Raw genomic sequence first — 72,089 nt, forward strand, 5'->3', positions numbered from 1 at the left:
ATGCTTCTTACCTTTCTGCATTAGCAGTCTTTTGAAGGCATCTGCAGAGGATAATGGAGGGGTGGGAGCGGACTCCCCACCCCCGGGACCGCTCATGGCAGCGTCCAAGAGCTTGGCGGCGGCAAACCTACAGTCGGCTCCGAGGAACAGAACAGCAGTGCGCGCAAAATTTTTTTTTTACCCAATATCTAAGATAAATCAATGTGTTAGCTGGTAAAGATAAAGGTGTTTTTTCAGATCACTACCTTTGGTTAATACAAGTTTTGATGTATCAGGAATCTAGCCATCTCATTTGATTGTGCTAGTGAGCTTTTCTTTAATCAACATGATGTGATGCATGATTTAGCCTTGCGTCTGGCAAGCCGGGATAGTGCCATTGATAAGAGGCTTTTCATGCCTGCCAAAGAGGATGTTATTCCCACAAAATGGTTGGCACTAAAGCATACATCTAAGGTTCAATTTGTTTCAATTCATACAGGTCATCCCTGAAACTTATTCTCTTTTCCCTGCATAAGCATTGAATAATTATTTGTTCAATTTACTAAATTTTCAAATTTAATAAGGAAGCATTTTTATCAGCATAGCATCTCAGCTTTCTGACTTTTACATTTCTGGGACATTACTATAGGTTCAATGGAAGAACAAGGTTGGTCTCAAATAGATTTTTCTGAGGTGAAAGCTCTGGCTTTGTTCTTTGATGCAAGTCAATACTGTCTTCCAACATTTTTACATACCATGCCAAAACTTCAGGTTCTTATCATGTACAATTACAATTCAAAGCGTGCAGTACTTAAAGGCCTGTCAGTATTTTCGTCAGTTACCTAGCTTAAGTCTGTATTCCTTGAGAAGTTGATACTACCTCCTCTTTACGAGTACTGTAGATCCTGGAAGAACTTGGAAAAATTCTCTGTATGCCTTTGTGAGGGCTTGGGAAATATGACTCTATTTGACAAGGGGCAAGTCCTAGAGTTTCCTAAGTTTGTAGAAATTATCTTTGATCACTGTTGTTATCACCCAAAAATTATCAAAACATTATTGTGTCAACTCTGTTTTTGGTCATGATTTCAAGGATGTCTAAAAGTCATTTTAGTCTTGATAAAAGGGTAAGTGATAGGGTTTGAAGTCTTAAAATGTCATATTTCATTTCCAAATAAAGTCCTTTAGGTTCACTTCATGGTAAAATAGGTCACATTTCCCATTAGGTTTAGAGTTCAATTTTTGCAATCATACAAGAATCCACGGTTTTGTAGCGCAGCTAGTTCAAAAAAGGTGATTTGCGCTATGAAAACAATCTAATTTCGTAGCGCACTATGAGGCAAAAACCCTGTTTTTCTGTTTTTTAGTAGTCAACTTCCAAGGGGGTTCTTGAGCAATTGAAAACTCATTTTTGAAAACTGAAAGAGGTTTTTCTTATAAACATTCTTATATACAAAAACCTCCTCCATTTTTGTAACAGCTGTCAGGGATCAAGAGATAGGAGCTCAGGAGTGAAACCTTCTTTTCCAGGAAAAACATAGCTATTTTTATTGGTTGATGAAGTGGCTGTTGTTTTCCACTCCCTCATTTTGTCACCTTTCTCTCCACATTCGAATATCATTCCTTAAACAAGTTACCCAAGCTCCTCTATCATTTAATTTTCAACCTTTGCATGTATGAGTGAGCTGTCACCTTTGAAAAGTTAACTTTGTGACAAACAACTTGCTGTCCAAAAAGTTCTTTACAGCTGTCATATTTTTAAGAGGGCAGTTTGGGTTATAAAGGGAAATTGCCATGAATATGAAAGCATAAAAAGAAGGCTATGTGTTTGGATAGGAGACTATATAGATTTAACTAATCATGGATTACCTCAGCTTCACACAAGCTTTCATCCAGATAAGTTACATGTATTTCTACTAGGAGCTGCAAGGGGATTTGTGTGTTTCTTGGATTGTGGTGAGTTGTTGGTTTCAAAAGGACTTTTTAGGAAAATTAAGATGAGTTTCAAAAATTTGAAGGAGGTTTTTTCTAAAAACATAACAAGGAAAAAAAACCTCTTTCAAATTTCTCCCTGGTGCTACTAATTTGGAGACTCAAAGTTTCCTTTGAGACCTATTTGCAAAATTCTGAATTTTCCTGTTTTATATATGATTTTATAATGCATATTCTGGAAAACTAAAGCTGGTTTTCAAAACTGAGAGAGGTTTTTCCTATAAACATTCTTATCTACAAAAACCTCTTCCATTTTTGTAACAATCATCAGGGATCAAAATATATAAGCTCTGTCTCAACACCCATTTTTCAGATAAAAACAGTGCAGAAAATGATAAATTTATAGGTCAGCCTTTCATTAAGGTGAAGACCAAATTTGGATGAAAATCACTTTTAAAGGGCAAGTTTTTATGCTTTTTGATGTTGACACCAATCCTTGAAGAATGTTAAATATCTTCAAACTTTAAATTTTTGAAGGTTGTGTTGAAAAAAGAGCATACACAGCAGTTTCGTAGCATGCTACGAAACTACTGAAGGTGACCATTTAGCACCTTATAGATGTATTTCGAAGGTAAGGTCTGATAAATTCCAAGTTTTGATGATTGCTGGTAGACATATGAGGATCATTGATGAAGTTTCAAATGGCAGTGATGCAGAATGGTTCAAAGAAGTATTCCATAAGTGATATAAAAGTTGTGCTACGAAAACAAGCTATTTTCGTAGCACAGTCATGTTTCATTCTCTTTTTCATCTATTCGAGATTCCCTTTCTTGCACAGGTGGAAAAATGAAGTTTAAATGGATTACTAACACATGCCACATATGAAACTGCTCGAAGATAAGCATAAAGGATTAAGGGCCTTAAAAGGAGGAACTCTGTCTCCTTGTTTTTAGGACAGTTAGGTCATGACTCAGCAGGGTTTGCAACAATACTGGAGACATCATCAAGCTCGAAGACATGGATTGGCAGTTGATTAAAGAATTTATTTAAATCATAGATAAGGTTGTTAAAAGCACGTTTTAGGAGTTTCACTGATCCGGATTTAAACAGGAACGCAATAGATTACAGAGATAACCATAAATACAGAGATGCGATAACCATAAATACAGAGATGCAGCGGAAATAATACTTCATTTCATTAATGGAAAATACTGAAATATGCTTACAACCAGAAATGGAAATAAACTAGCTAGGGCGATGGTAGCTTATCTCTGAGAAGAGATGTGGTGGCTACATGCCTCTGAACTGTTCCGAACTGTGTTACAATGAGGCTCGAAGGCCTATTTATTGTTGAGAAACAATGGAAAACCCTTCACATTCCAAAACCTAACCCTAGAAGATGAAATGCCAAATTGTGGGCCCCGTTTGGGTAAATTGGTACATCAATTTCCCGGGGTCGTAACTTTGGCATACGATCTCCATTTGACGCGTACGATAGCTCGTTAGAAAGATCTATCTGAGTAATACCAATTTGGGAGGCAACATGGGTCCATGGACCCATGTTGCCCCAGATTCCCAAAAAAACGTCGTTTAGGGCCTCAAAACGGCTCCAGAAATTCAAGACCCGAAAAACAGCTAAAAATAGTAAACCGTGCTACAATTTAGGAAATTGAAAAAGCTGAAAGAGACAGTTGTGGGGGTCCAAATGGGATAGGTGGGTGGCCACCAACATCCACCTGGATCATTCCTTCCCCTTTAGGAAGCAATGGTCCCCATTGCGTTGAGTTCCTCCATCTGCTGAACTTGTCCTGCAATCTCTGATGTGTCCAGTGATGGTGGGAAGCATGGTCGACGATGGTCCACATTGAACATTTGGTGCAGGCGAAGGAATGGAGGAATGATGTGCTCCAAAGCATTGTTCCCCATAGCCTTGGTAGTGTTATAAGGACCATGTCGGAGTAGTCTGAGCTTCTGATGGGTTCTGGTAAGGCGTTCTTTCTGTCGATGCAACCAGACTTTGCTGCCCACCTGAAACTTGTGTGGTACCCATGTGGGTGAGGAGAAGTTGTTCCTGTGTTTTGTCATGACCGTATCCCTTTGCTGCTGCTGCTGCATGGAGGAACCCTTTGCAGGGGTCATGGATGTAGCAACGATCTTCCCCTTATTTTGGGAGTGAGCCAGACAGAGGAATTTCCTGTCTGTGAGATGAGCTTGCTGCCTTTCTTAGCAGTGATCAAAGAGGTGGCGGTAGGTGGGGCTACCTCCGGTATCCTGTATAATGAATCACCCAAAGAAATAATGACAGTGCGAGGCCTTGACTCGTACACAACATGTCGCCTCCACAAGTATGGCTGGCCTAATAGTACATCACAAACATCCAGAGGTGTAACATCACACAATACCTCGTCTGTGAAGGGCTTGATGCTGTAGGGAAGGCGGCACTGCTGGCGAACTTTGAGATCTCGTCCTTCATGAAGCCACCCGATACTGTACGGCTGTGGGTGTGGTGTAGTCGGTAGGCCCAACCGCTTCACGACCTCTGCTGAAACGAGGTTCTTTTGGCTGCCACTGTCGACAATGAATTGCAGCGGCGAACCCTTCACCCACATCTGTGAGTGGAAAAGACGCTCCCCCTCTTCTGGATCTGTAGGTTCATTCTTCTGGATCTTGGCAGTGGCAACAATGGCGCTGGGATCTGCATCGATGATCTGCTTCCCTTTGCCATTCCCCTTGTCGGGTTTTGGCTCAGGGTCGAAACATGCATCTGATTCGGAAGCCTTCAACTCGGCCACCAGTGACTACTTGGTCCGACACTCACTTGTGTTATGAGTGGGACTCTTGTGGAACTCACACCACTTTTCTGTGTTCTTCCTCGGCTTCGTGGTGTTGTTCTTTTCTTGCGGCTTCGATGGGTTGTCTTGGGTCACCTCGCCTTGGTTTTGTCCTTTGGGCTTCAGATTTGTAGATCCAAAGTCTTGCTTCTTCTGTTTGAACTTTTGCTCGATTTTGACAGCGTATCAGTATGCTGTGCCGAGTGAGGAGATATTCAAGAACCCCATCTCTTCCTGGATGTATCTGTGTAGGCAGCCACGGTATTTGAGTACCAGATGCAGCTCAGAATCTTTGATACCCAACTGTGTGCGAAGGGTATGAAAAATGTTTGTGAACTCCGGCACATCTTGGTCTCGTCCCTGCCGCAGTGTGGTCCATTTGATGTATTTGTCCTCATAGCTTCCGACAGGGTAGTACTGCTCCTTGATGGCATCCTGGAAGTCATTCCAAGTGGGTGCGGCTGAAAATAGTGAGCCTGTACTTTCATCCTTCTGCTCGCAGTAGGTTTCCCACCAGTCCTTGACGTGGGGGGCTGCTTTGAGAAGAGTGAAAACAATCTTTTCCCGATTTGAAAATTCATGAACAGAAAAATACCCATCTAGCAGATTTAACCATTTATCTACGGCATCTGTGTCTATCTGACCCTCGAAGATGGGGATTCCAAAATTAACTTGTACCTTAAACGGTGTGGCATTTCCAAAGTCGCTGTTGGAAGCCGATGCGTCGCCTCTGGGTAGCCGCTGAAGGATCTGCGCAAAGCTATCCATCATTGCGTTCCTTTGCCACTCGAGGGCTTCTTCGAGCAAGATTTTGATAGGATCTCCTGCCCCCTCGTCTTTCTTCTCATCCGCCATGGGAGGCCGTCGGGATTTGCGAGGCTGGTCTTGCAAAGGTTCGACCAGTTCAAGCCCTAACTCCTTATATCCTGACCTCGTTGGGGACATGCAAAGAAAAACAGAGAAAAAGCAGACCGCTCTGATACCACTGATCCGGATTTAAACAGGAATGCAATAGATTACAAAGATAACCATAAATACAGAGATGCGATAACCATAAATATAGAGATGCAACGGAAATAATACTTCATTTCATTAATGGAAAATACTGAAATATGCTTACAACCAGAAATGGAAATAAACTAGCTAGGGCGATGGTAGCTTATCTCTGAGAAGAGATGTGGTGGCTACATGCCTCTGAACTGTTCCGAACTGTGTTACAATGAGGCTCGAAGGCCTATTTATTGTTGAGAAACAATGGAAAACCTTCACATTCCAAAACCTAACCCTAGAAGATGAAACGCCAAATTGTGGGCCCCGTTTGGGTAAATTGGTACATCAATTTCCCGGGGTCGTAACTTTGGCATACGATCTCCATTTGATGTGTACGATAGCTCGTTAGAAAGATCTATCCGAGTACTACCACTTTGGGAGGCAACATGGGTCCATGGACCCATGTTGCCCCAGATTCCCAAAAAAACGTCGTTTAGGGCCTCAAAACGGCTTCGGAAGTTCAGGACCCGAAAAACTGCTAAAAATAGTAAACTGTGCTACAATTTAGGAAATTGAAAAAGCTGAAAGAGACAGTTGTGGGGGTCCAAATGGGATAGGTGGGTGGCCACCAACATCCACCTGGATCATTCACTCCTATTGGTATTAGGACTCTTAAATACAGCTAGCTGTCAAGTTGTAATTAAGTAGTTTTTTTTATGAATAGATAGGTGTCAATGTTAGGAATTCGAATTCCCCTAAAGATGGATGATAGTATCCAAAGTTGTAAAAACTCTCTATAAAGCATGAGAATCGAATTCCTCAGGGTTGGGAATTTCATTAGCAAAAGAAAGTTGTGTTATTGTAAGAAACTATGGTTTTTCAAACTTAATACAGAGATCAGTTTGACTACTCAAGATTCACAAGGAGTTTATGTGTTTGATGTTCTTATGGCCTTTTAAAATTACTTATTTGCAGTGGTATGAGCTTGTGATACTTAGAATTCATTGGAAAATGCTCTAACTTCCTTCACATGCTTGTAGACTGTGTTGATTCATTGTGTTACTGTTTTATTTATAAACCTAAACTCTAAGTGCCTTGACTTCCATGTTTTGCTGATCATGTTGTTTTGTTGAAGACTATCTTGACTCCATAGCCCAATAGATGTTTGCTAATCTTTGATTCAACCAATCAACCAGTTATACATTTGTCCATTTTTGTTCCTAGAGTTAGCCATCTAATCATTAATCAAAAATCTTAAACCTATTGAGAGAGCCCTCTCAGGTTGAGGAGGCTAAGCCTCAACCAAAAGATTGGTTTGAAAGAGTTACTTAGAGTCTACTTGATCAGCAGCCTATCAGGGTCAGATTTTGTGATAACAACTGTAGCGATTTGGAGGAATTGCCAGCAAACATATGCAGTTTAATTTCCCTGGAAAGGTTGTCTATCACTAATTTCCATCTTATCCAAAAGTTACCGGATGACTTGGGAAATTTAAGGTCACTTAGGTTGCTGAGATTGTCTGCAAGTCCAAGCTTGTCAATGCTTCCTCCTTCCATTTGCAGAATTCAACAATTAGAATTTCTTGATATTTCACTGTGCAGGTCTTTGAAGGACCTTCCCCTAGAATTTGATCAACTATCAAACCTAAAGGTTTTGGACATGAGAGAGTGCTCTGGTCTGAAGATCCTGCCTAAAGAATTAACCAAACTAAGGTCTTTAAAACATGTAATCTGTGACGAGCACACCGGACAACAGTGGTTGGATATCAAAGCCTCTGCCATGCCTAATCTCAGAGTGGATGTGGTCGAAGAACATTTTAGTTTGGACTGGCTAGATGATTGAAGAGGTTCATGCTGCATCATCCTGCCTACTCGAACATACTTATAACAATACACTATGTTAACGTGTTATGCACAATCTGTTAATAAACGAGGATTGCTGCTAAGATTGGACTTATTTACAGGTATTATCTCCTTTGAGGTTTATTGATCGATGGGTGCTCTATAGTTAAACAAAAGATTATCAAATTTGTATATAATTTTGAATTTCGAGATTTTATATATTTTTGGATTTTGTTATATATTATTGAATATGTCAGTTGATTTTATAAAACTGTGAAATGCAAAGCTGTGGCTGAATTACTGATGACGCCACATACAGATCACATCAAACATCTTAATTGAGAAGAGGTTCCAACATGTCTCAAGCTAAAGTTACATCTCTCAGCATTGGATATTTGGTGTTCCTATTTTTCATGGTCTTTTCATATTTTTTCCATACCCAGATATCTTTATATTTATCTTTTAATAAACAATGAAGTAAACAATAAATTTTGAATGACAGTAAACAATAAATGTAGCACATGTAAATGATAAATTTTGTTAATGCTTAATAGATGACCTGGAAATGCTGCTTGATACTATGTTTTTTGCAAAATATACACAGTTAGACATAATAGATAGAATAGGAAGAAATGAACAAAAAAAATTGATCTCACACTCACAAGAACAATCCTAAAATAGATGGAGACTTGCTTTTGATTTCTTTGGCATCAGATGTATATGATGTGTTCTCAGCGCAAATTTTTATAAATACAACTTTTGTTTTGGTTAAAAAAAACTACAAAAGGCCATCCAAACTCAAGAAAATTGCAATCTGATTATTTAATATAGCTAGAATTGCTAGAAGTATCGACAAGTACAAATAAATAAAATATTTTAAATTAAAATAAATAAACTAACTTGAAATTCCAATTACCAAAATTGACAGTTTTCAGATCATACACATGAATCTTTGTGAGCTACATGGTGAGGGTTTCAATATGTTCTAAAGTGCAAGCTACAAATTGTGAACAGGCCTTACAAATCATTATTAGACATAATCGAATACTCTCAAGCCTGATCACAGTGATGGAGCTATTAGTAGATCAGAAGTCTAGCATGCAGAGGAACAAAGATTAGTTAATTAGCTTGGGTCAGCAACTAGAGAGAAGATCCAAACAGGGTTAGCTATATGGAATTTGGATGCATTAACCTCTAGCAAAGACTCAACCACAATTTGCTCAACTTGTTCCGGACCTCAACACAACAATTTCACCTCTGAGAGAGAAAACAGAACTAGGATCCTCCTTGCTTAAATGCTTAATAGATGACCTGGAAATGCTGCTTGATACTATGTTTTTTGCAAAATCTACAGAGTTAGACATAATAGATGGAATAGGAAGAAATGATTTTTTTTTTGATCTCACACTCCCATGAACAATCTTAAAATAAATGGAGACTTGCTTTTGATTTCTTTGGCATCAGATGTATATGTTGTGTTCCCAGCGTAGATTTTTAGTAATACAATTTTTGTTTTGGTTAAAAAAAATACAAAAGGCCATCCAAACTCAAGAAAATTGCAATCTGCTTATTTAATATAGCTAGAATTGCTAGAAGCCTCGACGAGTACAAATAACTAAAAGACTTTAAATTAAAATAAATAAACTAACCTGAAATTCCAATTACCAAAAGTGACAGTTTTCAGATCATACACATGAATCTTTGTGAGCTACATGGCGGGGGTTTCAATATGTCCGGAAGTGAAAGCTACAAATTGTGAACAGGCCTTACAGATCATCATCAGACATAATCGAATAGTCTCAAGCCTGATCACAGTGATGGAGCTGTTAGTAGATCAGAAGTCTAGCATGCAGAGGAACGAAGATCAGTTAATTAGCTTGGGTCAACAACTAGAGAGAAGATCCAAACAGGGTTAGCTATATGGCATTTGGATGCATTAACCTCTAGCAAAGACTCAGCCACAATTTTCTCAACTTGTTTTGGACCTCAACACAACAATTTCACCTCCGAGAGAGAAAATAGGGCAGAACCAGGATCCTCCTTGCTTAAATGCTTAATAGATGACCTGGAAATGCTGCTTGATACTATGTTTTTTGCAAAATCTACACAGTTAGACATAATAGATAGAATAGGAAGAAATGAACAAAAAAATTTGATCTCACACTCCCAAGAACAATCCTAAAATAGATGGAGACTTGCTTTTGATTTCTTTGGCATCATATGTATATGTTGTGTTCCCAACGCAGATTTTTATTAATACAATTTTTGTTTTGGTTAAAAAAAACATAAAGCCATCCAAACTCAAGAAAATTGCAATCTGCTTATTTAATATAGCCAAAATTGCTAGAAGCCTCGACGAGTACAAATAACTAAAAGATTTTAAATTAAAATAAATAAACTAACCTGAAATTCCAATTACCAAAACTGACAGTTTTCAGATCATACACATGAATCTTTGTGAGCTACATGGTGGGGGTTTCAATATGTCCGAAAGTGCAAGCTACAAATTGTGAACAGGATGATGTGGGCATACGAAACTGTCATGATTACATAGTATATGTTACCCCCACCATAGTACATAGTACTGAAACTCAGTGCCATAAGTGCACACTTAGGGCACAAAACAAATAATGTTTTCTTCTTTCGATCAATGAAAAATTTAAATGAAAAGAAGTTCATTTGCCGATTCTGCTACAGACATTTTATACAATCACCATTTGAAAAATATTTGAACTCCTGAAAGCAGAAATCTTTGTGACAAAACCTGGAATGATACCTTTTGGAAAAAAACCACACATCTGTTCAGAAAACCAACCGAAGAGATTCGATCCACTGTGTGAATCTTTTTCCGCTGCCGAAAAAGAGAGAGTAAGAATGTTTCCTTCAGTAGGGAAAGAGTTGGGTTTCCGAGGAGGGGCATCGAGCATCCGTTGAACTGGGTTTCTGAGGAGGGGCATCATCCACTAATTTGGGTTTCCGAGGAGGGGCATTGAGCAAGAATGTTTCTGACAATTCTGAGTACAGTCGGTACCCACTTCACCAAATTGGGTCTCTTCATGTTTCCCTTCACTACAGTACCCATTTCTACCCTCTTCACCACAATGAACCCCCTCATGTTTCTCGTCCCCACAAAATCCATTCATGCCCTGTTCGCCACATTTTTTGTTTTCATATTTCCAAAACCCATTAATGCCCTCTTCTGCATATTGAATTTTCTCATTTCTGCTATCTTCAATGCACATAGTATCTCCATTTTTCTCAGCAAACCCATATCTTCCATCTACATTGCATTCAAATTCATGACGTTTATCATCATTTGCAATCTCAAGATTCACATTAGAGCCTTGGGTTTTGCAGTCCTTACCTCTTCCTATATGTTCTTATTCTTCCACACAATCCAAAGGTGTTAACTGCAGATTCTCCTTGCAAAACTCCTCCTGAGAAGCACTCAATTCCTTGGAAGCAACACAAGCACATTTTCTAGATATATCTCCATCTACTTTCCTTTCACTGCATTTTCATTCAACGGGTTCCTTATTGGGCCTTTCATGCCTCTTTTCAGGAAGGAATTTGCGGGGTTGAGCCTAGAAATTGACTAAACCCCAATTTGGGTAGTTAGCAACAGATCTCCTAGATTTACATGAATGAATCCCAGAAGCATTAGCCAATGAAGGTGTTTCTGAAATATTGGATTTCAGAGACCCACCAGAGATTTTCACAGGCCCATTAGATGTTTTCGCACTAAAATTAGGATCATGGTTCTCTCCAGCAATGGCAACAGAAGGAGAATTGAGCCCATTGTTAATATCCTCTTCCTGAGACTTTTTCTTCCTATTGCGAGGACTCTTGAAATGAGGGCTGGGACTCCGCTGATTTGGGTTTCCAAGGAGGGGCATTGAGCAAGAATGTTTCCTTCAGTAGGGAAAGAGCTGGGTTTCCGAGGAGGGGCATCGAGCATCAGTTGAGCTGGGTTTCTGAGTTTCTGAGGAGGGGCATCATCCGCTGATTTGGGTTTCCGAGGAGTGGGTTTCATATGGTTTCAACCAGGAAAGATCAATATTGTTTCAGTTATAACTATATGTTTAATCCAACGATGGCAACTATTTGAATCGTCTAACATCTCAATCAATGGATCATAGCAAGACAAGTGTGATAAGAGGGGAGTTAATTTAAGAGGGGAACACCTTACAACGTAATTAGTGACAGGTACTAGCTACTACACAACACTTGTTAAAGTTTTGAAAAAACTAAATATTTTTAAATTTTATTTTATTTATTTATTAAATGTAAATTGTTGTTGTTGTTGTTTTTGTTTTTGTTTGTTCTAATTGGTCAATGACCATTTTTATGTGGTTCTAAATTGAATTATGAGATATAAAAATTATATTAAAAAATAAAAAATCTAAAAAAAATTATATTCACCAATTTTCATAACTAAACAATATAATGCCATGTGGATGGTTGCCCACCATTTTTTATGCAAGAATGCCATGTGGATAACTACTCACCATAATTTAAGAAAGTATTTGCATAAAAATGGTGGACACCTATCCACATGGAATTTTTTCATGCATATTAAAGTTACATTATTTAATTTGTCCGTGAACCCCAACCTCTTTTGAGCCCAACCTAATTTCATGGTTCAATTCCTTATCTTGATTTTGTAATACACTGAAACTAAACATGTGATATGGAGAGTAATGCCCATGTACACAAATATCTCTCTACAAATATATATTTATCTATTTTTACACCGATAGGCATTTCTATGTGAGGTTGGGGTGGGAAAACACTGTTCACCCCAACTAATCATAGGTCTTCATTTTCGCCATCCTCAAAAAAAAATTAACACGCAGCCCGGTCAAGTCACAAATGTTCCTGTTGACCCTCAATTTTTGTCATTTTTTCCTATCCTAAACCCATCCATTTACCATCATATGCCATCATATTTCACTTACATATGCTTCATTTTAATCTTATTTTTCATATTCAGGTAACTAAATTAAGTTTTTCAATGTTTAGAATTTTTTGTAAAAATTGGGTTTTAAGAGTAAATTTGAACTACATTAAAAATTCCCATAATAGCTCTGTTAAAATCATATGTGCAGGACACCTGGGCGAGAGCTGAGTGGATATTTGGAAAGCTTCGGAACCATGGATGGAGGAACACCTATTGGTTCGGTCAAACTGAGCAAACACAGGCCTGGTCAATGCTGGTCAAACTTAACCTGTCATTCAAAAATCCCTATTAAAAAGGGGCAGATTTCTTATTTTGTGGATTTTCTTGATTTTGTGAACCAGACTTAATGAGTTCGACCCGTATGGATGGATTAGGATGGATAATGCTGTTAGAGCCATTATAGCAAAGTTTGTTTATGGTTTGCCTATTTAAACACAGTTCATAAACCATTCAAAGTGTAATTTAGTGTAATTTTGTATTGAGACTATTGGAGACTTTTGAGATAGTTTGAAGAATCAGTTCTATTGCTCTACTGTTGTTCATGTTGTGAGTGTTTTTATCAAGTTCGCTGTCGCTAAAGAGTTCTTCAAGCGTACAAGGCAAGGTTGGAGGGCCCCTATACCAAGCTAAGTGCACTTTGGCTAAATTTTGTATAAATTAGCATAGTTTTGATTCAATATTTCTTGTTTCAGTTACTTAGATGTGTTATGATTTCTATATGACTTTTGGATGATTTTGGTTTAAAATATAATTTGTGTACGAAAGGACAACCAAGGATTTAAGTTAAATTCTCTTTCTATCAAATTATGAATCACAACTAAAAATCATCCTTTAGCATTTCTTGAATTGTTTCTTGAATTCCAGTTTATGATTTGATGCAATTGTAATGTTGTTGGAGTAAAACTGTGAAGAAGGACAACCAGGACCTCCTAAGTTAGGAGCCTCTTCTCTTGCTATCTACACATTACAAACCACTTCTCTTTAGTTTCTCTTCTTGGGGACAATACTGTGAGGAAGGACAACCAAGACCTCCTAAGTTAGGAGCCTCTTCTCTTGCTTGCTGCATCTTGAACCATAAACTTTTTAGTCTTTTAAAACTTAGAATATATTTGTAATATGCACTTCCTTTAACCTTGTAGTCTTGCCTTCCTAAATTGACTTCACCTGAAATCCATATACTTTGGACATGCTTCCAAGTCTACAAACCCGGATTGACAAGTAAAACACATGTGTTAGTTTACTTAGTAAATTGACCTTACATTTTTGGCATCATTGTTGGGAAAGCACATTCAGATTTAGTCAAAATATGAAGATTTAAACAAAACACAAAAACAAAAACATTTTCATTATGGTTATTTACATTTAGACAAAAATTAGTAAGGTAGATTCCCAAAACAAAACCCCCAACCAACTAACAAAAACTCATTAACTACAAAATCCATTTGCAAAACAAAACATGATGTTAAAGAAATCATTTAGAGAAGGAGGGTATGCCATCACAAGGATCTTCTTAAACCCTTGTCCATGATTTAGAATGATCACTAGGGATGAATCTTCATTTCAAAGATAGAAGAGAAACTATTTAGTTGCTTTAAAATTAGAATTTATTTGTAATATGCATTTCCATTTCTTTTAACTTTCGAGCCTTGCCTTCCGAAATTGAATTTACCTGAAATCCATATACTTTGGACGTGCTTCCAAGTCTACAAACCCAGATTGACAAGTAAAACACATGTGTTAGTTTACTTAGTAAATTGACCCAACAATTCCTTCGTTCATTCATTTGTCCCATATGTCAGCAACACCACTATATTGTACACCATTGTATTGTACGCAATTTCTTGGGTGACTATTCACATACACTGGGTATTTCATATTTTAGAATGAAAGCTTCAATACATTAGGGGTCCCTTTACTAGAAAGCAAAGATCTAGATTTGTTTCCATCCAATAACTCTCAGAATTCCCTTACTTGTTGCTTGAAACCACTTAAGATCTTTGCCCAGATATCTACTCCAATTTGAGACGCATAAGATTGAGTTTGCAAATTTCCATTCAATTTTTTATTTTCCCTAGAGAGGTAAAAGATCAAGTGAAAATAAGCCATGCAACAAAAAACAACCCCAGGTTCCAGTAAGTCACTTCGACGAAATTCCTGATGATTTTCCCAATGCAGAAACTATTGTCCATCATGAAATACGCTGTCCACAGACCACTAGTAAAACAATGAATGAATTAAATGCATAATTGGCATGAGAATTGCATAGCAGTAACAGAAATGAACGATTTTTTTTGCATAGCCACATTATATTGATGGTTGAACTGTATCTTCATGCACTCAACAATACGAATTAAATATGCTCGTCAATAATTGGGAGCATTGATTGAATGACTTATGAGAGCGGCGTTGGATATTGCATCAAGGTGGGGGTTCGTGGATGTTGCAAGTATTTAGAAGGTTTTTTGCTCTCTCCATTTCCTCCTCCTCCTCCTCTTCCCTCCCATGGCCTTCGTGGTGGCGACAACGTTGATTAAGTGGTGCATCCTCCTGAGAATCAAATTGGTCAATGACCATGTTAAGGCATAAAAAATGCCTTAACATATGAAATAGGATGGAATATGGTGGTAAATGGTCATTGACCAATTTGATTCTCTTAAAACCCAATTTTTACAAAAATTTCTAAAAATTGAAAAACTTAATTTAGTTACCTGAATATGCAAAATAAGATTAAAATGAAGCATATGTAAGTGAAATAGGATGGAATATGGTGGTAAATGGATGGATTTAGGATAGGCAAAAATGACAAAATTTGAGGGTCAACAGGAACATTTGTGACTTGACCGCGCTGCATGTTAATTTTTTTTTTAAAGGGGGATGGTGAAAATGAAGGCCTACAATTAGTCGAGGTGAACAATGTTTTCTCGCCCCAACCTCACATAGAAATGCCTAAATATTTGTGACTTGTCAATTAAGTGGTGCATCCTCCTGAGAATCAAATTAGAAAAAATTGAGGGTCAACAGGAACATTTGTGACTTGACCAGGCTGCATGTTAATTTTTTTTTAAGGAGGATGGTGAAATGAAGGCCTAAAATTAGTTGAGGTGAACAATGTTGTCCTGCCCCAACCTCACATAGAAATGCCCAAATATTTGTGAAATTCTTCATACATGTAGCATTTGGCAGTGGGGGAATCCTGTGAATTTCCCTCATTATCTCTTTATTGAAATCAATAATGGAGACTGATACTGTATGATCCTCTGTCATATGTTGTGCAGGTTATCTTTTGGGGACATTTCCCAATAGATTTTAACATTGTCAATTTTTTTGTTTGGGAATTTTCTAGTGTTTTTATTCATTTTTAGGCTAATTTTAAGGTCTAAAATGGGTTCAAATTGAATTCTTAAAGTTTAGAACACACAATTGTTAAAACTTCTAGAATCAATTTGGCCCAACTCACAACTCTGGAGTGCCCTAATGGTCAGTTGATGAAAAAGTTCACCCAATGAAAAATAAATTATGATTTTAGAATGTGAAAAATACCTCAAGATTAATGTACATTATTCCAAATCTCAATTTATTAGCTCAGGAAATATTGAGCTTGGTCGATATGCTGAATCTTTTAGAGATGGAGTCTACCAAGTTGTCTCTAAAAACAATATTAGTCCAATTTTCTCCCTTATAGTGCCAAATATTGTACAATTGGTACAACTGGTTTAAAAAGAAATGTAGCTTGTTGGATCAATGCTCCAGAAAAAGCAATGAAAATTTATTAGGAAAATCTACCTATTAGCTCAATAACTAAATCTAGAAAGCTCTGCATGCACAGAAACTAGGATATGAAAATTAGTAACAGATATCTAAGATTAGAATTTCAGATAAATAAGATGCAACAAACATTATATACACAGATAAATAAGATGCAACAAACATATTATATATTATATATTATATATATATATATATATATATATATATATTTGAAGGGGTGCCAGAGTGCAAATTGACATATATTTGCCTTCCAAAGCCTCACGATCGTGACAAGACACATGGGATTAAATACTATAACTACAACAATAATAGTTCTCTACATTCAGGCTCTAGTTATGGCGATTTCGACATTCAAATCATCGACAAAGCGAACCCAAATCGGTTCCCACGTGAATAACAATATAAAGAATAGTGCAACCTTTAAATACCGTATAATGGCTTTGAGGTAAGGAATTATACATTTCTCTGTTTGTGATTTGTAGCTTCAAGGTTATTGTTTGATGATTCCTAGAGTTGAATCTTAAAGGGAAAAAACTAGGCCTAAATTTTTCCATTCACTTCTGGTTTTTGTTAAAAAAAATATTTTCCTATGTTTTGTATACAAATTTCAGTTACTCTAAAAAAAAATACAAATTTCAGTTACTCTAAAAAAAAATCACGATAGAAAACTAAGGAAGATATCCTTATATTTTTTTCAAAGTCACCATAGAAAACTATGGAAGATCTCCTTATATTTTTTCAACTTTATTTGAACATGTATGTGAATTCTTTGATCTTATTTATGAACTTTACAACTTTCAATTTATCAAATAAGATTTTTACCTCTCCTTTATAATGTTTATATACAATATTAAATGACAATGGTGTTAAATATCTAAAACAAATTTTAAAAAGAGATTCTCATAGGTGTTTCATATGAATCAAATTTTTATCTTAAGTTTTTGGATATTTTTGATAGTGGATTTGCAAAAAATAAAATAAATCCATATTCACCAACTCTATCCACTAAGAATATGTATGTGAAAGGCACTAGTTTTTTTTTAGTATCAAATTATCTTGCAATTTAATCTAAAATTCACTCAGAAATACATTATTATTTGTATTATAAATAACACTCTTTGAAATCCCCAAAATGCACCAAGACCTTTTCAAGTAACAAATTTGCAACTTCTTACCCTTTCACAATTTTATTGTAAGCCACTGAAATATACACATTTTTGAAAGCTTTGACTTTTACATACACATAATCATGCATTCCATTTTTGAAAGCTTTGACTCTTACATACACGTAATCATGCATTCTTAATATTATCGTTAATAGAATAGACAATGTCCATGGAGATGTTTTCGTGAGTTCCTCTTCGAAGAAAAACTTATGAACACCCTACACATGTTGATGAAAGATCTTTTCCAATTGGATTTGATTTAAATAAAGAAAATAAAGGGATGAATATCTGCTGCAATTGCTTTTTTTGTTGGAATTTTTCTAAAAAAAAAGGAACAAATACTACGAAAAAAGGAAAAAGGAACTAGCACATGAGTGTTTCCAATGTTGGTCTTTATCACTGACTTTCCACGAAGATGTGATTTTGGATTCACATAAGATAACCTTACAGTCCTTTTAGAAAATGATGAACATCTTTCCTTCTTTAATTTTCATCAGGTCCACAAAGTTTTAAAACTTTAAAGTTGTTGATTATTGATAGTTGCTATAGTCATAATTTATAATGATTATGAAAGGTCAATTAATTATTTCTAATTGCATTTAAAAAAATACAAATACATATATGAGATGTATTACATAACCGTTTTATATTCAAAATGGAAAAAATTTAAAATAAAAAAGAATAAAAAGATACAAAACATTAATTAAGGTATATATATATATATATATATATATAAAATTTGATGTTTAAATATCTAATAATTTCTAATTCAATATCTATTTGATTCTTCTAAATATTTAACAAAAATAAATTTATATTTAAAAGTAGATAAAACAATATAAATATCAATTTATGAAATTAAATATGATCTAACAATATATTTACTTAAATAAATTGTAATCACAAATAATTAATTCATACTAAAAAATAGAAATAGAGAAAAAAAAATACTATCAAATTAATCCAAAAACTTATACTTCAAAGTAAAAAACAATTATAACATATTTTTTATTATTTAATCAAAACACATTTCCCATAAGTAAAATATTTTACTTTGATTTCATTAAAAACCGTTGTCCCGATCACAATGCTTTTCACAAGTACTTTCACAACATTCATTGATACAACAATTTTATTTGTAATCTGAGTTTTGTTCGTCTTCATAATTGTTTACTAATAAAAGCTTTTTCTCCCAAATACCAGTAATATCTTTAGCTTGTAGGTACCTCATAATTCCTGTGTTCAAAATTTATTTCATGTCATTTTAAAAAAACCCAAAGAAATTGAACTCCTCTACTATGTACCTTGTGCCTGCAAGGATTGCCATTGTTCTAGGACATTTATGTTAGTGTAACTTTCTTCTTAAATTTAACCTCTTGTTACATTCTTTAGAAGATATATAGAAACTCAAATTTTGATTGCATTTCATTATCTATATATTTCGCTTGATTATTGCCTTCCACATTCCCCACTCCTCTTATCGATGTTTCTTTGCACCTTTTGGTGTAATTGTTAGCTTTTTAATCCAAAAAAGCTTTATGGGATCCCTTCATATCTGGATTGAGGCTTGTCTCGACTCTTGAGGGAGAGTATTGATTGTTAACTCGAGGGGAGACTTGATATTATTTGAACGTGGTAACTTGAGGGAGATGTGATTTTATTTTAACCTATGACATATTAATCAGAGAGCACAGAATTAAACACTTAAACACAGAACTTTGAACTTGGAACTTGCCTTCATTCACTGATTAAACAGGTATTTATACATGACAGAGAAGGTTCTGGAGTTTGATGGGGTGGTGGCTTCTTCAGGAAGCTTTCCCATTGTCAATGAATTCTAGAAACTCCATTTAAAACATCTGTTGAATTCTAGATCAATCCAGCCGCTGTAATAATGGTGGGTAGTTGGAATTAATTCCTTCCAACACTCCCCCTTAATTCCAACCATATAACAAATATATAAGACAATGTAAACTTACTCTTAATTGACATGCCTGCTGGTCTAAGTCTCAGCTAGGCTTACAATATAATTTTGATTTTCTACAACAAATAACTTACTTCTACAAAACTAAAATTTTGCCTTCCCAAGAGGCTTAGTGAATACGTCAGCTACATTCTCATTTATATTACAGTACATTAGAGAAATTTCTTTTGATTGGACCTTTTCTCTTACAAAATGATATTGTGTGTCTATATGCTTTGACCTTGCATGATATACAGGATTATTCCCCAGTTTAATGGTGCTTTGATTATCACATCTGATTAATGTAGGTTCTTATTGACCTTCACCAACATCTTCAAGCATTCTTCTGAGCCATATAGCTTCACAGGTGCTACTTCATAATTCTTTATATTCTGCATCAGTTGATGACAAGGAAACTGTTGCCTGTTTCTTGCTGCTCCATGATATGGCTGCTGATCATATGTTGAAGACGTATCCAGTGGTGGATTTCCTGTCATCTAGATTTCCAGCCCAGTCAGAATCAGAATGACCAGTCGATGTTAGTTTCAGTCTTTGCAGCCTTCCTCCAGTGATCAAACATGCTCTTACAAAGGGATTTTAAGGTGTCATGGTCAAATTTTGTCATTTCACTGAGTTTTCAAGTAAAATTTGGTCACTAGGTATTAGGTCTAGGGTTTGATTTCACTCCTATCAAAATTGTCCAAATGTCGGTCCATGTCACCATTCAGCTGAGTCTACCATCATTTAGAGAGTTTTCATCATCAAGTCAAGTTCCACTGCGTCATTTTACACCTTGTTCATGCTTCACTTGCGCCTAGGTAAGGTTCATTTCCCTCTCCTAGGGTTTTGAAGGCAATTTCTCTTGGATGGTCAAATCATCATCAAAACTTGCATCTTGATGTTCATACACCTTCCCCTATCCTTAATTTACCTTATTAAATACTTTCCATCACTGAGATCCCCAAAATTCCTCATTTTTCCACAAACCCTAGTTTCTTTCTATAACTTGGCAATTTTCTAGGTTGGGCCTGTGTTTAGCCCTTTTGGACCCCTTCCCCTCACTAAATCTTTGAAATTCCACTTTCCCATACTTCCTAACATCCCTCCCTACTTCAAAAAAATTTCTCAAGAATTTAGAAGCCCCTTATCCCCTTCATTTCGCTTCATTTCGACAAATCCCCTGTTCCACACAGCGGGGTAGATTTTACTCAAATGATGTTTATGAGCAAGAAAAGATGAATTTTGGAAAACTGAGAGAGGTGTTTGTCCATAATAGGCCAAGGAAGAAAAACCTCCTTCACTTTTTACACAGGTGCATGGTTTAGGAGAAATGTAAAAAATACAGTTGCCTCGGGAGAATTGATGCACCTCTGAAGTCACCTTGGGAAAATCAATTTTTCTCCTAGCTTGGTTGGCCAAAAGACTTTATTGATAAGTCAAATGATAACTATACACAAAGATATTTCCAATGAGCTATCATGAGCTCAATTTGGAGTTGAAGAAGACCTTCAAAAGTTGACTGCAACAGCACTCTACCTTTAGGCAGCCTCATTTGGCACATTTTGACCAGTCTTGGGAGATTTGATTTTTGATAGGGAAAATGAACTACAAATTGAAAAATTATAGTTGGGTTGGAAATTAGACTCAAATACCTTTCCAACGAGCTATCCCGTGCCCAATTTGGACACCGGGAAGGCCTCCAAAAGTCTCTTGCAAAAAGCATTACGCATAGGGCAGGTGGTGCGGCGCACATAACTGGCGCGGTGCATTGGGCTTAAATTTCCAGTGTAAAAATACACTGGCGCCGCGCATAGAGAAGGCGTGGCGCATAGAGCTTCCAAGCTCGATTTTCTAAAAACTTCATCAAATCGCCCAAATTGCACGGATTTGCCTTGTGACAAGTAGGTAGAGCCTCCGTCATTGTGTTTTATCCAAGTTTGTGCTTATATCATGGTGGTTGAAGAATGGTAATTGTTTTAAACACAAAATCAAACCCTACCATTTGAAATTCTAAGATACTTGCTGCCTAGGGTTTGAATAACCATTTTGCTACCAAATCTATCATTCCTCAATCACTCCCTACTCCATTTTCCCTTGATTTCCCTATTCCCCAAATTCACTAATCCCCTCTCCCCATTCCCAAAGCCACAAACTCAAACTCCCAAACCCTAGTCCCATACTAAAAACTCCCAAACTACTCCCTAACCCCTGTTCCCTTGATTAAACCCTACCCCCAGCAGTCCCTAAATCCCTCATTATTTGTTCTTCCCCCTATAGTTGTATCACTCTTCCCCTTGGTGGCAAAAGTCAAAATACACCATCAAGACAGTTCAACACATCACAGCTCACCTATTTCTCATCAAGGCAGCTCCAAGACAGTTCATCCACTAGTAGAGATGGCATCTGATCCGTCATATGATTATGAAGAGGAGACCCAAAGTGACTCACCCACGGAGGGACATGCACCCAAGAGACCTCATAAAGGTGGCAAAACATTCGGGAGAATCACCAAGCTGCCCAAAGAAGGAGGGTGGCACTTCACTTGAGTAGGAGGTTAATGCCGATTGAGAGTCATGGCTTGAAAGAGCCAACATCCACTTAGAGAGACTACTGGACAAGGCCGACAAGGAGAAGGAATTGCTGAGACACATGGCTTTTCATTACATGGGGAGGAACAAAGTTTGCAAGGCGCGAATCAGGAATTTAAAGGCAAAATTAAGGAAGGCATCAAAGAGGCAAAAGAAGCAAAAGTAGCATGATCGACTTCAGTCATTGGTTGAGGCTTCTTTGGCCCATCATAGGACTTGATAGAGAAGACTCAGCTCAAATTTCAAGAAATTTGGAGCAATTTTTTCATTTTGGAAATTTTTTGCACAAAAAACAGAGCTTTCCTTCCTATGCGCCGCGCCACGTGGCGCTCGATTTTGCTAGAGGGCTCCAAATCACAAAATCTTTGCATTTCTGGATTTGCCATGAAAATTTATGCTTGCCTACTTATGGCCAAGAAGTTTGAGCAGGTTTTGAGCCTTCAAAAGGTCAAAAAACACTCAAAAAATGACCTCACTGCCCCTATTTTGACACACAGGAAGCAGTGTTGGGAGAACTGACTTTTGGAGGGGCAAATTGAGGCCAAATTGAAAAATTCCACTTGAGTTGGAAAGTAGACAGGTAGAAATTTCCAACAAGCACCCTTGGAGCTAATTTGGACATCGGGAAGGCCTCCAAAAGTGGGTCCAAACAAGTGCTACACATAGAGAATCAGGCGCGGTGCATAGAGGAAAAATTGCCAGTTTGACCAAGTTTTGCTCTGTTTTTCGCCCAGCTTTGCCTAGTTTGACTTTTTTAATTTCCTAATGGAAAAATTATGATGTAATTTGATGTATATTGATGGATCATGATGTAAATATGTCAAATTCTCACTTGGTAAGGTAGATTCATCAGTTAAAAAGTTGTTTGAAACTGAATGAATTAGTTCCCTAGTTTATAGAGGCAGGCAGTTTCATGGCCTAATTTCTAGTTCCTAGTTTAGAATCAGTTGGATCAGCTCCTAAACATGTGAGCTCGACCCCTAGAGGCTAGGATGAGCTATGGTTTGTCTATATTATGTTTTTTTTCAGTCATTAGCATGGTTGGACACTTGGGATTGCTTGGCACTCCATTGTACATTTGATTTCTACAATTTTGGCAAAGGAAAGACCAGGTTTTGCAGCACTTGTTGGGATCCTTGTGGCTCTGTGTTTTGATGGTGTTTTTCTTCATGTAATTGTAAGTTCATTGATGTTTTATGTATGCCATTTCCCTTCTCTTTGCTTCTGAAATTAAACAAATTGAGAGACAAAGGTAGAATTCATGAGTTTGTTGTGCTCTGCCTTAAAATTTGTTTAGTTTTCAATGTTTTCTTCAGTTTTAAGAGGATTCTTGGTACCCTCTTGCCCTCTTCAGCTCCTCAGTGGTCTTTTTCATCCATTCATTCAATCTGAAGCATCAAAGCTACTACCTACCTTGCCCCAACCGAAACTCTGCAAAAATTTGGCCTCATCCCCGGACCCAAATTTGCCTTTCCCTTTTTTCCAAAAAAACCCCCAAAAAACTCAAATTAAACCCTTGCACTTCATACCTAGCCTAACATTAGAAGATATTTCAGTCATCTCAAGCCCCATAGATAATCATTTGCTGAGATTGACTCGGAAAGAGCCCTCTCCTGTCCTCGTAGGGCTAGCTACGAGGCTGAGCGTGGTTTGATGTGGACCTAGAATCTTACCTTTCAGCCTGAGGTAAATCTAGGCTCTAAAAAGCTACATTCTCATTTATATTACAGTACATTAGAGAAATTTCTTTTGATTGGACCTTTTCTCTTACAAAATGATATTGTGTGTCTATATGGTTTGACCTTGCATGATATACAGGATTATTCCCCAGTTTGATGGTGCTTTGATTATCACATCTGATTACTGTAGGTTCTTGTTGACCTTCACCAACATCTTCAAGCATTCTTCTGAGCCGTATAGCTTCATAGATGCTACTTCATAATGCTTTATATTCTACTTCAGTTGATGACAAGGAAACTGTTTCCTGTTTCTTGCTGCTCCATGATATGGCTCCTGATCATATGTTGAAGACGTATCCAGTGGTGGATTTCCTGTCATCTAGATTTCCAGCCTAGTCAGAATCAGAATGACCAGTCAATTCAACATTACAAGCATTAGTATATTCAATACCAAAATTGATAGTTCCCTTTAAATATCGAAGGACCCTTTTTGCAGCTATCCAATGGCTTTCATGAGGCTTAGCCATGAATTGACTAAGTATGCTTACTGCATAAGAAATGTCTGGTCTGGTGGTAGTGAGATAATTCAAACTTCCCACTAATTATCGATACAATGTTCCATTCATCTCTTTTGTTCCATCATCACTTCTTAATTTGATATTTTGTTCCAATGGAGTACTCAGTGCTTTACATTCATTCATATGAAATCTCTTTAGTACTTCATTTGTATATTTGCTTTGTGTGATTATGGTTCTTCCATTATTTCTCCATACTTCAAGACCTAGACAATAATGCATCTCACCAAGATCCTTCATCTCGAATTCCTGTGATAACTTCATTTTTATATCTGTGATTAATTTATCAGCACTCCCTGTTATTATTAGATCATCAACATATATAGAAAGTAATACTATATCCCCATTTCTATCTGTCTTGACATACAAATTAGGATCATTTTTACTCCTTTTAAATCCTTGCTGGAAGAAGAATTTGTCGATTTTCTCATACCAATATCTGGGGGCCTGTTTTAGTCCATATAAGGCCTTCTTTAACTTGCATACAAGATGTTCTTGACCCTTCTTTACAAATCCTTCTGGTTGAACAAGATAAATTTCTTCCTTTAAGTCACCATTTAGAAAAGCTGACTTTACATCTAATTGATGTAGCTTCCAATCATATTTAGTTGCCAATGCTATCATTATTTTGATTGTATTCATTTTTGCAACCAGAGCAAAGGTATCTTCATAATCTATACCTTCTTTTTGTGAATAACCTTTTGCAACCAATCTTGCCTTATACTTGTCTATGCTACCATCTGCATTAAATTTTGTCTTGTACAACCATTTTGATCCTATGGGAACTTTATTTTTAGGTAATTCTGTTAATTCCCAAGTTTCATTTTTTATTATAGAATCATACTCTTCTTTCATAGCTTCCATCCATTCTTTATGATTTTTGGCTTGTTCATAATTTAAGGGCTCAAAAACAGTCATTACTTGAGACATTAAGGCATAATCTTTATACCTGATGGGGGCTTGAATCTGTCGTGTTGACCTTCTTAGAGGTTCATTACTTTGTGGAGTACCTTCTCCTTTTCTTCTCTGTGGAGTGCCTTTATCACTTCTTTGTGGACTTTGATCCCTTGATGGGTCTTTTGGAATGTCCATGTGTTCTAGTTCTTGGGTTGATTCCACAACTTCTTCTTCCTTAAAGTTTTCATAAGAAGACTACCATGTATTATGTTCATCTTCTTTTATTTGTTTATTTACATGCTCATGAAATATAACATCTCTATTGCAAAGAACTTGTGAGTACTTAGATCATACATTTTATATGCTTTTTGATCAGTGCAATATCTAATAAAAATACATTTGATGGCTTTGGCATCTAACTTTCTCCTATCATCTTTAGGAATATGAGCAAAGGCCTTGCATCCAAATATCCTTAAATGATTAACTTTAGGTTTAAAACCATAAAATGCTTCAAATGGTGTTTTGTGCTCAAGATACTTAGTAGGGCTTCTATTTTTAAGATATACAGCTGTATTAATGGCTTCAACCCAAAAACTATTAGAAAGTCCTTTACTTTTTATCATACTTTGAGCACATTCAACTAATGTTCTATTCTTTCTTTCAGCTACTCCATTTTTTTGAGGTGTATGTGGCACTATAAATTGTTGCATAATTCCATTTTGTTTGCAATATTTGATAAAAGCTCTTGAAGTGTATTCACCACCTTTATCTGATCGAAGAATTTTAATGTTCTTTCATGTTTGCTTTTCAACCATATTTTTGAATTCTTTAAAGTATTCAAACATGTCACTTTTGTTTCTTATAAAGTATACCCAGGTGTATCTAGTGCTATCATCAATAAATATAAGGAAGTAATATGCTCCACCAAGTGACTTAGTTTGCATTGGACCACATACATCAGTATGCACTAGTTCAAGTATTTCATGTTTTCTTCTATTTTCATGCACAGGAAATTCTTCCCTATGTTGTTTTCCTAGTGCACAACCTTCACATTCAAAGTGTTCACCCTTAATAATTGGAAGACCTTCTACCATCAATTTCCTTTGTAGTAACATTAGGTCATTATGATTTAAGTGCCCATACCTTTGATGCCAAAGTTCTATGGTTGACATGCCTGTTGATGCCAAAGCTTGATGCCCATTCTTCATTACATCCAACTTGTATAAGCCTCCAACTCTCATTCCTTTTGCAACAACCTTGTAGTTGTCCTGCACATCCTTTACCAAACAATGTGATTTCACAAATTCAACTTTTAAATGTTGATCTGTGATAGTAGAGACTGATATTAAGTTCTTCTTTAATCCAGGAACATACACCACATTTTGAATTTGTTTTTCTTGTCCATTAGGCATCATAACACTTATATTACCATATCCTTTAATTTCATGTGATCTATTATCTCCTAAATAGATGTGTCCTCCCTTATTAATCTCATGATAAGTATCAAACCAATCTCTTTTGCATGACATATGGATTGATGCACCAGAATCTATAAACCAAGCATTATCATCATTAGTTTCTGCTGATAAAGCAGCATTGGACACAAACAATTTAAGATTGCTAACATCTTGACTAATTGCTTCATCTCTATCAACATAATTTCCTGAATGCCTTCTTTGTTTAAATTGATCAGACCTCCTTTTTATGCAATTCTTAGCAAAATGACCAGGTTTTCCACAGTAATAACACACATCATCTCTACTTGATTTGGCATTTGTCCTTGGTAAAGGGGTACCTTGAAATGATTTTACCTGTGGCTTTTTTCCTTTATTTTTCTCCCACTGTTTACCTTTGAAGGACTTCTTCCCTTTGGCCATCAATGCTAAATCTGAATTAGGAGAATTCTGTTTAATGCTTCTTCTCCGCTCTTCTTCCTGCATAAGTATACCTGCCAACTCATCAAAAGTAGGAGCCTTCTCTCTAGCTGAAAGACCAGTTATAAACATTTGATATTCATCAAGCATTCCACTTAATGTCACAGTAACCAAGTCTGTACTAGATACTGATTCACCAATGTCACCTAGTTTATCCTTTAGATCTTTAATTCTAGAAATGAAATCACTAACACTTTCATTTTCTTCCATCTTAATTGAAAGAAGCTTACTCTTTAAATACAATATTCGATTTGTAGTCTTCGTCTCATACAAATTTTTGAGAGTGTCCCATGTCTCCTTGGATGTTTTGCACTCTCTAATATGTGGAATAATGTTGTCCTTAACTGTCATCCGCAGAAGCACCTTTGCTTTGTTTTCTCATCGCTCCCAATCTTGAATTGCAACATCTGTGGCTTGAGGGGACACTGGCTTAACTTCAGCTCCAGACACAATCGCCCATGTATTGTTGCCTTCCATCAAAGTCTGCAACTTAAACTTCCAATTTGCATAATTTTCACCATCTAACTTGTTAGAGTCAGATATATAAGATTCAGCCAATATATTAGTCATTGTCAGTAGGCTTATAAATCCTTAAATACCGATCACCAAGATACAATTTTTTTACAAATATAAACCCTCAAGAATAAAATTTTATCCAATATATGGCTGCCTTCTCTCTTTATTTTTATTTTTATTTTTAATTCATATATATTATTTTATTCCTTAATTACAAAAAAAAACACAAAGCATGATATAGACCCGCGTTACTTCAATCTTTGAACAAGAGTCTTCTATAAAAAAGGTCAACCATTACAGCCATAGAGTGGTAGTCCAAACATGTTTATAATCAGACCATGGTTCTCATAAAATGTTCTCTTTTTCGAACCGTAGGCTATATTTTTCTTTAAAAAAATACACTGCAATTTTTTTGTTATATTCACAAAATATATGCCATCAGAAAAACACAAAATATATGCCACCAAAAAATTTGATGCCAGCAGAAATGAAGGCCTCTTTTTCTCAATTGAACCCAAGCTTCACCCTCAGGCCAGCACGCCCTCTGTTACCAACACTTCGCAGCTCCTCTTGGGAAATCACCAGCTCCTTCAGCAAGCGGCTCTCTGTATCACACTCTATTTCTCCTCACAATGCTTTTCTCTCACAAACTTCCGGTCACTCTGCAACACGTACGCTCTGCAACCTAATCTGCAACACGGACGCTCTGCAACTTAATTTCCTCCACACAGTCACTCTTCAACACTGAAGCTATGCAACTTAATGTGTTGCACACGGTCACTCTGCAACACTCCTCAGCAGGAAAATTCCAAATTTTCAACATACAGGTCTCTTACAAAAGCTCACACAAAGACTTCACACCTCACCCTCTCAACGCTCAACGTTGAATGAGGCTCTGATACCAAATCAGAGAGCACAGACTCAAACACTTAAACACAGAACTTCAAACTTGGAACTTGCCTTCATTCACTGATTAAAAAGGTATTTATACATGACAAAGAAGCTTCTGGAGTTTGATGGGGCGGTGGCTTCTTCAGGAAGCTTTCCCATTGTCAATGAATTCTAGAAACTCCATTTAAAACATCTGCTGAATTCTAGATCAATCCAGCTGCTGTAATAATGGTGGGTAGTTGGAATTAATTCCTTCCAACAATATTTATGTTATGGAAAGTGATACATTAATTTTTTTACGAGGAAAACCTCGAAGGATCTTTTCCTGGAATATGTTTATGGATAGGTCAACTAATATCCACAATAGGAACTCAATCATAAACTCCAATAACTCAATAAAGTTGTGCTAGAGGGCACCAAAGAGGGATTTAGAGGTATACAACGTAAATAACTAGTGGAGAAGGAAAAGATCAAAGAAAATTGGTGTCTTCCACCGAGTTCTCAATGTTTATATGTTCAATGTGCATAGGAAATCAAGCGAGTATATGATATTAATTTTTTTTAAATGCTTTCTATGTAATATCAAGCACTTAAAATTATGGGTCATTAATATTGATTGAAATTTTTATTATGAGTTAATAATATTGATTCTTTTACAAAGTCAAGTATATTTAATAATCTTTCTTTTAAACTTGATTATTGAAAACCTACATGCTCTTCTCCCTATCACCTAGGTCTATGTCAAGACTTTATGGGTACTAACTACTTTTCACACGAGTGCCCATTTACATGTACTTTGCAAATTTCCATTTGCAAAGTAATTTTATTTGGTTATTGTTGTTCCATCATTCCTCACACCTACTCACACTATGTGCTCTCATCATGTTGTTTCACTACAACCAACATTATTTCTTGTAGCACACAATGCACAATCCTAAGTTAAAAACATATTTATTATGTAATACCATGGACCATCAATAGTAGATACTCCAAACCACCACTATTAACCTAACAATCTTGACTCTTTCACCCAATCAATTTTCTTGAATAAAAACGAATTCCATATTACTTATTTACTTAAATGTTTTTTGCAGGCTCTTCATGTTTTTCCTATCCCATATTATAATAATTGCAATGATTCATGTTTTTCTTATAGCATAATATAACAAGTGCTACATAGTAGCTTGTCCCTGTCGCTTAGTAAAAAAATAGTGGAACTATCTCGTCATTATTAGTATATATTAAAAGAATTAGTTACTATGTTTTGTAAATTTAGTTGTAAAATTTATCTTTCCATTAAAATTTCTTCCACTTTATATTAACAATTTTCACCCCCACAAGTGCCTCCCACCCTCAACACCTCACCATAAGATTTGAACTAATGACTTAATGGGGAATAAACTCCACACAAACTAAGTGATCTACACCTCATGTGTAATAATAACATTATTGACAATAATGTCATGATGTTATATTCAAAATGATGTACTTTGTTTTTTACTTGATGATGTAGTGGTTATTTAATGACGTAAATTGTCTAAGTTTGAGACACAGACTAACTAAGGTTAAATGTCAAGAGCAACACCAAAGTTCTTGATGACCAATTTGGTGATTTATTATGGATATAAAAGTAATTGAAGATTACTAAATTGAGTTTCTCTAAGGACCCCCACTGAAAATAGTAAACTATTAGCGACAACTCAATCAAAATTATTATTAGATGTTAAGGATGGTGCACTCTAAAAAATGGAGCCTCTTTCTTAGGTCTAGTGTTTATTGGAACCTAGATTTACCATAGGGAACTATTGTGTGAGCATCAACACCTTCCTTTTTTACTTTTTTATAATGATGTATTTTAAGTGTCTGAAAAATAGTAAAGGGGCCTCCTTTATTAGTGGATTGCAAGATTATTTTGATAAAAATTGAAGTCAATTCTCCTTACCATAATTTTTTCTTTTCTTTTGGGCTATGTTCTTGGTGTTAATGAACTTATTTTTTCTCTCTAATTGTGTTTTTGGGAAATATTATCTTTAGATGTTTTATTTTTCTTCCTTTTTTTCATATTAAGCAGTACAAAAGAAAACAAGTGCGACATAGTAGCTTGTCCCTGTCACTTAGTAAAAAAATAGTTGATTGTCTTTAGATGTTTTTTCCCCTTTTTTTCATATCAAGCATTAAAAAACAAAACAAGTGCTACATAGTAGCTTGTCCCTATCACTTAGTAAAAAAATAGTGCAACTATCTGGTCACCATTGCTATATATTAAGAGAACTAGTTACTATGTTTTGTAAAGCTAGCTGTAAAATTTATCTTCTCATTAAAAGTTTCTTCCACTTTATATTAACATATATCTATGAATGATATCATAATATTGATTGCACAATTCCTAAAGCTATGCACATTTTTCCAGTAAACATTTCATCCTTTGGTAGAGTGGGTATATTACAGATCCCATGAAAGAAAAATAATAGAAGCATTTGAACTGACTATCAACTTAGATTTTTGTTTTTGTTTTTTTGATTTTTGTTTTTTGTTTTTTGTTTTTTTTTTTTTTTTTTTTTTTTAATTATATATATATATATATATATATATATATATATATATATATATATTTTAATGGGAGTCAATGCTATTCCATTCGAATAATTTAGTTAAGTTCTTTGTGCTTTTAAAAAATAAGTATGGTTAATTTCACAATTAGAATTATGTGAGGGGATGGTAATTATTTTTAGCACATGGGCGTTACATGCCTACTACGGTAAATATTTTTTTGAAATTTGGCACGAGGCAAGATTAATGCAAAAATCCATAAAAACAAAAGTGCATTCTCCATAACAAACCACCCTAAAATTTGTAGATTCGACAAATATGTCAATTTATTTTCTCTCTGCCACATCATGTGTTATACATTGCCTATGAAAATTCTATATAATTTGATCATAGTTCATGGTTTATAGTTTTTGTGTAATGTTTTATCATGTGAATTTCATTATTATAGTGTGTCATGATTTCTCTTTGTTTCCTCAGATTGTGATATGAACCCCGATTTCTCAACGTTCAAGATATCTTTTTTTTGTAAGTAAGAAAGATTCTATTAATTCAAAAGGTGGTAATTACATTCAGAGTGGGGTGTCTCGAGCCTGAGAATCTTACACCAAATACAAACATTCCTCTTACAATTCGTACAATAGTTACAAAAAGAGCCCCTTCCTCTGGGTTGAAGGGAGAGATGGAAGTTCTGCTTGCCAATTTTACAAAAATTACAAAAATAGTTCGATATCCTAAGAGGGCGAGAACTGGAAGTGACTAGAAAATCCAATCCGTAGAGAGTCTCAAAAACGCAGAGAGTGCCATAGACAAGTAGAGAGTGCCATAGACATGCAGAGAGTACCATAAATGAAGATAGTCATTAAGAAATGTCATCTGAAGGATCGTCCTCCAGTCTGATGGGCTTCTTGGGAGAACTACTAGCAGGGGCGTCCGCAGTGGCCTGGTGGCTGGTGGATTCACCTGATGTCTCTTTATTTATGCTCAGAGAGCCTCCATTGCTGGCCTGCATGGTGGTGATGCAACGCTTGAGTAAGGCGTAGTGGGGAAAATCCCTTGTACCAAAATTCTTGTGGTGGACCGATTCCACATAGACTGTAAATTTGTCATTCAACATGTCTAACTTGGCCTCCAGTGCTTTGGAATTTTCAGATTGTTCTTGTAGTGCTAGGCCGAGCATGGTTTTGAGATACCAGGAGAGCTCGATGGTGTGACTGTATAAATTCTCCCTCGCCATGGTGAGGCCTGGGTTGGGTATCCATTCAAATTAAGTCTCCAGCTCTTCAGTGGTTACTTGCCTTATGATATTGTAGGCTTGGAGCTCCAAATTATGAATGCACTATTATGTTTTAGGGGTAACAAAGACCACATAATTGAGGGTTTCTCTCCTCGTTGAAGTCTCAGATCTAGTGCAAGACTGCATGCTGGGATTGTCCCACCTTTCATTATTGCGGCCATGACCGCGGTGGGGGGCATGGGCTAAGCCATGATGAGAAGCCATGAAAAGGATGGGAGGGGAATCAGGGGGAAAAACCAGAACAAAGGAGATGAACGCAAAGGTTCGAGGGAAAAAATAGTTGTGGCGAGAAGTGAGCGGGTCAGGGTATTCATAGGAAGATTGGGCAGACGAGGTAGGAGGGGAAGAGGTCGCCATGAATGCGCCATTAATTACGGCCAAAGTGAGGTACAAAGCAGTCATGAGAGAGTGAGAAATGGTACTGGTCGAGGGATTAGGTAGGCGACGGTTCTGAAAGATTGTTGCGATCTAGGATTTTCTTACCTCATGCCGAGAATTGGGAATGCTTCTCTCTGAGGGATTAATCATGAGGGGATGTGGAGATTGTACTGATCCAGTCTTGGAGATTGAAAAGTGATCTCAATATTAAGAGTTTCCCATACTCTGTTGTTTATATTATTTAAAGCTTCACAATCCTGGCAGAGAGGTCCTTCCTCTAGGTTCCTCCATGCAAGGGAGCAGATTCTTATGCTTCAAGATGGACATTCATTATCCAACCTTTCAACTAGGCTGTTAGCCTTCCATCTGATGGCCTATAATTGGAGCCTACTCAGCTCTCCGACGTGATGGTTGATGTGATGAAGGGTCTTGCTAAGCCTCTAGTTGTCTGTGACTTTGGTGACAATTGTGCCCTATTGAAGCTTCCGACAAGCCTGGGTAGCTAGAGTCAAATCTCCTTCCATAATGAGAGGCCATAATCCCTAGACTTTGGCAATGTCAAGACCGTGTTCTAGAGAGGAGTTTAACTACATTATTTGTAGTGATGCCCAAGCTTCCCTTACATATCCAAATTACCTCTCCTTTTCAGTTTCTGAAAATTCCCCCAAAACCAGCTGCTCCAGGATTGCCTTTAGAAGCTCCATCATAATTCAGTTTGAGGATGTATTTTTCGAGAGGACACCAGTGATAGGGAGCGTTTGGGTTTGCCATTGTTGGAGTCCTGTTGTTATGAGGGGGAGGGTGCATCTCAAGGAGTTGCAATATTCTTTGATCAACAGGACGAGGGGGGTCACTGATGTTCAAAAAGTTGGATATGGCGACCAATTCCCGGATTACCTATTTAATTGAGGTAAGGAGGCTCTCTTTCGACCTTTTTTCATCTCTTAATATTCTAGCATTTCACTCTTTCCAAACAACCCAACATATAGTACTCGGGATAATTTTCCAGGCCCAATAAACCATTGGGTGTGGGGAAATTGAAGGTCTCCAATTGTCTAGAGTGTTAAGGATGGAAGCCCTGTCCTTGTGGGAAGTTCTTAAAATAACCTCAACCCACTCTCAAAGTATTTTGGTGTAATAAAAAATGTTGTTATGCAACCAACTCACAAAATAGAAGAAAAGATAGATCAACGACTTCAAAATTAGCCTCTTCGAGGGGGAAAACTCCTTTACATTACACAAATGAACAGTTCTTGGATGATACAAATGAAAAGACCTCCTTTTTATATATAGGAGTCTAAGGGGTCACAATATAATCAGAGCTGACATAACTATAATAATGTAAGGGCACACCAATAAAAATAGTTGGCTTCTATGGGGCACAATGATAACAATACGGGGACAACATGGGCACAACAAAAACAATAAGGGGATACAATGAAAATAATAATAAGGGAATACACTAGTATTATAAGGACTTAACATGCCCCTCTCCTTCAAAAAAGTGTTGTCCTCAATGCTTGAGTAGTTCTAGATGCTTCTGTATAAAATTCTCATCCTCCCATGTGGAATCTTCAGGGGTAAGTTCTTCTACTTGACGAGATACTCTGAAATTGATCGATTTCATAGCTGTTGAGTTCTTGTTTCTGTGACTACTTTAGGTTCCAATATGATTTTTCCTTCCTCGTCAAGTTCTGGCAATATTGTTTGAACTGGGAGCTTATCACCTATAACTTTCTTTAAGCATGAAACATAGGAAACTAGGTGCACTTTGGAAGCTGCAGGAAGCTCCAATTTTTATTCCATAGTACTAATATTTTGAAAAACCTTGTACAGACCATAATACTTTGGTGATAATTTATTATCCTTCTTAGCTTGCTTGAGGGACATTTGTTTGTATGGTTGTAGCCATAGAAATAACCAGTCACCTACATAAAAACTTCTTTCGCTGTGATGTTGATTTGCCTGTTGTTTCATTCTATTATGTGCCAAAGTGAGGTTATCCTTTAAGAGTTGGAGAACTTGTTGTTGATGCTCGATGTGATCTTCCATTGCTTGAACCTTAGAATATTCTCTTAAATATGATGTGATGGACAATGAAGGATATCCACAAAGTGCCATAAATGGGGTCATTTTTGTTGCTGTATGGAAGGAAGTGTTATACCACCATTCAACCAGAGACAACCATTTGACCCATTGTGTCTTGTTTATTAGATACAGAGAAAATAAGATATCCTTCCAAACATTTGTTCACTATCTCAATTTTCCCATTTGATTGAGGATGATAAAATGAGCTATGAGCTAACTGAGTACCCAGACAAGAAAAAAAATTTGTCCAAAAATTTCCAGTGAAAATGGGATCTTTGTCACTTACAATAATCTTTGGGTTTCCATGTATCTTTTGAATTGTTTCCATAGCAGTAGCAACTGTATCGACTTTAAAGGAAAATTGTGCGTACTTGGTAAGTCTATCAACTACCACCATGATGACACACTTTCCTTCAGACTTGGGTAAACCTGTAATAAAATCCATTGAAACCTCCTCCCAATGTTGACTTTGAATGGATAAAGGTATTAATAGACCTGGGGTCTTAATTGTTTCCACTTTATTTTGTTGGAAAACCAAACATTCCCCACAAACTTTTGAATATTAGATTTAAGGCCATCCCAAAAAATTCCTTCTTAACCATGTGGTAAGTTTTTAAATATCCCGAGTGCCCTACTAAGGGAGAGGTGTGCAATTCCATAAGAATCTTTTGTTTGAGTTGGGAATTATTATATAGGTATAAGAGATCTTTTTACCATAACGAATCATTTTTCCAGTTAAATGTATCAGATGTATTGGGATCTTGTTGTAACTTTTGAATGATTGCCCATGCTTCTTCGTCATTATTTCATTCATCCCTTGCTTCATTTATCCAATCTAGTTGTATAATAGAAATGGCGCAAAGAAATGCTTCCACATCCTCATCCTTTCTTGAGAGTGCATCTGCAACAACATTTTTCTTCCCTTTTTTGTAGATGATTTCAAAGTCATAACCCAACATATTTGTGACCCATTTTTGCTGCTCTTCTGAATATAATTTTTTTTCTAAAAAGTATTTAAGACTATCATGATCCGTTTTTACCTTGAAGTGTCTTCCCATTAGGTAAGGTCGACATTTCTTAAGTGCACGTAGTATTGCCAACATTTCCTTCTCATAAATAGCTTTGTGTAAATACTTTCCTTTGATTAGACGACATTCGGAAGCAATGGGTCTTTCTTCTTTCATTAAAACAACACCAATTCAATTTCCCAAGGCATCACATTGCAAAATAAAGGTTTTTGTGAAGTCTGGCATAGCTAAGACTGGTGTTTGGCACATTGCCTCTTTAATATGTTCAAAGGCCTTTGTTGCTTCCGGAGTCTTAAAAAATGCATCTTTTTTCAATAATGTTGTTAGAGGTGCTGCTATTCTCCCATAGTTTTTAACAAACTTGAGATAATACCCTATCAAACCAAGAAATCCTCACAGATGCTTTATGGATGTGGGAATTTTCCATTCCTTAATGGCTTTAATTTTGCTAGGGTCTACATTAACACCTTCATGAGATACAATATGACCCAGATATTCCAGCTCTTGTACTCTAAAGAATTTGGAGGCTTTTGCATATAATTGTTTCTCCTCCTATAGTTTGAGCACCCTATCAACATGTTGAAGATGATCCTTCCAAGACTTGCTGTAGATTAGTATATCATCAAAAAATACTAACACAAATTTTCTAAGGAAGGGTTTGAAAATGGAATTCATCAAACCTTGAAATGTAGAATGTGCATTAGTAAGGCCAAAAGGCATGACCAAAAATTCATAATGACACTCATGAGTTTGAAATGTTGTTTTAGGAATATCTTCAATCTTCATTCTGATTTGATGATATCGTGAAAGAAGATCCAACTTGGTGAAGTAAATTGATCCATGCAATTCATCCAATAATTCATCAATGACATGAATGGGAAATTTATCTTTAATAGTGAGCTTGTTGATCTCCCTATAATCCAGACACATGCGTCATGATTCATCCTTCTTGTGCACCAATACTACTAGAGCAGAGAAAGAACTTTGACTAGGTTGAATTATACCAGCCTCTAGCATTTCTGCAACCATACGTTCAGTTTCACTCTTTTGGGCATAGGGATATCTGTAAGGCTTGATGTTTGGAGAAACACTTCCTGGAATCAAATGAATAGCATGATCATGATCACGAATGGGTGGGAGGCCTTTGGGAGTCTCAAATACCTTGGAATGATTGTCCAAAACGTTTTGGAGATCTAGAGAAATAGATGATTTCGATGTGGGAATCTCCAACGAACATAATTGTGAAATTACACCTCGTTGTTATTTCTTTAGAATCTTTGCCATGCTGTTAGAGCTAATTATCTTTCCTGGTTTCTCTGCGATACCCCTTAATTCAACTTCCTTTCCTTACAAAAAAAATTCAAGAAAAGTTCTTGAAAATTAAAAGCTATCATACCCAAAGATTGTAGCCATTGGGCTCCTAGTACAACATCAACACCATCCATTGCAATGGAAAGCATTTGACTATTCAATACATATTATCCAATGGATAGCTTGATATTATGGCACTTTCCATAGAAATTTATGGTTCCTCCATTTGCAACCATCACTTGACACTCTGGTGTTGGATATAGGAAGCAATTCAATTCCTTGGCTATCTTACAATGAATAAAATTATGGTACTTCCCAAATCAATCAACACTATTACCCTTTTCTTCTTGACATGTCCTTCTATCTTGAGAGTTTGAGGAGTGGTAATTTCAGTCAACGCATTACAAGATATAGTCGGATTCATTTCTTATTTCTCTAGGGTTTGTTCCTGGTGTACATCCTCTTCTTTTGACGTTTCTTGTTCCTTTTCTTCCTCCACTTCACAATCTATGTAAAATAATTTCTTCTCAGCACAGTTATGACCTTTAGTGTATTTTATATCACAACTGTAACAAAGCCCTTTTGCTCTTTTTTCTTCCAATTGCTATGGTGTCAGCCTTGTAGTTTGTGGAAGGCTAGGGGCAACAACACTTCGATCTTTATAGTTGTGAGTGGTAGGCTTCCTTGTTTCCATATGCTTTCAATTTTTCTTGCCAACCTGAATGCCTTCTCCAATGAATCAAGTTCCCAAAGGCGAACCTCATGTTGAATGTTATCCTTTAATGTCTCTATGAACACATCAATCCTATGCTCCTTTGGAATATATTTTACCCTTATATTCAATTTTTGGAAGTCCTCAATGTGCTCCACCATTGAACCCTTTTGTTTGAGATTTATCAATTGGCTAAAAAAAACGTTGCTTTTTTTATCCTCATAATGTGCTATCATTTCTTCCGTAAAAATTGCTCAAGTGACAATTTGTTTACAATAGAAAATCCATCGATACCGTACAAACTGATTGGTTTCAAATATAAAGTTTCAATGCGTACCTTTTGTGTGTTTTACACATTATGGAGATCAAAATATTGCTTCATCTGTAGTATCCATGTTACGTGATCCTTGCCATCAAACTTCGTCATATAGATCTTTGGAACATGGTGGGTCTTCAATCCAACGTTAGAGTCTATGAAATCATGATTAAAATTTATTTTGTTCTCATCATGAGTTTCCTTTACTACCCTTTCGCCATTAGTAAGCATTTATTGTAGCAACTTTGTCAAATATATCTTCAAATCTTCCATGTCGCCTTTAAGTTTTGCTTCTATACCATCCATCTTAGCTTCCATGCCATCCATATTATCTTCCACGCCATTCATCTTAGCTTCCATGCCATCCATATTATCTTCCACGCCATTCATCTTAGCTTCCATGCCATCCATATTATCTTCCACGCCATTCATCTTAGCTTCCATGCCTTTGTTTAAACCATCCATCTTAGCTTCTGTTACTTTTTGCGAGAATGAAAATTGTTGCATTTGGTCTTGTAATTTTGATATATCATGTTGCATTTCTTCCTCTTATTCACGAGTCATGGTAGATATTTCAGGTTTCTTACTAGGTATTTTCATTTTCTTTCTTCAGGGAATGAATTAATGATAATTATGCTTCACTATGTCCTTTTAATTCTTTCAAACTAATTTTTCAAACCAAACTTCTGCAAAATTTTAAAAAGACTACACATCTTTTTTTGCTTTGTAGGAGATCGGTATTGAATATGTTGTATCTTTGTAATTTTAGATCTCCAAGGTCTGAAATTGTGTCCTATAGTAGCCTTCTGAGTCCTCATTCCAACCCCACAAGTCTGATCATGATTGAATTCTCCAAGAAAGATTTAATCCAAATCTCCCATGACGACCTGATTATATACTAGTTCAGTAGAGATAAATTGTACGAAGTGCCACATGTCACTGTTACAACCTTCGGACCTAAAACCGATACACCCAAAACTACAACCTGTCCTCTTTTTGTACCTTTTTACGAAATTTCAATCTGATGCTCAGAGAGAAATTTATGACGATTTTCCCCAGATCACCTATTTGAGATATAATTCAAGAGCCTGCAAAAACCCTAACTTCCTTGGATCATATATTCGAAAATATAGTGAGAAAGTATCTGAAATTCATACCCTAGGTTTATCAAGACTTCGACTCAAATATGTTTTAATTTTAGCTTCTAAAACGTTGTAGAAACAAAGTTATAGAAAAAATTCCACGATGACCTGTTTGAAGCGGCGAAACCCTAGAATCCAAAACTCTATTACCAACTGTTATGCAACTAGCTCACAAAATAGAAGAAAAGATAGATCAACAACTGAAAAATTAGCCTCTTCGAGGGAGAAACCTCCTTTACATTGCACAAATGAAAAATTCTTCGATGATACAAATGACAAGACCTCCTTTCTATATATAGGAGTCTAAGGGGTCACAATATAATCAAAGCCGACATATCAATAATAATGTAAGGGCACAACAATAACAATAGTGGGATTCTATGGGGCACAATAATAACAATATGGGGACAACATGGACACAACTATAACAATAAGGGGCTACAATGACAATAATAATAAGGGAATACACTAGTATTATAGGGACCTAACAAATGTTCAAAAGATGGTTAATTGTTTCCTCATTCACTTCATAGAGAGGGCATCTTGAGGGACCCTTGAATCCTCTTCTCCATAAATTGTCCCATGTTAGAATATTCCTCTGCATGGTTAGCCATAGGAACATAGTAATTTTGGGCCATAATTGTCTGCTCCATAGAGTTTTCCATTTTTTCTAAGGTTGAAGTTGGTCATGGTTTGCCATATAGCCATAGGCTTCTTTAAGATTGAAATTCCTTGCTGAATTTTTACCCCATATAATCTTATCTTCTCCTATGTCGAATTGGATTTTTATTTATTGAATGGTACTGACAAAAGTGTTCCAATCGGAGCTTATGGGCAAAGGTTCCCAGTATTTGGCTTCCAGCCATTATTTCCATTTGTCCATTTTGGTGCTGGACTTCCAGTAATGAGCAACCTTGTGCTTGCCTTTGTCTTTCATAACAATGCGAAGTGAGGCAAACTGGTCCCTGTTTAAGTCTGGAAGTTGCTGCCATGCATCCTCCCAGAAGAGGGCTTTTTCTCCATTACCAATCTCCCAAAAGATGTGATTTTGAATGATAGCTTTATTCTCCCAAGCTTGATTCTAAATCACATAATGTTTGATCTCGCCTATGAGCCTGGTGAGATCATCATTTGAGTGAGTAGGCACATATTTTTCCCTATAGATGAGACACCAAGGTGTTTGCGGGTTCTCTAGCCAACACCACCATGTCTTGTCTCCTAAGGATTTCTTAATAATATTCAGATCCCTCAAAACTAACCCTCTTGCATATTTTGGTTTGCAGACATTCTCCTAGGCTACAAGAGCCCATTTTTTCTTAGTGTCTGAGCCCCTCCATAAAAGGTTCCTTTGAATGCATCTGATGGCATTGATGACTGACTTGGGGGTAGCGAGAGCAAAAAACAGATACAGAGGCATGGTCTGCAACACTGATTTAACCAGGACCAGTCTACCCACCAGATTAAGGGAGCGAAAGGTCCAATTGGAAAGTATTTTTCGAAGTCTGTTGAGAAGGTCCTCCCAATTGGATTTTTTGAAGGATTTGTCAGTTAGAGGGACACCTAGATATCTGGAGGGGAGATAAAATTTTTGAAAGCCCAGAGTTCTAGTGATGTTTCTTTGAATGGAAATGGGAGTGTTGAAGAAGAATAATTTAGATTTTTCGAGGTTGATAGATGTTCCTGAGGAATCTGAAAAACATTGAGAATTTATTTGAAAGCAATAACTTCCTTGACTATGGGGATGACCATTAGCAGGGTATCATCTACAAATTGCTAATGGGTTGAGGAGGGGGAATTATTATGAAGCTTGAGGCCAACGAGAGAGTTATTAAGGTTGGCTTCCCTTAGGGTTCTACTTAGGCCTTCGGCCATAATGACGAATAGGAAGGGAGACAGGGGGTCTCCTTGTCTTATACCTCTGGAGGGGCATAAAGGGTTGGAGGGGGAGCCATTGATTAGGATGGAGAAGAAGGCTCCAGAAAATATGGCCATGATACAATTAATACAATCCTGATTGAAACCAAAGGCCTCTAGGACCTCCTACATGTAATCCTAGGTTATTTTATCAAAGGCCTTTGACATGTCGAGTTGCATCATCATGCCAGGTTTCTTTTGAACTTTGAGAGAGTGAATCAATTCATGAGATAGAATAATATTGTCCATTATCTGTCTACCCTCCACATAGCCAGATTGGTTTGAATATATAAGGAGGGGAAGGACAAATTTGATTACGTTGTCTAGGACCTTAGAGATGATTTTGTAGATTACATTGCAGAGGGCTATTGGATGGAAGCAATCCGGAGAATCGACACCTTCCTCTTTAGGAATGAGAGTGAGGAAGGTGGCATTAAGATATTTTAAAACAATTTTGTTGATTATGGAATATTCCACCAGAGAATGGACTTACTCTTTTAAGAAAGACCAACAAGATTTATAAAAATCAATAGTGAATCCATTAGGTCCAGGGGTTTTCTCGTTGGGCATGGAAATTACAACCTCGTCCACTTCTTGCATTGTTACTTCCCTTAGAAGCATTTTGTTATGGTCATAGTTGAGGATGACAGGGATGTTGTGAGTGATTTCCCTAATTTCTTGGGTTCTGTCAACCCTGGGCTCCTCTATAAGTTTGCTGAAGTATTCATTTAGTCTGTTCGATATGTCCTCATGGGTATGGGAAGTGCTTCCTTCATTAGAATCGAGGTCAAGGATTCTGTTATGTCTCCTGTGCTAAATCATGGAGCGATGGAATAAGGAAGAGTTGCGCTCACCTCATTTGAGATATCAGATTCGAGACTTTTGCTGCCAAAGTTTCTCCTCCTGTAAGACTATGTCTTCCCACCTCTTGTGGAGGTTGATTTCTTCCTATTTCTTTTAGTCAGTGATGCCATTGTGGATGATTCTTTTTTGGAGATATTCTATTCTCTGTTCCAGTTCTTTTTTATCTTTGAATATGTTTCCAAAGGCCTCTTCATTACATAATTTGATTTAATTTTAGATGAACTTTTACTTTTTCTGAAATTGATACATCTTCGTACCTGATTGGGGTGGTAGGTCTTCCAACCAATCCTTTAGGTTTTCAATGAAGTCTGGTTGCTCAAGCGAGAATGTATCAAAATGGAAGGACCAATTTTTGGGACCAGATGAGATGTTCACTTTCAGTGCTATAAGCCAGTGATCCAAACCCAAATGGGGGAGGATATGAGCTTCAGTCTCCTAACAGGTCATATAAATGACTTCTCAGAGAAGAAAACAATCTAGCCTAGAGGCGATCTGTCTTTCTCCACCTCTTCTGTTGTTGTAGGTGCAAGTGCCATTTACAGTTGGGATGTCAGTCAGATTAAGCTGTTCAATGGTGGCTTGGAAGACTTTTGAATCCTTGTCTAACTTGCGAATCCCCCCTTTCTTTTCATCTAGATTTAGGACCATATTAAAATCCTTTGCGATAATTTTATAGGGCAAAGGTATAGTATCAATGATCTTCATGGTCATGTGTATCATTTGGATTCTCTCAACGGATTTGTGGGGAGCGTATATCTTTGTTACACATATATTATCATTGGAACCAATGATATTTAGAACTATAGTGATGTAGCTTCTCGTTGGAATATATGAGGTTATCTCATAAAGAGAGATTTTCCATAGAATCAATTGCCCTCATGTAGTGCCAATTGTTGAATTGGTGATGTAGCTATAGTTTTTGAAGCAGTTATTTTGAAGAGTATTAAGGTTCTCCATGGAAAGCTTAGTCTCTTAAATGAGAACAATGTCTGGTTTGTCTGTGATGAGCCTGTGTTTTAGGACTCTTCTTTTTCCTGGACCATTTAGGCCTCTTGTATTCCATGAGATACAATTCATTGGTTAGAGTGAGAGCTTTTACCTTGCCCTTGTTGAGAAGTATTGCTCCAAGTTCTTGGAGGCACTGGCCTATGGCTTTCCTTCCTCTTTTTCTTTTGGGTCCTTTGGGGTTGTATTGCTCGACTGTCTTGTTTGCTAGTATTCCTTTGTGCGCTAGGTCCTCTAGGAACTCTTGAGCATACCTTGTTTTAGTTATTCTTGTAAAAGGTAAGCTCCCTCTATTGTTAGGATATTTTGACACACAGGAAATAGTTAAGTATAACTTGGTCTAGTGTAGAGTTAGGTAAAGTGAGTTTCTTTACTATGTACTTTTGTAACTTACAATCCAACGGTCACGATATGTTCTGGAAATTAAGTGATCCGATGGTTCATTCTCTCCTCGGTATTACTGAGACTTGATCCATGGCTTAACACCTGATTGGTCCATGATCTCTATTTAAAGAGCATGGAGGGTCATTTGTAGGGTGATCGTTCATGAGAGAAGATTATGTAATTTTTTTTTTTTTTTAATTAATAAATTGTCTGAAGTGGCTGCGTTGGTTCAAACCATGGACTGTTTCCCTCTTTGAGGGTTTTAACCACGTTAAGAATACTGGTGTATGGATCTGTGATTTGTTTGTGAGTGGTGTCCTTTGGTGTTATATCTGAGGAACTTACCCTATAAATTCCTACATCTATTCTCTATATGTGCTCATCAGGTATAGCTTCCAGGCCATTTTTTTTCCATTCTTCTGCTATGGAGATGAGATCAACTCCTTCGAGGGCTTCATCTATTGCGTGGTCTTCAGAGGTAGTTTCTATCATTACTGGTTCCATATCGGTGTCCTCTGGAATGTGGTCTTCCTCTGCTTGAAAATGCTCAAAATGATCCTCCAGTTGTGTTTGATTTGCTGAGTTTTGGACTATCCTTTTGTTTTCTTCCTCATCTTTGCCACTTGAGATTGGTTCTTCTTGGTCTTCCTGTAGGGATTCATATTTGTTTTTGTTGGTTACTTGATATTGACCTTGTTTCCCTTGAGTCTTTCTGTTGTGCTTGTTTTTGGGTCCCACCTTGGTGAAACCTTGTTCATTTGATTTATTTTGGGCTTGAGTGTTGCTTTGTTGTGCCTTATTCTGGGGGCAGCCCCTAAATATGTGCCCATGTTCATGGTATTTTTTGCATCTAAATTGTATATGCTCATAGTCAATATTTTGGAGCCAAGCTTCATCTCTGAAGACTAAATTGATTGCCTCTAGTACAGCACACGAAACATCCATGTAAACACAATTCTTGCGTAGGAGACATAGTAACCGCCCATGGTTCCGTTTGACATTTTTATATATTCCCCAATATCATCTCCTATTCCCTTTAACACTGATGGTGACCAATATTCCGTGGGTAGAAAATAGAGCCTAACCCAGACTGAGACTCTAGTGAAGTCCTCCTTTTCAGGGGTAAAATTCTCCTTCCAACAATGTATATAGAGCCCAGCCGAGTTGAAGAAATATGACCCTCCTTCGAATATACCATCTTTGTCTTTAGGAGGTCAAAAACGACTGTGAAGAATCCCTTCGACCCAAGTTGTAGTCTGATCTCTCCTTTAGGTTGCCATTTTGTCTGAATCCACCAATTCAACTCTTTATGTGGGCCAGATTCCCATGAATTTACAGATAACTGCATGCTCCTGCATGTAGTATCTGTAGGCTACCACATTAGGGTCATGGATTTTCAACACTTGAATCTTTTTTGCCTTAGGTTTGTAGTTATTGCTAGCTTTTGACTTGATCCCTTGGGGCTTTCCGAATGGGAATGGTCAGGTCTGGCTTTTGATCCTTCTTGTGAAGTCGAAGCTTCTTTTGAGACATTTCCATTTCCAGGCTTGTCTTATGCTACATTTCCATTTACTTTCTTGTTCGCTCTTGTAGATTTAGGAATACTATAAGAGTGAAAGGCGTTGTAGGTAGTAAACCTAGTGAAGAATGAGATTTCAGGCTCCTTGTTCTTGCTTGTGACAATATCCCGAAAGGAGGGGGCCACAAAGCCCCCTCCGACCTCTACCATGCTCTGAACCATGCAGGATGACAAAAACCCTAGCGACAGAGTTCAGAGAGTAGAAGAAAATTCAGATTTCTAAATTTAACTGTTGTTCTGAATTTGAAACTACAGAAAAATCAACAATAAAGTTACCGAAGAAAGAATCAATAGCAGAAAAATCACTTGGTTTTACTGGTCCATTCTCAACGTTCAAGATGTTATTTAAAACCAACTATATTATTTAAAATAATTTTTTATACTTTTAAATATATCAAATAATCATTTAATATTAAATAGATAAATAAAAAAATTAATAAAAGATTCTTTGAATGGTGTTTTATAATTGAAATTTCATATATTTAAATAATACTAATAATAATAAAGAAGCCATAACAATGAAATATTACAGAAGCCATTTATATCATTTATTTACTTCGTTATCATATTTAGTATATTATTGGATGTGCTTAGTATCACCCATCCGTATTTCAAGGGTTACTATACTTTTCCTGTTGAGTTCTAACAAGTCAACCATAAACATCAATCAGAAAAGTTGTAATAACCAATTTTGCAGACAAATAACCAGGAGATTTTGAAATAATTGGAAAATTGACTCACTTTTCAACTTCATCAGTCTTTATTATGAAATTAATTCATGTTAAATAGAAATAAAAATGATATTTTTAATTATCAAATTGTTCTTATTAAAATTATTAACCCAAATGGTCTTGTTCATATCAAAATTCCTTGGCCCAATCGACCTCACTACCAACTCTAGGCATGCTAGTTTGCCTCTTGGCAAAGACATCTACATTGAGGTTAGCCCAACACATTTTCCCCTTACTATCAACATAAGGCATCAACATGAGCTTATTGAGAGGATGTTCAAAACTCTTCAAGCCACCTGATGTAGAGAAAAAACAACCTGCAGAGGCAAATGCAACATGAGTATTATTAAGCAGGAAAAATTAGATTACTATGAGTGATGTGTGAAACAGTGAGAGGATAGATGATCATTAATTCAATAATCCAATATTACCTCGCAGAAAAGGAGCAAAATATTTTCCACATCTTTCTTTCAGGACATTTGGGTCATCAGATAGGACTAGGCAACCATCAGTTGCAGTGCCCTAGAAGAAAGGCACTAAACCATCGACATCCTGGTAATAAAAATAATTTCTAAGTCAAAATGCCAAGAAACCCACAATTTCAAGGAATGATTTTGTTCAAATAAATAGTCCAAAATGTGATGTATGAATAGACTTCTATGGGAAATAGGTGTTAATTGGCCATCTGATTCTAAATAACTTTCTTCCCCTTCCCTCAAAAACAAATAAAAGAGAACAAATCCATTGGAAAATAATTAATGCTTAAAATATTTTAGGCAAAACAGAAATGTTGCCAGACTTGGGAAAATTTCTTGAATACATTTGCAAAGGAATACAAACCATTTCTTGAATGCATTTGCAAAGGCGTAGAATTTTAAATGCCTTTAGCAAAGAGGTATTTTCACAAGCCAAACTCGTATATCATGTACCATATATTCGATCAACCTTCTTGTAATTACAGTCATGATTATTCAACCCTATATAGCTTAAAAATGGCTTTAAGCAGAACCACCAAGTAGATATAATTTATATTATAGGGGTTCTAATGGATGGTCAACTCTTCTATTTGCGTCAACTATGATCAGCTTTTATATTATAGGGGTTCTAATGGATGGTCAACTCTTCTATTTGCGTCAACTATGATCAGCCACATAAACTCAATGTAGTTCTAGCTATTGGGACAACTCCTTGTATTTATATGGTTAGGTTATATGGATAGTGATTTCTAATTATCAGACTTCATCAGGGACCCTAATAAAAGTCATGAGGTTTGAAGTTCCATCTTGTAAGTTTTCCAGAATAGTGATTGTCTTACAAGACAAAAAAATGTAGTATATATATTAAAAGAGAAGGCATTTACTTCCACTTCAGTTTAAAATATGAACATATTATTTCAACTGTTACTTCATTTCAGGGTATATTGACATTGGAAGAGGCACTGCCTTCTAGTCATTATATCCAAAACCAAGGTTAATGGATACTGCAAAATGGTTGTTGTTACCAAACTGTTACCAGTGAGGATGGAACCTGAAACATGTGTTTGGAAAGTTTTCTAAAAGAACACGAGTTGACTGGAAGTATGGAAAAATTTCCACATTGCCCTTAAGCCACAAGTTAATTTGAAAGCTAAAGTTATGGCACAGATTTTTCTCAAGGCTTGTAATTTGAATTTGCTAAATCTTCCTTTCAAAAGGATCTCATCATAACTCATCTACGAATGTAAGGCTACTCGAAAAAAGAAAACAGATGGGAAGGAATTCGTAGTCCCAGTGGTCCACCTATCTATGCTAGTGAAATAGTAAAACCTATGTATTAAATAAAAGAGGTAGGGTCTTAAATTTTCTCTCCTGTCAATTGCACAATAAGGAAAAATGCTTCTAATGAAAAGATTACTAAAATTCCAGATAAGATAAGATAATTATATTTATGTCTAACTAATAAACACAAAGTAGGTGAAAGGGACTTTTGAGTACAATGATGTATATACAAAGCGAGAAAACCAAACGGTCTCCTATAAAAGATACAATGCATGACGAAAATCAACCTCTGGCCCTAGCAGAGAAGATCCAGGAGCTAATAGGCCTGAGGATCAGACCCATCTCTCCTAACATCCGAAGTTTAATGAATAAAATTGAAGAAACTCAACAAAGTCTGTTGGCCCGATGAAGAGCCGATGGCAAGTGCAGACTGTCCACTAAATCGTTTCCTGGGGGGTTCGCACGTTACTGAATGCTGGAGGACCTAGTTTGTCTCCTAGGAACGGATCTGAGATGGATCTACTGCTGATATCTCGTGTGGCAAGGTGAGGTCCCACAGATCCTCACTGATCTAGAGTTTGGATACATATTGGTATCAATAGATCTCTTGGTGCCCTTGTCTGAAGGTAGTGCCCTGAGAAATGTCGCGATCCTTTGTGTGGGGTCTGATCTAATGGGAGGTTGAAGAATATGTGCTCGGAAGTTTGGAACTTGAGAGCCTCCTACATTTATAGGGCCAAACATCTCTGGTCGGGATACCTGAAAAAGTTGGCGAGGGTCCGAGAATCTCTCAACAAGCAATGAAACCTTCCTCTGATCTCGTAGTAGATAAGGAGTCCAAGAATGAAGTGCAGCTCGGTCTCTACTTCCTGTAAATAACATACCTAGCAGAGTCTGTCTGGTCTATCCACCTGGTGGTTGTCTCTACCCAAAATATATGAGAACCTACTTTGAACTGGCCTAGAGGAATGAGAAGAGCATGCATCCGGTGGTGAAACGTATACCAGGGTCGAACAAAGAGCCCATCTCTCAACTCCAACAAGTGCTCAACATAGAAGGCCATATTTGGGCCCAACTCTTTGGGAGGATTGACCCAGGTGACCTAGACAAAATGCCAGTATATGTCCTCCCTGGTGTTCTTGTTTAACTCCTATCTAGTAGGTAAACGGTGACCCAGGAGCATCTAAGGAATATCGGAAAGGAGGGAGATGATCATACTGAATTCCCACTGACTCTAAGAGATTTGAAACTCTCGTAAACCAACATATGGCTCAACCTAAGGGAGTAGAACGGGCAATAGTCTCAAAAGAAAAATATGCCAAGTAAGGATATCAGTCCCTACTCTTTATCGAGTCTGCAAATCCCTGGACACAATGCAATAATGAAACCAATATGAAGACTGTCTCAAGCCGAAAGGGCTGAGATCCAAACTCTACAAGGATGATGTGCTACGTATTGTCAATTTGCACCTAATTATGCAGCGAAGAAGAATCTGAACTCTCTTAGCTGAAGCCCAATCTGAATCAAGTAAGGACGGTCCCCAAATCTCTTATCCATATAGAACAGTGGGACAAATCAAGGTGTCCATGAGGCTCATCTTGGACGAGATGTCTTGGAAGTGATGTCAAAAGCACTGTCTCTTGAGAAGGGCTAAGGATTCATATCCTTTGTTGATATGAGGCTGAAGCGCTGGTCACAAACTGAAGTAGGGACTTGAGAATTTCACCCCCAGGTAAGTATACGTGCTGGTGATCTCAATATCCTCCCCTTTGAATAGAAAGTGAAGGTTTGAGGTTTTCTTCACCCCATTGAAGATCATAAATTTGGTTTTACCCAGGCTAACTGTCAACTGTTGATGACCACAAAATAGAACTAAGGCATCCAACTGCCTCTATAATCCTTCTAGGGATGAGGAGAGGAGGACCACGTCGTCAACAAAGAGTAGAATAGATATCAGAACCTGGTGAAGAAGGCAACCATCAGTGTCCTGGATATACTCGTGTAGAAATACTTCCAACTCATCAATATAGATCCCAAACAGGGTAGGGGATAGTGGACAACTCTGTTTAACCCCAATAGTGCTTCGGATGAAATCAGACATCCCATGGGACGCGTGAAGATGACCAAGAATAGACTCATATAGGTGCATAATAGTGGTCAATAGGGTTCTAGATATGACAATATCTCAGAGTCTATGGAGTAAGGCCTCCCTAGGAACAGATTCAAAAGCTGTCCGAAAATCTACGAAAGAACAATAGAGTTTGGAAGAGCGGTGCCATGCCTCCTCAATCACGGCGTGAAGGGTGAAGATGTGGTCAATGGTTTAATGAGCTGGTCGAAAACCTGCCTGTGCCCTAGCTCTAAGTTGTCTCTGCTCAAGGTCACTAGAGAGCTTCCTATGTAGAATAGTAGCATACAACTTCGAGAACGTGTGGCCCACTATGATCATGCTGTAGTTATTGGGATTTGAGCTGGAACTTGATTTGTGGATTGGATGGATGATGTGGTGTGACCATGTTGGTGGAAAAGCTTCACAAACTACATGGTTGAAGAGATCATCCAAGTAGCTAACCAAAGCATAGAAATCATGCTTAAAGAACTTTGCTTGGTAGCCTTTCTCATCGGCTGCTTTTCTACTGTTCATCACCCAAATGGCCTCTCTAATATCTTTGTTTGAGAATAGGTAACATGAAGAGGGTGGGGAGGTAACATGAATTTGAGCCTGCCGGAGAATATCATAAAGGTTGGAAGTGTGAGGGAACATGGATGTAGGGTCGAGGTTAGGTGGAAGAGGGGAGCGTCGGGGAAGGATGGTAGGCCATAATTGTTTAGGGGAGTGGGCAACGAGAGCAGAAAATTCCCGTCTTCTATGAGAGACAAAGAGTTGTTTCTTGTGACGAAGGAGACGATGATAAGAAGCTTTGAGTTTAGAGTAGAAGGGTTGAGAGTGGGTGAAATCATATTGAATTTCTCGATGCAGAGTCTTCATTCATCATCGTACCTGTTTTTTCATGGGGCAAGATCCAACTTTAGGGGAGATGGAAGAGGAACAAGTGGAGTGGGGGAATGATTTGAGTGTTGCTTCCCAAATGGCAGCTGAAAGACGTGTATTTATTGGAATTAGAATAAAGCAAGGAGAACTAGGTCTTTTATGGGAGCATCTTGAGTAGGGTAGAGAAGAATATGTCAGGGTCTCCTTCGTCAAATCGGAAGGTAGTTCAGGGTGGGCCCCGAGGGGAGGGATGGGGTGGAAGGGGAGGGTCAAACCAAAGAGAGAAGGAAAGAAGTGCATGCTCAAAAAGGGGGATGCGGGAGACTGAGAAATGGCGAATAAAAGGGAGCAAGTTATGGCTAGTGAGTACATAATCAACTACACTTGCACCCCCACCATATGGTTGACATGTGAAAAAGCAAGAGTTTGGGAAACAGGGGAGACCATTTAGAATCAACAACTCCTGGGATTCTCCCAACTGAAATAGATGCTTACCATAAACTGTAGTGGGCCCCAAAGCATCATCTGACATCCGGTGAAGCCCTACTAAATCTGGATCTATCCCCTGGGTACAAAACACATCCTCTGATCGGTCGTGGAGAGGGATCTGGAGATCTCTAATGCGAGCATTGAAGTCACCTAGGAGGATGACTTCCCCAACAACACAGTACTGGGTGATGTCGGTGTACAAGTCTATAAAGGGGTCCCCATTTGAGCCATTATGGACAAAAAATGGTGAAGAGGCTGGGGGGAAGTAACAAACTACAATGTAGATGTCCCTCGGAGGAGAGACTCCGACGCTAATCCGAATCCACATAAACCTGGAAAACTCATCTTTAGCTACCAAAGATACCCTGTTTCGGAGTGAGTCACTAGCCAAACAAGCAACTCCACCTAATCCTCTGACCCCTCCTGAGCTCCTCGTCTCCTGCCTGCAAACTGAGATCCAACGGTAACCCACAATACTTGGGAGGGGTCAAACATGGTTTGCATGAGTCTCGGTCATGAAGAGGATGTTCGTTGATTCGAGAGCGTCATACAAGAGTCTCGACGATGACTAGAAAGATCCATTTCCATTCCAACAACGGATAGAAATACCTATACCCTGTCGCCTCCCCAAGTGGGCCCGTCATTTGGAACCTCCAGTTTGGGGTTCCCACCCAAGTGGGAAGGAGTCTCGAATGACTGCCCGAAGATTCCTGATAACTGCCCATTTCCCTGCCTATCGTGTTGCCATAACTTGTTCTTTGGATTGTTTAAGTTCCACAACCTGTGCTCAAGTGAGGTCCTCATCCAAGAAAACCCTGTTGGGAAGAGAAAACAACTTCCTCTTAGCCCTGAGGGCACGGAGTCAAACAGACGTAGTCTGAAACCTGAGGAAGAGAGCGGAGTCGTAGCCCAGCTAGGCTTTGTCCAAAGCTATATCGGGGAGGTTAAGGGTGTCCCAAAGGATCCTAGCCCCCACTTCCATAGGATCCAGAGAGTGGTGGGGTAAGGGGAGACCTCTCAACTTGAGATTCAATTCTCTTACCCGTCTGTTGCATTCATCCACAAGTTTTACTTGCATCACCTCTTCAATTGCTGCAAGAGGGGTAGGAGTTTTATCCTTCCCTCGAACCAATTGTACCCAAGAATTGATGTGTGTCTCAGTTTCTTGTTTGAAGATGGCTTATTGTTTCTTCTTGTTTGCTTTTAAGGTCAAGAATTTCTGCATGCAGTGCACCATTTAGAGGATGGAAAATTTCCCGCTCTTTAGTTTCATGTAACATCTTCTTAAGGGATAAATTATACCCCTCCACCTCTAAAAATCTAGTAAAGAGGGTGTGCATTTCTGAACGAAGCTCCTTGTTTTCGGTTTCAAGAAATTCCATTTTCCGCAGCATTTGTTTTACTTGGGCTGCCCAGAATGAGAAATTGGACTCCATGGCTATATTGGTCGGGCTGACTACCACTTACTCTCGCTGGTTTTCAACCGCTGACAATTCAGCAAGGCTAAACATGTCATCTTGGCACAACACATCTTGTTGCACAGATCCAATCCCTGGATTTGAAATCCATTCTCTTGTCTCTGTCTATTCCTCCGCAATAAAATTCATCATAGGATTTAGAGAAAATCCATCTACCGCAATCTTGGTATGAGAGTCACTGTCCAATTTGGTAGGCAGATTCCGTCAAACACTTGACGTGCATGGGTTTCTTGTTCTATTTCAATAATAAGAAGAAGCTCACAATGTAGAGCTTTAAGGTTATATGATAAACAAACTGCCATCGACGACTATCTACGCGCAATGAACCTTCAACATTTTCTATTTTCTACAGGTTTGTGTTGCCACAGGCGAGAGGAGCGCGACTATTTCAATGTTCAAATTCATAGTTGGTGTAGGCGAGGAAGGTCACAGTTGCTGAAATTATCAGCGATGGAAGCGGTGCTCGGGATTTTTCAACCTAGAAAGCTCCATTGTAAATGAATCTTCTCCTAGTAGGATTGATAAGCATTTTCAAGCAAACCAGGTTTTCCAAACGTAGTTGCAGTTGCAATTGTATAGTGCGCTGTACAGTGAAGGATACTCCTGTCAGCACCATTTAACATGGGACATTACAAAGAAGTAGCTACGCCTCAAAACTCTTAGAATTTATCCTTCATGACCAATTTTGACAATACCCAACACGAGAATCACGAAAAGAGTAAGCAACAAGCACTTTTCGTAGAGAAGCTGGTCCCTCTCCAGTATCCAACTAGGGGCAAGATCCTCAACCGGACAGCTCCAAGTGATCGATTGAAGACAATCTGTAGATCAACCCTGCTTAGCCCTGCTTGATGCTTGATATGGTATGCTTGATCTAGGCATGTCGCACGAAGTATCGAAGGAAATATGCATTGCAACAGGTCAAACAAAGAAAAAATTAAGGGTTTATGTTAAATATTTCAATGGAAAATTCCAAACAAAAATAGGAAATGAAGGAATGAGCATGAAAAGAATACCACTCTAGTGAAAGAAAGGTTGGGAAGTGGTGTCGTAAAGAACAAAGGTTTCCTTTTCTGACATCTCCTTCCAACATATCTACCATGAACAAAATCTCGTTGCTGATGCTCTCTTCAAGCAAGGCCTGTCTCTTTCTTCTGTTTTTTTTCCATTTTGAGTACTTTGTTGCTAGTTTGTTGTGTGGCGCAAGTGAGTGTAGGCCATGGCACCAACACCCCCAAGGTTAATGCATATGGTTCCAGAATTGGCAGAGACGAAAGATTGAACCAAATTTATGCCATTTATGGGGGCTCGTCAATTCCTCAGGCCCTTGCGCCATAAATCTCTTCAATATTGTGAGCATTTTTGTCAAAAATAAAATTGAACCAAACAACCTGGTTGGAGAAAAAATACAATATCTTTTTACAGAGAATATAAGACAGAACACAATGTGCTTGGCTAATAATTTGTTGGTTGCTTGCTTGCTTCTAATAGAGAAGACGAGCTTTTAGTTGAATGGATGGATGTATGGATACGTTTATGAGAAAGGGCCACTGAATTCATTATTACATTAAATCTACTACTTACTCTGCCCACACAATACATATGTATGGTAAGTGACATTGTGAGTAATAAATGAAATCACGTCTCATTTGCAGAGTTCACAAACATAGACCTGTACATGAGATGGTTTGAAATTGTAACCAAATTTGTAATCCAAACAAAAATTCTATCACCAATTCTTGTGGAAGTATTCCCTAAAAATCAAACGATTATACTCGAAATGCAAGGTATTCTTTAAAACTCCAGTCGCATGCAAATTTCCAGATTCGTGGTACTTACTTTTGAGCTAAACCATCCATGGTATATATTCATGCTTCATTGATATGATAATCTTGAGGTGACAGGAGAACGTGATGAATTGAAGATTAGACGTTGTCAATAACACTTTTCACAGTGCCGTCATGAAATTAACAAGATGCCTGCTGTTTAGTTTAAATATAGATAAATTAAAGTAAAAAACAATAAATATATAATGGGATAAAGTCGTTAACTACTGTATGCAAAATTGACGCATTTTACCCATAAAATCAATAAATATATAATGGGATAAAGTCGTTAACTTATGCAAAATTGACCCATTTTACCCACAAAATCTTCCATGTAGTCAATGTAACATTGAATTTATTGAATATGAGTGGACAAGGTGAAATTGACCCATCTTGCCAAGTGAATGAAGAGAAGTTTGTCCTATGGAAAAACATGATTCGCATTCATACTTATTCTAAATAATTATGAAGTGGGAGAATCTTGTGAAAACATAGAATTTCTTTTGATATTGTAACATCAATTTCTATTTATAAAATGAAATGTATAAACAATTTCCAAGTCTAATTCTTGTTTTTAGGCACAAAAAAACAGAAGTTACTAGTAACGTGGTCTTGAATAGGCATTACTTAGGAAAAACCTATTAAGTACAAAAACAATCAAATGTTGCATTTTTAGCACACATTTTTTGTTTCTCGGTAAATTATTAATTTCTTAAAGAAACCATTTCATCACTAACTTCATTTTCAACAAAACCATTTAAGTTTGGTGTGAAGTTGTGGATGTTGAAGTAGTTGTGTGGACGTAATAATTGGTTGAGAAAAAACAACTAAAATTGCATTGAGATTCATCTAAACATATAAGAAGGGCATACATATCACAATGTATTTGAATCATGTAAATAACATGTGTGAATGGTTTTGAAAGTAGATTAAATAGAAAGGTATTTTTCTTTGGAGTATTCAAAAATATTTTCCTCTATTTTTTGTGGTGATCTATAGACATTGAACCAAATAGATACAAGGAATTTAAAAGCCTTAAAAGAAAAAATGTGAAATAAGCACATAAACATCTCACTAAACAAACCTTTTGAATTATAAAATGCATACAATTTAGTTGCAAAACATTATAAATATGATATACTTTTATTATGAGTCCATTCATTCAAGTTGTCTTTTGATTTCAAATCTTGACTACTCTAGGAGTTTTGGCATTCCTATGTTGGCTCATGGATACATTGCTAGTCATTTGTTCATGGAGTTGGTTATGAACTCTTGCTTTCAACATTTTTTATTGGTTTCAAATCCAAACTACTTTCGACTCTAGAGTTCTTATGCTTTCATGATTGCATGTATACACAATATTTTTTGCTTTCAACATTTGTCTTGGTTTTAAATCCCAATTCTAAAGGTAGCAAAACCTATCATCGTAAAGTTTCAACCCATAGTAAAGAAAACCGAACCGTAACTAATAACTAATTAATTTGATTAACCATTCTTAAAAAAAACAACACCATCTAAAACGACCCAATAGTAAAAAGTAGATTTTCACCTGATGTGAAACCATTCAACTTTATCATTTTTCCTTAAATTCAAAAAATACCACATCTCCATAAATTCAAAAAAGACCACATATATTAAGCAAAGAATTAATAGCTATGAGTGTCGCTACTCCAAAGGATATCTCATTATGGTTAATATTCGTCTTATTCATAACCAAGGAGTAAAGCTTAAGGCACCTCTAAATTTATGCGTCTAAGGTTAAGGCAATGCTATATATGGCAGCGTTCACATGCACATTTATAAATTGATTTGGTTGCAATTACAGTTCAAATTTCACATCGAACAATGAAACTCCATTGCCGTAAATCCTGGATTGGCATTGATGAATAGCCTTTGGAAAAGGAAAAGGAGTCCATAACTATTTCTATTGATTTTTTTTCGTCCACTTAAATGCTTTGAGATTACCTATATGATAAATCAATTTTGGTATTAAATATTGTTCATTAAGAATATATTCGAAATGTGATATAATTTCTCATTAAATTCACTAACAGCTAATGTGCTAATAACTGACTCCATAATGCCAAGTACAATGATGGCACAATAAAACTCTAACCAATAGATATGAAAATAAATAAATTAAATTAACAATAAATAAAAATAAACTCAAATGTTATAATGTGAATTTTGTGAAATCGCCTTTAATTTTTGGTCAGCTGAAGAGCTAATTGAAGGTCAACGCAAAAGCGAACGCATTACCACTGCCTGCGACAAGGTAATAATATTCTTTCGAGGATCCATGGTAAGTTGAGCCTGTATGGGACTCTCGTCTTTTTGTCCTATTTGCCCATTTAAAAAATAAATGAATCGATAGACTCCTGCCACCCTAAGGTATTGGCTAATAAAATTTACAAATGAATAGCTAATTGCAGGAAAGACAATTGTGAATAAAATAATTTGCAAAAAATGAAAAATAATTTTTTAAAGTTACATTTTGATTTATTGTAAAATATTTGATATGTTTTACTGAATTGTTACACAGTGAACTTCATACCCAATGCATAACACCTGCCTAGAAACAGGGATAATAATTGTAGTTAGTATCAAAGTTGTAAATCAATTTCTAATTACAATTATTTTCACCATATATCTACTAGTTACAAAAGAATTTTAAAATATGTTAAAGCACTCACATAATAAAATGTTAATAACTATAAAATTTATATATTTCTATAATTTTAATAAAATCTATTCATTGCTCCATTGATTTGGAGTTAATACAATTTTAAAAAGTGTCTTAAATACTAATTTCTTAAGTATATATATAACTTTCATCATCAATAACTTCGGTTGTCAATTACTTTTTCCATAAACTTTTTCCATAAAAGACATGTACTGAGTAGCAACACTGCATATTAGACTTATTTTATGTGTCGTGTCATTCTATGATTTATCAGATTTGAATTTATTTTTGGTTGCAACATATCACAACTCTTGATTTTTTTTGTTTCACATACAATTTTTTTTAACTGCCATACATTTTTCACTTCGTGTTGACTAAGAGTTCTGGTGTATGCATATGATGCCACATATTACTTTGAACAAATGTTTCACGTTGCCATGAGTTCTATGTAGTGCATTAAAAAGAATCAAACTCTCGACATGGTCCAAGCTACCACCCCCTATAAAAAGTTTGCATTTGTGGTGTGATGCCACGTGTCCACAAGATCTTTTTGTGAATTCCCTTGTGTATTTTCAATGGTAGGAAAACTTATTATAACTTAATTGTCAAACCAAAAGTGAGGACAACCATCTTTGATTGTTATATGCAAATGCAGGCTGACTCATCACCATTATTTAAGGAAAACCACGCCACCTGGAATGACCCGTTGGTGGTCCGTGAGGACACATGATTTCACTCTTGTGAGATACCTATGTGTCTTAGGTCGTTAACCTGTTTCCTTATGTCCAAAAAAATAAGCTTTTAGCCAAACATAATTTTTTTTAAGGCATATTCCAGGCCCATACTTCCATTGTATCACATAGACATATTTTTTTTTCCGTATAATACACTTTGTATCACATGAAAATTATTTTTATAAATATAATTTGTTATATGAAAAAATGTTTTTAAACTTTTCCTAACCATTTTTAAATTTGGCTAAACATTTTCTACTATGAAAAAAACACTTCATCACAGTCACGGGGCTTTTTCCAAGTATCAAAAAGTAGATCTCAAGGCTTAAAAGCCTAACTTGTTCAAGGATAAGGTTAAAAACTAGGCTCATACATATTGTTTATATTCCAGACTAGTGATTGTAATCCAAGACTAGTGATTGTAATCCAAGGATTTGAGCCTTCTATAGGTAGCATCCTTCATAATAGGTTTAAGATGACAAGGGATTTGATGCCCTAAACCTTCTTCGTAAAATATCAAGTTAAAGTTACTAGAAATAAAGATCGTAAAATATCAAGTTAAAGTTACTAGAAATAGAGATATAAGTTGGTCTTTCAACTTCAAATCATCCACAAGTCTCATTTAAGAGAGCATGTTCATTTATCTTTATCAATTAAAAGACACAACCATCGAGATTTGTATAGATTTTCTATGTTGGGAAAAGCACCATTTCATCATGCTCATTTAAACTATCAATATGCCTATATGTATATTTAATTAAGCAATTGTACCAACCCAATAGACTCAGGTAAATTATCTAGATTTTTGGCATTAGCTTCAATAATGTGTATACATATACTTCATCAAGCCAATGCTTTGTCTTATATGGTTATTAGTCCCACCGTTTATGATAGGGGCTATGGAACTATTAATTTTTTACAAAACCTTTAACCTAAAGTTTTAATTTGATATTTTATTGAACATTTTCTTTGAACCTATGAAATAGGCATAATCAAACTTTTAAACCAATAGAATTTTTTATGATATTATTTGGCCTCTTCCAGAGACATCCATTTATATTTTTCCATAAATTCCTTAAATTAAAACGGTTTGCACCATTCCAATTTTTCCAAGTAAAAGTAATGCTAAGTAATACTAGCATTAATTAGTTAGCATTAAATGTTTACATTAAAATTACAAAAATGAAAACCTTTCTTTCTTCCCTCTGATTTTGGCTATCAGTGATTGATAGAGTGGCATGAGTGGAAATGTGGCCACCTGCATGTAGAGAACATGGTTGTAACTATAAATGTTGTTCGTTGTCCATTTTTAAAGAGTTTTTAAACAATTTCTTCTTATAAATATACTAAAACTTGAAATATGTTGAAACTTTATGTTGTCTAAATATTTCGACAAAGGAAGAATTTCCCCTCGGACAAGGGAGGTCAAAGAAATTGTCCTCGAGCAAGGGAGGACAAAGAATTACTTGCGTGCCTTTAATTGATTCTTGCTTAACCACTTCACTCTACTTGCACAGGACACAATTTCCTCTATCTGCACATGACATAATGATGCTTACTCCTCCTTCTCTACCCATTCAAACAAAAAGAAATCCATAAAGAAAACTAGATAGAAAGTTAGAGAGATGGATAGAAATCAAAATAAAGTAGCAACAAACCAGTTGAGTAAATTGAATATGTGCTTATCATGGTTCCTATCTATCCCAGTATTTGTAGGTTGGTCCCCTTTTAGGTTTCATGTTTTACATTCCGGTGAGTAGGTTAGGTCTACTTAGGGTTGACGTGCAAACAAAAAATTGAAATCTAGTAAATTTGTGTCACGTAATGTTGTGCAGGAAATCCTTTCTGTTGAGATTTTTCTGTTTTAGACGAAATAGGCAAAAATCCCAGTGTGTGACAACAATAGAAATATGTTGCTGGATTAGCTCCAGGTTGTTGGGAGAGAATTAATGCATCCTAAATTTGATGTGAGAGGCAGTTAGATTCTCCTTGCTATAAAATAGGTAGTCATACAAATAGCTGGGTGTGTGTGAGAGTTTGATTTATGTAATCTCCTGTTTGATTAATAAGAATTGCTGATGCCTATGTTGTGTGGACGTAGCCCAGATTGGTTGGGTGAACCACGTTAATTCCTGTGTTGCCTGTGCATGATTTTATCACTGTGTATATGTTTTATTCTTTGTTGTGCATCTGATCTTCAACAATTGGTATAAGAGCAAGTTGGAGGAGCGGCGCAGTTAGATTGACTGTTTGCTGGTGATTGCTGAGCTTGCGTGGAGGTATATGACAGCGCTGGTGCGTGGAGGTCGCTTTTCAACCTGCGTGAAGTTGTGTGTTAATGCGCGGTAGTATATTGGTCTTTGTGTATGTTTTTTGGTGCGGTTTGGTGTTGAACACTGTGCGCCCACAAAAACCATATTGCTGTGCGCCCACAAAAACTATATTGTATTCAGAATTAATTGATCGTTGATTCGATTGATTGCTGTTGCTGCGTGGGATACATATGATTAAACATTGCGTTGTGGATATATATATATATATATATATATATATATATATATATATATATATTGATTTATATGTATGTCAAATATAACCCCGCGCGTGCAGAACAACATTGATACAACGTTGTGCACACCAGATCGGCGTGGACCTGCGTGGAGTAATTACCAGCGTCTGCGTGGAGGTATTTTACTGTATACACAATCACGTGCCGTTGTTGGTGTTAACATTGTTTTTTAAAGAATCTATTGCAAAGTAAGTGTATACTGGTGGGACGTTGACATAATTGCGACCTTGAAGTGTTGGAAAGGTCATGGCAATACGTATCAATTCCAACCACGAGAAAACTTGTATGTGATTGTCTGACGAGCCCAATAATCCTATTGCGGTGACCAAATGTTGCGGGTACTTGTTTAAGTCCTGCGAAATCTCATCGCATGACCGACGACGCCACGATTTTTTTTTGGGATTGGTGCAGGTTATACAATAAACAGTCGCACCAAAAAATTAAATTAGCACGGAAACGATTTAATTAAGAGCGCCAATGCGCTAATGGGCCGATAGGCGCGTTTTTTGAGTGGTATACTCACGTCATTTTGGCATGACTTATAGCGTTTTTTAAGTGGTGCGGCTCTTGTGTTCATCATCAGGCGCCAATTCATCAGCAAGCGCCAATTTTATTTACACTATTTTTTATTGAGATTAAATGTAAACTGAGGCATAGACATTTAATTGAGATTAATTTTTTGTTTTAAATTTGGAATTGGAGATTCTTTGTTTTAGACGAGATGGCGAAAACTCAGAGTGCCCGATTCGAAATCGAGAAATTTAATGGCAAAAATAATTTCGAGATCTGGAAGGTAAAGATGCATGATCTGCTGGTACAGCAGGGCGTGGCAAAGGCATTGTTGGGCAGGTCCAAACTGCCTTCCCCCGTGACAGATGATGAGTGGACTGAATTGGATGGAAGAGCCTTGAGCGGAATTCGGTTATGTTTGGCTGATGATGTTTTATTTAACATCGTGTCAGAGAAGATTGCCGCTGGTTTGTGGACGAAGTTGGAGAAGCTGTATATGACGAAATCTTTGACAAATCGGATTCTCCTGAAACGGCAGCTTTACGGTTTGCGGATGAAAGAAGGTACCTCGATTACTGATCACCTGAATGTTTTTAATACCTTACTGGTGCAATTAGACAGTCTAGATGTGAAATTTGATTCAGAGGATAAGGCAATAACTCTATTTTGTTCATTGCCCGAATCCTGGGATCACTTTGTTACTTCCATAAGCTTTAGTACAACAGATATTCTTGAGTTTGACGATGTTGTTGGAGCCTTGTTGTCTGAGGAGACGAGGAAGAGGTCGAATGCAGACACCTCTACGTCAGAGGTAATGATGGCCAAAGGTCGCTCAAGAGAGAGACACTCCGGGGGAAAGCATAGCGACTCTCGTTCAAAGTCCAAAGGAAAGAAGACAAAGGTGAAGTGCTGGCATTGTGGCAAGGCTGGACATCTGAAAAAGGATTGCTGGAAGCGAAAGCAGGCTGCTAAAGAAGGCTCTTCGACAGAAAAGAAGGAAGCCAACACCACAGATACAGGTTCAGTATCTGGTTCAGGTATGAGTGATGAGGTATTGTCCGTTAATGTATCAAAACATGATCAACATTGGTTGTTAGATTCCGGGGCATCTAACCACATGTGTATTCATAAAGATTGGTTTAAGACATATAGATCAATTGATGATGGAGTCGTGTACATGGGTAATGATGTCACTTGCAGTATTGTTGGAATAGGAAGTATACAACTGCAAATGTTAGATGGCACAACCAAATTGTTAACTGATGTGAGACATGTACCAGATCTAAGAAAAAATCTAATTTCATTAGGAGCACTTGATACAAATGGATATAAAACTGTCATTCAAGGTGGAGTAATGAAAATTTACAAAGGTATTTTACTAGTAATGAAAGCTAAGAAAGTCGGAAATCTGTTTCAGTTAGAAGGAAGAACAGGGTCAGTTAATGTGTCTACGGTGTCTGAACATGACAGTAGTTCCATTTGCCTATGGCATCAAAGGTTGGGTCATATGAGTGAAAGAGGGTTAAAGATTTTGGCTGATCGCAAGTTACTTCCTAATCTAAGGTCTGGAAAGCTAGATTTCTGTAAACATTGTCTGTTTGGTAAACAAAGTAAGCAAAAGTTTAAAACAGGCAAACATACTAGTAAAGGAATACTTGATTATATCCATTCAGATGTTTGGGGTCCAGCACCTACCACTTCGTATGGTGTCTCGTCGTATTTTGTATCGTTTATTGATGACTTTTCTAGGAAAGTATGGGTCTACATGTTGAAAAGGAAGTCTGATGTTTTTACAGTTTTCAAGCAGTTTAGAGCATTGGTAGAAAACAACACTGGTAGAACTATAAAATGTTTAAGAACTGACAATGGTGGTGAGTTTACTTCCAAGGAGTTTGACAGCTATTGCAAGGATGCAGGGATCGAGAGACATAAGACCACGGTTTATACTCCTCAGCAGAATGGAGTTGCTGAACACATGAACAGGACTCTTCTAGAGAGAGCAAGGTGTATGCTGAGTAACGCCGGGTTGCAAAAGGAGTTGTGGACGGAAGCAGTGGCAACAGCTTGTTATGTGATAAACCGATCTCCATCAACAACAATAGGCTGCAAGGTTCCGCAAGAGGTATGGAAAGGACACCCTTGTGACTATTCTAAACTTAGAGTGTTTGGTTTTGATGCATATGCTCTAGTGCCTAAACATCAGCGAACTAAATTAGATCCGAAATCGAAAAGGTATGTCTTTGTTGGGTATGGTGATGGAACAAAGGGATATAGATTGGGGGATCCTACTACCCGCAAAATCATCGTCAACAGAGATGTAAAGTTTAATGAATCCTCTCTTGTACAGTTAGATGTAGATAGTAGATTGAAACAGGATGATGTCTCTGATTTCCAGAACATTCAGTTTGACAACATTTCTAATGATAGTCATGATGATCATAGTTCTGATTCTAGTCATGAACAGGTTTCAGAGTCAGATTATGAACAGGGTTCAGATGGAGGTCATGAACAGGTCTCAGATGGCAATCATGAAGAAGTTCCTACAGCTGATAGACAGCCAATTGTGGAAGCACCAGAAACATTCTTAAGGAGGTCTACAAGGATCAAACGCCCTCCGAGAAGGTATGATGATTATGTTACTTCAGTTGCTTTGACCGCTAATGATGATGAACCTTTGTGTTATCAAGAAGCTGTAGAAGGTTCAAATAGTGACAAATGGAAAGCAGCCATGAAGGAAGAAATGATGGCCTAAGGCAAGAATGGCACGTGGGATCTGGTTGAACTTCCCAAAGGCAGGAAAATTGTGGGATGTAAGTGGGTGTTCAAGGTGAAACGGGGTGTGAATGATACGGAAGACAGGTACAAAGCGAGACTGGTTGCAAAAGGGTTTTCTCAGAAAGCTGGCATAGACTTTCATGAGATATTTTCACCAGTGGTTAAAATTGTTTCAATTAGAATTGTGTTAGCATTAGTGGCTTTGCTTGATTTAGAATTACAACAACTAGATGTTAAGACTGCTTTTTTACATGGTGATTTAGATGAGGAAATTTATATGGAACAACCGGAAGGGTTTGTTCAGCATCGCAATGAGAAATTTGTCTGCAGGCTCAAGAAGTCATTATATGGCCTGAAGCAGTCGCCTCGGCAGTGGTATAAGAAGTTTGATTCTTTCATGTTGAGTCAGAAATATGTAAGAAGTGAATATGATCATTGTGTTTATTTTAAGCAGTTAAATAATGGCATGTTCATTATCTTAGTGTTGTATGTTGATGATATGCTTTTAGCAAGCAAAAGAATTGAAGAAATCAATAGGTTGAAGACTCAGATGGCAAGGATGTTTGATATGAAAGATCTAGGAGTAGCAAGACAGATTTTGGGCATGGAGATTTTCAGAGACAGGAGTAATGGTAAGCTGTGGCTATCACAATAGAAGTATGTTGGAAAAATACTTTTGAGGTTTGGTATGAATAATGTGAAGCCTGTGTCAGTCCCTTTAGCTTCACATTTCAAGCTTTCTTCTAGTTTATGTCCTAATACAGATGAAGAAAAGGATTATATGTCTCGAATTCCATATGCCAATGTAGTAGGATGTTTGATGTATGCAATGGTGTGTACGCGAACAGATATTTCACATGCAGTTGGGGTTGTCAGCAGGTACATGGAAAATCCGGGTAAAGAGCACTGGTCAGCAGTGAAATGGGTGCTTCGGTATATGAGAGGCACAAGTAGTTATTGTATTACTTACAATAAGAGTAGTGAATCTGTTTGCGGATATGTTGATTCTGATTTTGCAGGTGATTTGGATAAGAGAAGGTCAACTTCAGGGTATGTCTTTACTCTTGCAGGTGGAGCTATTAGCTGGATGTCAAAGCTACAAAACATTGTTGCTTTATCCACTGCTGAAGCAGAATACATTGCTGCTTCACATGCGTGCAAAGAGGCGGTTTGGTTGAAAGGTTTGCTTGGTGAGTTTGGTAGGTTACAGGAAAACATAAGGTTACTTTGTGATATTCAAAGTGCAATACATTTGGCTAAGAATCCGGCCTATCATAGTAAATCAAAGCATATTCCAATTAAGTTTCATTTTGTAAGACAGGTTATCACTGAAAGGGGAGTCTCTCTTGAAAAGGTGCATACAAAGGAAAACTGTGCATACATGTTCACGAAACCAATTTTGTTAGAGAAGCTACGTTGGTGTTTGGCTTCTCTTGGCTTGCAGAAAAGATAAAAATAATAAACAAACAGGGCATCAGGCTAATTGTTGTCAAGGTGGAGATTGTTGAGATTTTTCTGTTTTAGACGAAATAGGCAAAAATCCCAGTGTGTGACAACAATAGAAATCTGTTGCTGGATTAGCTCCAGGTTGTTGGGAGAGAATTAATGCATCCTAAATTTGATGTGAGAGGCAGTTAGATTCTCCTTGCTATAAAATAGGTAGTCATACGGATAGCTGGGTGTGTGTGAGAGTTTGATTTATGTAATCTCCTGTTTGATTAATAAGAATTGCCGATGCCTATGTTGTGTGGACGTAGCCCAGATTGGTTGGGTGAACCACGTTAATTCCTGTGTTGCCTGTGCATGATTTTATCGTTGTGTATATGTTTTATTCTTTGCTGTGCATCTGATCTTCAACACTTTCTGTGGATAGAACGATCCCTCTAGTCCTATGGGAGGATCTAGCAACTACATAAGACAACTACATGCAATCTTTCCTAATTCATACTAGAAAATACAAAGGAGGATAGATCTCCTACCTCTCTCTAATGCTAATATCCTTGATGTCGACCTTGAATCTTCGGCTTCCAAGCTCACAATGTCCTCTTCGCTGGTGTAGATGAGTGCCTACAAGAAAGATGAAGTGGAGACAACAAAACCTATGAAAATCATAACATTTTATAGTGCAAATTATGTAACATATCAAGAAGCAATACAATAAATGGACAATAATTGACACATTTATGGAAAGAAAACATATATTGTATTATTAATAGATGAAAAATGGAGCATGACAACCAATGAAGCCTTGATGTTGGAAGCCTCCTTTAACTGAGATTCCAAGTCCAAGCCTTAGCCTTCAAACACTTTTTCTTCTTTGCAAAAGGGCAACATTTGGGCACAACTTAGCACTAGGATGGAAACTGACCAACCAACAACCAATCGTTAGAGGATGGTGGGAAATTAATCTATAGGCAAGGAGAGGGAGTTGAAGATCCATGAAAATAGGGAGGAGTTCCATGGAAATAGGATCAAGGGCGAAGAATGGGAGGTCTCGTTCCGATCTTCATTTACTTGAACCACATCGTCGTTCTTTAGCCTTCTAGTAAGAGAAGCTTCTCCTCCATTTTGAGAAAAATTTCCTGAAGAGGACCAACATATATTTTCATTATAAAAGTCGTGCTGACAGTGCTATACATGTGTAATTCTAGAGGTTACCCTCATGTATTTTCCTAATAAAAGTAGTGTTGGGCTTGCAAAACAAGGTTTTTGACAAGCTCTTCAGAATGATTTCAAGGCAAGTTTTTTTCATTTTCTTCAAGGATGTTCCAAACATGTTTCATGGTGAATAAATTGTTTGGGACAAATTTCATCACTTTGCTACACTTTTGACATTGATGACACAAATTTTGACACTTCAGGAACGAGACTGGGAGTGTGACAAAATACTGTATAACGGATGCCCACTAAAGCATGAAGTCAGAACAAGAAGTGATAACGTAAGTTCTTTAAAAGAAAAGGCAAGGACTTAGAGAACCACCGTTAAGAGACCTACAAATCAAACATAATACAATATATCTGACATCTCTGATGTAAGTATGCTTAAAGTGTAAGCATCTAACAATACATGGATCCACAACATGGACATAACCATATGTATATAGAGGATCATGTTTACAATCATGAATACGTAATAACTCCATGCAACCTGGATTTATCAAATGAAACCCAATGTCTTCATCTCTGTCTCGATCCAACCAAAAGTATTAATCTCACCATGGGAGCAATGAAGTTGAAGTCGAACATGGTAGAAAGCACTTGATTACCGATCAATGATGTAAACCGTTAACATGCACGAGAGAAACCACCAATGATGATGATGGTTCTCAAAGTACAACAACACAATCCACGAGTGTGAATAATGAAGTTGAATTTGAACACTCTCAGAATCATTTGATCAAAGGCTAGTGATGTGAACCTATCGTCAAATGCAAAGAACCTACCATCAAGGCATGCAGGTTCCAAGGTACCAAAAGGGAGTTCCTAGATCACCTTCTTGGATAATGAGTTGGAGTCGACATGAAGTGATCTGTCAAAGGAGGGTCATAATGTTTCCCACATCATCGACACAAAACATAGGATTTTGCAAAGTTGGCAAGAGTGATTCAGGATTATTGCAGAAAAAGTCAAACAAGGTATAAGTGGTTTGAATTTGCAGGTGGGACTTCTCTTGAACATATCGACGACACGACTCCAGAATTTGGCAGCATTTGACTCAAAATAGGATCAAAGGTTATGGTGATAATAAGATATAATCAAATGAGAGGAAAATGGATTTCCCAAACCTGGTAAGCCAAGTGAAAAAGTGAGGATGCTCCAAAACTGACATGAGATACAAATAAGTGTCATGTTCAAGAGCGATATACTTCCTTTCATAAAAAATACATGATATATGTTTCTTTTTCATTTCCCCCACTATTTCTAGCGAGTACCTCTTTATTATTAATCTCAAGCTTGAAGAGGATACCATATGCTTGTCGTATAAGGTCATCCTTTGGATGAATCCATCCTATTATTTATAATGAGCCCTAGGAAGGAGTAGCTCGGTCTTGTCATGGTGACAATTCCTTCATCGTTTCAGTTTTACGAGTCTGATGGAAGGGTAACTCGACATCTTTTTCATGTTTAGAGAGTTTGAAAAAGAGGTGAAAAGAACTTATGATTTCTCTTTTTGTAGATAGTCTCTTAAGTCTAAAAAGGTAGAAAACAATACTCAAGAGAACCTCTTAGCCATGTTTGACTAAGGTATTCCTTTTTTGTAGCTAGTCTATATTAGTTCGAAAAATGGTTATACTTATACTAAGTAGACATATTTTCATATACTTTTACGAGTTCGAAAAGACAAGTGCTCGACAATCAAAAGAGATGAAAGAGGACTCCACCTGGAGGAACGAGTGGTATAAAAAGATAGCAACTGGTTACGGTGATGATGGAACTGCTCAAAACATGTAAAGGTCAAGAGGCTGGGTAATAAGACCACCCATTGCAGATTTTCCTCAGGCAAGGGTAAAACAACCAAGTGAAAGCATATAATCGGCCAAAGATCCCCTGTAAGCCTGTTAGACTCGGTCCTGTCAGTCCCTTGTCATAATCAAATTCTCCAAGGTTCATTTCTCATCATTCATTGATGTTACTGTGGTCTAGAAAAGAGTCATTTCAGAGTCAAGGTTTTATAGTTGGTCTTCAAACTTGTCAAATGATTCCTACAGGCTAGAATAAGGTTCAGTGAGTTTATATTTCAAGATGGTTATCAATGCAAGATAGGGCTTTTGAAGAAGAAATCGTTAAATGTGTTTTCAAATATGTAATTATTGAAATTTTTCGAAAGAAAGAATGATGTTTTTCAGAGCAAATTTAAGGACAGTACTATCCATGCCAATGATGAGAATGATTCCTTTATACCTGAGGAACTTCGGCAGCAAGCCCACGAGGAGAAAAAGAAATATCATACTCTTAAGAAAGAAGGAAAAGGTGAGGAAGCATTACAGGCATTTAAATGAGGCAAGGAGCTTGAACGTCGTTGTGAATCTTTAGAGCTTCTTTGAGAAAGAGCAGGAGAAGGGCTGTCACCATTGCACTCAAGGATCTGGGATGGTCTGATGCAGATTTGCAGGATGCAGATAGAAAGCGAAGCAAGATGAATTTGGAGGGTGAACTGTCAACTCTTCTTGGTGAAACTCAGAAAATAAAAAACACACAGAATGAATCTATTGTTGGTGCTGAGTAGATGCAGGTGTTGGCACATAAAAGGCGGGCTCTTGCTTTAAAGCGTGAAGGTAAATTAGAGGAATCTGAAGATGAATTTGAGCTAGCAAAGTCACTGGAGATTCAGATGGATGAATTAGCTGGGAACTCACGATCTCACACTTCAATTGATGGCATCAGCAATGATGATGGCGAGGCAGTAGATGATATTTTTGATCCCCAGTTGTTATCTGCCTTGAAAGGGTATGGCTGGAAGGAAAAAGATATTTTTAGCCAGATGCCAACCAAAGGAGTCAGTGCCAAGAATAAGGGTTTGGTTTCTACATCTAGCCATGTTTATGGTAACTTGGGAAATGACACTGCACGAGCAAATGTGGACAAAACCGAAGGTTCAAAGGAAGAAAGGATATGCCTTGAAGAAAATATCAGAGCAGAGAAGTTGAAGGCACTTGATTTTAAACGGGCACGTAATCAAACTGAGGCTTTAGATGCACTTTGCAGAGCAAAGAAACTTGAGAAGAAGCTACAGTCTTTGGCTACTTGAAAGTGCTTTATATTGGCATTTTAAGTTTATTCATATTAGATGACAACTAAAAAGTTTTATAATGGCTGAAAGTGTCGCATTTCTCAAAATTATATTTGTTAAATTTGGTTCTTTGAGAGAGATCTGTTCAGTAAACCATATAATTCCAAGAAGACTCGTAAATATTCCCTCAACTTTGTGCTTGAAAATTTTATTGCTTCAAGGTAAGCTGCAATTCTCATTTGTAACATGACACTGAGAAATATGATTGAAAATTGGACGGGCTATTCATCCCAGGATTCTATTCACAAGCTTTCAACAGGATTCAGATTTTGGACAAGGTTAAGACAGCCATTCAATTATAGGTCTGACAATGGCATTTCTTGTGGAGAACGGAACAGATGGACAAGAGACTATCATCACTTGTTTGTCCGAGCATTCATGAGAAACATGAAGGCCAAAAACGGCATCGGTTCATCAGAAGAGCTGTCACAGGAAAGTGCGCTACGCATTGGAGGTGTGCGCTACGCATTGGGTTAGCGCGGCCAGTGTAAAAATACACAGGCGCTACGCATCAGGTTGTGCGCTACGCACTGGGATAGCATGCTACGCACTCAGTCCAACAAAAAAATTGTTTATATTCATGCGCCCAGTCTCTTATCAAATCGGCTCCATCGACTTGCAAGTAAGCTTCTAAAGGGTTCTTAGTAGATTTTAGTATGATTGTGGTGTTATCAATGTTTGGAAACAATCCTTGGTTGAAGAGAGAATTGTTTTTCATTCTCTGTCAATTCAATCTGATCGACGATAGAGCTAAGAAGTTCTGAATTAGAACGCCTCATGATAAATCTCTCCAGAAGCGGGCACCCCAAAACGAATGCGGCTAAAGTGTTGTCTGTGAGATGGACATTGCGGAAGGAGCAAGAAATTAAATGGTGGAATCCCACGAAAGGGTCAGGAAGTTGGGTGTGCAAGTAATTTTGGATATTGAGCGTTTTGAGACGAAGACAGGTGAAAAACTATCGGGAGGAAAGACTTCTCTTATTGGGGATTGACAGAGAAACAACCTTTGGACATTCTTGGCTGCCACAAATGCCAACCATGAGGAAACCCTGTTAGGGGTGAACGCCCAAGGTTGAACATCCACAACAAGATGAAATGTTTCTACGTTGTCTGGTGTATACAACATCAGAATGTTCGTGATTGCCTCTTCTATCACCGGTTGAGGATAGGAACCACGGACGCCCAGTAACAGTGACGGGCTGAAACGCAGTTCGGACATGCGGGTGTACATGTTCCTGTGTGCGTGTGCCCATCTCCTTGAGAGGACTGAGGATCTGATGGCATCTCCGATTGGAATTTTCGAGAGAATGAGGCCAAGGACATCGTCGTGAAGTGCTAACAGTCTGTCTGGCAATGTCTCTCTCATCTTTTTTATCCTGTGTGTCGAGTTTTCAAATGATGTATTTCATTCCAAGAATAGATGTGCTTGAAGTTTCAAGATTCGTCACATTTCTTGTCAACCTTCTTTAACGGCACCCACATTAGGGTTCCATTTTCGAATCACGTCCTGATTTATTCACTTGATACCGGTAATGAAGATATAATGGTATTTCAAAGGACATGCCCACCATCCGCACGCATCAGCCGGTGAAGCCTGAAACAAAGATCAACAGACAATCTTCAAATTGCACGCCGATACCTTCCGTCGTAAATATATCTTTACTTTCTAAATCAATAAAAGCAATGAAAGAACAAGATTGGTGTCAAATTCATTTTCCAGAGATATCAGTAGGTTGCCAAGAGTTTCTTCGCCTTAGTCAAATGGGTCATATATTTGGGGGAAACCGAATTGTGCTGGCCAGAACTCTTTGCAACGTGTAATCATTTATGGTAACATGGATGAAAGCACCCAAAAGTTACAAAGGATGTTAAAAATTTTGGTTGTATCCAAATGGTAAAGGAAAAGTAAAAGCCCAAATTAAACGCAAACCACCCACTACAGCAGAAGAATAGGATTAGGCAGTCTATTTATGACTTCAGTTAGTAATTCATAGGGTCTACGATCCAGGTTTGGTTTTCATTGGTCATTAGAAATTCTCAGCTGGAATAATGTAACGCTTTCTATCTTTAGAGCAGATGGATGATCCTTTTTCTATCTTTGTGGCTTCAGTTGAAACAGCGCCCTTATTTTTGGACAATTTGTTTTCTCATTCAGGAGTCTATTTATTGTATTAAACTTAGATGTAAACGGTTCTGAGCTCTGAGAGGTGTGCGTGGAGAAAAATAGAGCTTCTATTGTACAGTTTTGACAGGTATTTTTAAAAAATGCAGCTCTGACCCCTGAGATTCTTGTGGTATGAAATTTAACATTTGTCTCATCCTTTGTTTCATATGTAGCCTGTTGTGTTTCCATTTCATTTCATAATCATTTCTAAATGAATACTTTTAAGTGAGAAAGAGAAAATTCAAATTATTTGCTCTGTCTTGAGGAAGTGTTCATATTAAATGTTTTCTTCTATTTGAAAAGGATTCATCTTCTATGCCCTTGTCAACCTCTCAAACAGTTCACCCACTCCACATTATTTCAAATTTGATGTTTAATTTCTTGCCTATCTTGCCTCAGGAGATAATCTATGTTTTTTATGATATTTCTCTGTTTCAAGATGTTCTTTGCCCCATGCAGCCCAGAAAACCCAAACATTTATTCAAAACCTCATTTTATTATCTTTACTAGCCTAAGAT

The 72,089-nt window shown here is 37.2% G+C and overlaps 1 protein-coding gene and 1 long non-coding RNA gene across 2 annotated transcripts in view; one reads left to right on the forward strand and one right to left on the reverse strand.

Moving 5' to 3' along the window:
- LOC149232944 (putative disease resistance protein At5g47280) overlaps nucleotides 1-999 on the forward strand; it is a 7,491-nt gene extending 6,492 nt beyond the window's left edge. Inside the window, exons 2-3 of the mRNA XM_089376611.1 lie at nucleotides 276-478; nucleotides 629-999. Of these exons, the coding sequence (XP_089232737.1) occupies nucleotides 276-478; nucleotides 629-825 (400 nt within the window). The 3' untranslated portion in view covers nucleotides 826-999. The remainder of the gene's footprint in view (nucleotides 1-275; nucleotides 479-628) is intronic.
- A 44,902-nt stretch (nucleotides 1,000-45,901) lies between these two features.
- LOC149232945 (uncharacterized) lies at nucleotides 45,902-53,987 on the reverse strand. Its single transcript, XR_016248198.1, has 3 exons — nucleotides 53,536-53,987; nucleotides 46,235-46,355; nucleotides 45,902-46,120 (listed from the first exon to the last, which is right to left on the reverse strand). It is a non-coding gene; the product is annotated as an uncharacterized LOC149232945 (long non-coding RNA).
- Between the last annotated feature and the right edge of the window lie 18,102 nt (nucleotides 53,988-72,089).

This window comes from Pinus tabuliformis, chromosome J (assembly GCF_031772625.1).
Source record: "Pinus tabuliformis cultivar Carrire ecotype Pingquan chromosome J, CPIR1, whole genome shotgun sequence".
Taxonomy (NCBI): domain Eukaryota; kingdom Viridiplantae; phylum Streptophyta; class Pinopsida; order Pinales; family Pinaceae; genus Pinus; species Pinus tabuliformis.